The following is a 64,512-nucleotide window of genomic DNA, read 5'->3' as shown; positions in this document are numbered from 1 at the left end:
GTCTGTTCTGAAAGAAACTGGCTGCTGCTTTCGGTTTGAGCCCCGTTGTGCATGCGGACATAAGATTGGGGCCACAATGGGGATGTTTCTGAACACAGGACAAAGGGTGGGATCCATTTTGGGGTGTAAATCCTCATTTTCATGTAAACTATAGGAAAAAAATATGTCTTTAAAATGACATATTTGCAAAAATATGAAATTTTACTTTTTCTCCTCTAAATTAAATTAATTCCTGAAAAAAAGTTTGGGTCAAAATACTCCCGACCCCTTAGTGAGTACATTAAGGGTGTAGTTTTTAAAACGGGGTCATTTGTGGGGGATCTATCATTCTGACACCTATAAGCCTTTGCAAACTTGGCTTGGTGTAAGAAAACAAAGTGCTCCTCAAAATGCTGAAAAGTAATGTTACGTTTGTACATCATCTAAATGGTTAAAAAAAACACGAAAGTTTTTCAAATGTGCATCCAGAATAAAGTAAACTGATGGAAATATATATCTTAGCAAAAGTTTGTACAGTATGTTTATCGGTCTATTTTTACCACCTAAATGAAGTATAAAATGTGGGGAAAAACTGTCAGAATCACTGGGATGTGCAGAACCTTTACGGAGTTATTCTATGTTGAGTGTCACATGTCAGATTTCCAAAATTTGGCTCCATCACTAAGGGGTTAAACGTGCACAATGTCAAATTGATCAGCCTGGAGATGCTGCCATACAGGCTTGTGGAAATGGAGGCTTTCAAAAACACGATGGCGACAGTCCTGCGCTACTCGGTCCCCAGTCACCACTATTTTTCCCGGTGTGCCATCCCAGCCCTGCACGACCACGTCTCCCGCAACATAAATCGTGCCCTCACCAACGTGGTTACTGGGAAGGTCCACTTAACCACGGACACGTAGACAAGTACTGGCGGGCAGGGCCACTATATCTCCAGGACGGCACATTGGGTGAATTTGGTGGAGGCTGGGACCGAGTCAGAGCCTGGGACCGCTCACGTCCTACCCACCCCCAGAATAGCGGGTCCTACCCACTACCTTTGATATTGAAAGGTTTCAGGGCTTCGCCTACAGACTTGCTACAGAAATGTTACAGGGGTCTGCCTATACTCTTGCTACATCATTGTTACAGGGGTCCGCCTATAGACTTGCTATGCCTGACTTAGAGGTCTCACGTGCCAACTACTTCATCCTGTGCCTCCGTCTCACCCGCCAATACTGTTAAGGGAAAGTTATCCCCATTCTCTTGGGTCACCCCTATGGCCGGAACCGTACCCTCAGGGTCAAACGGTTCTGGACACACATCATACACATTTGCATCATCATGAACCTTATTTGCAGACGACCCTCGGTGTCGCCACAAGTCCCAAAATAGGGGAAAGTCTCTCCCGAGGATCACGGTGTGCATTAAGGTTTTTACGACGCCCACCTAATGGGTGGCAAGTCCACACGGAGTCTCAAGTCTTACAAGGGCAATAGGATACTCCTTGGTGTCCCCATGCACACACACAACCCCCATGCGACGGCTGGTGAAGGTTGTGGGATCGACCAGGCTGGAGTGCACCAGCGTAACCAAGCTCCCTGAGTCCAGTAGAGCTGTCAACGCAAAGTCATTCACCTTTAGGTGACATAATGGTCGATCAGTCTCTGCAGAACATACTGGCCGTGCGAACATCGACCTCCGCCGGGCAGAGTCGCAGTCCATGGGTTCCCCAGTGAGGGGACAGTTGGCAGCAAGATGCCCGGGCTCATGACAGCGCCAACATCGTATGGGGGCCCGGTCTCCTTGGGGTTCTACCCGGGACCCGAATGTCCATTTGGGGCTCCTCCTCTGCCCCAAACGATCCCCCTCTGAGCCGCCTCCCCTTGGGACACTTTTAACACCCCTTACATATGGGCCAGTCTTACCAGGGGCTCCAGCCGACTTGCTGTTCCCGGGGTTGGAACGTCCAGGAGGCATGGCTTGCAATAAGTCCTCCGTGGCTTTATACCTCTCGATGAGGCTCACGAGTTGGCCCTCATCCTGGGGACCCCCTTGTCCCATCCAGCGCTGAATTGCGGGGGGCAACGAGCGGATGAACTTGTCCAGAACCACTTTTTGTACGATCTCCGCCGGGGACGCCTCCTCCGGCTGCAGCCACCTTCTCACCAGGTGGAGCAGGTCCTACATCTGGGAGCGAGCTGGTAGGTCGTCTGCGAAAGTCCAGGCGTGTACTCGTCGGGCCCGCACATGGGTGTCCACGCCCAAGAGTGCCAGGATCTCCCCTTTGAGCTTGATATAGTCCTTGGCATCCTGCTCACCGAGGTCAAAGTAGGCCTTTTGGGGTTCTCCTGTCAGAAAAAGCGCTACTACCTCCGCCCACTGAGGCGCTGGTAATTTCTCCCTCTTAGCCACTCTCTCAAAGACCGCGAGACAGGCCTCGATGTCATCGGTGGCCGTCATCTTTTGTAGGGCCGCCTGTACCGCGGTACGGGTGGTGGGGAGAGAACCAGACGACCTCTGCACACTTTGCGCTAGGAGAGCATTAGTCTCGGCCTGAGCTCTCATGGCCTCCTCATGGACCTTTTGCTGGGTCGCCGCCACTTGTTGCTGCTGGGCCAACGCTTGCTGTTGCTGCACGTTCATTTGTACCAGCTGCTTTATCAGTTCCTCCATCTTGGCAGTATCTGATGGCTGTGCCGTTGCAGCTTTCACCCAGGACATGGGGGTTACAGCACTCTCCAGTCAATCTCTCTTGGGCGGTTGCCCTTAGCAACGGTTCACCAGCTGCTGCAGCAAAATGTCCATTAATTGGTGTATGTCTCTTTAAGACCGCTGCCCGCATCCAAACACCATATGTGAGGGATTAGCGTTTAGGATCGGTAGCAACCTGGGCATAAGCAGTCAGAGACAGTGACACATAGGATAAAGTCTTTAGTCCAGGCGTGGCCTGGGTTTATTTCCAAGCAAACAAAAGCAAAATACAGGCCTTAACATCAGGCAAACATAAAGTAAATCCTGCTCGTCTAAGCACTTACTATACATGGAGCGTCCCTGTCTACACACTGGTAACACAAATGGCTCCTGCACACAGCCAGCCAGGACTCTCAGACCTGCAAAGGTCTCAGCTCTGCTCCTGGCCCTGTAGGCCCAGGCTTTATAATGCCTGGTACCAGCCCCACCTGGTACGTGGGAGTGACCATCCCACCCTTCACTTTGGTCACTCCAGGAAAAGCCGGCCCGGATTATGCGGCTTGGAGCCACTTACTCACTACAACGTGTTAGTGGCTTAATGCCACTAACACTAAACTGCCGGCTTCCTCCACCGAGCCCAGGCTGCTCGGTGGCACGTATCTGCCCAAGCGCTCCCCATAAGAGAGCATCCTAGGCAAAATGTAACGGCCCTCCAGCACTTTGCCGGTCACTGTCTCACAAATGTTACTGGGGACTCCCTATACTTTTGCTACAGAAATGTTACTGGGGTCCCAGTGTATATTATACTTTTGGTACACCAAGGTTTCAGGGGTCCGCCTATACTCTTGCTACAGAAATGTTACAGGGGTCTACCTGAACTCTTGCTATAGAAATGTTACAGGGGTCCGCCTATACTCTTGCTACAAAAATGTTACTGGGGTCCGCCTATACTCTTGCTACTGAAAGGTTTGAGGAGTCCGCCTATACTCCTCCTACAGAAATGCTTGAGGGGTCCGCCTATACGCTTGGTACTGAAAGGTTTGATGGGTTCGCCTATACACTTACTACAGAAATGTTACTAGGGTCCGCCTATACTCTTGCTACACAAATGTTACTGGGATTTTACTATACTCTTGCTGCAGAAATGTTACCGGGGTCCGCCTATACTCTTGCTACAGGAAGGTTTGAGGGGTCCGCCTATACTCTTGCTACTGAAAGGTTTAAGGGGTCCGCCTATACTCTTGCTACAGGAAGGTTTGAGGGGTCCGCCTATACTCTTGCTACAGGAAGGTTTGAGGGGTCCGCCTATACTCTTGCTACTGAATGGTTTGAGGGGTCCGCCTATACTCCTCCTACAGAAATGCTGGAGGGGTCCGCCTATACGCTTGGTACTGAAAGGTTTGAGGGGTTCGCCTATACACTTGCTACATAAATGTTACTGGGGTCTGCCTATAGTTTTGGTACACCAAGGTTTCAGGGGTCCACCCATACTCTTGCTACAGAAATGTTACTGCGGTCTGCCTGAACTCTTGCTACAGAAATGTTACAGGGGTCTGCCTATACTGTGGGTGCACAAAGGTTTCCCATTGCGGTGTTGAGTAGAGATGAGCGAGCACCAAAATGCTCGGGTGCTCGTTGCTCGAGTCGAACGTTCTGTGATGCTCGATGGTTCGTTTTGAGGAACGAAACCCATTGAAGTCAATGGGCGACTCGAGCATTTTTGTATATCGCCGATGCTCGCTAAGGTTTTCATTGGTGCAAATCTTCAAAACCTACGAAAGTGCTGGAAATGACACAGAAACAGATAGGGCAGGCGAGGGGCTACATGTTGGGCTGCATCTCAAGTTCCCAGGTCCCACTATTAAGCCACAATAGCGGCAAGAGTGCCCCCCCCCCCAACAATTTTTACTTCGGACAAACCCTCATTAGCAATGCATACCTTAGCTAAGCACCACACTACCTCCAACAAAGCACAATCACTGCCTGCATGACACTCCGCTGCCACTTCTCCTGGGTTACATGCTGCCCAACCCCCCTCCGCCCCGCATGACCCAGTGTCCACAGCGCACACCAAAGTGTCCCTGCACAGCCTTCAGCTGCCCTCATGCCACACCACCCTCATGTCTATTTATAAGTGCATCTGCCATGAGGAGGTACCGGAGGCACACACTGCAGAGGGTTGGCAGGGCCCGGCAGCGACCCTCTTTAAAAGGGGCGGGGCGATAGCTCACAATGCTGTACAGAAGCAATGAGAAATCCAATCCTGTGCCACCGCCATCAGGAGCTGCAAACGTGGGCATAGCAATGGGGAATCCATGTGCCACACAGTATTCATTCTGTCTAGGTGTCGCATAGCTCAATCCACACTGCAAGGGGAAAGCCATCTGCACTCTGCCCCCTACCCAAGTCAGTCAGTGTCTTTGTGCCAGACAGGTCAAACACCGCAATGGGAACTAAGTTTGCACCAACAGCATAGGTGGGTCCTAGGAAACCCAAGACATGAACCAAAAATTGATCTGACCGGCCAAACATGGCAGACTTGCACCGCGCCCACGGCATAGGCCTTGGCCCACAGATTCAGCAATCCTAGGCAGGAAGCGGACTGTCACTGCACCCAGGACATAGGCCTCTGCACAAACCCTCAGCAATCGCGGGCCTACAGCGGACTCCAATGCTAGCGTAGCTGTGAATGTCTCATTAGCGCTGTATTGCTCCTGTAGTTTGTCCCAATGCAGTGCCCCGGATAGCTGAGCTAACGTCAGATTAAATACAGGTGGGCTTCGGCCCACACTGCATGCCCCAGTCAGACCGGGGTTTTCTATAAGTAGTCACAGGCAGGTACAACTCCGCAATGGGAAGTCCGTGTGCACCCACAGCATGGGTGGCTCCCAGGAAGCCACCAACGGAACATAAATAAATCCCATTGCAGTGTCCCGGATAGTACAGCTAACGTGACATAAAGTACAGGTGGGCTTCGGCCCACACTGCATGCCCGAGTTAGACTAGGGTTTTTTAATTAATAGTCACAGGCAGGTACAACTCCGCTATGGGAATTCCATGTGCACCCACAGCATGGGTGGTTCCCTGGAACCCACCGACGGTACATAAATAAATCCCATTGCAGTCCCCCGGATAGCTGAGGTAACGTCACATAAAGTACAGGTGGGCTTCGGCCCACACTGCATGCCCGAGTCAGACTGGGTCTTTTTTCTTGGGCCAGATACGTAGAACACCGCAATGTGAAAATGTTTTATTCCTGTAGCAAAGGTATAAGCTGACACCACTAACAGTTATGTTGCAGAAGTCTAGGTAGACCCCAGTAACATTTCAGTTGCAGCATTATAGACAAACCCCAGTAACATTTCAGTAGAAGCAGTGCAGGCGAACCCCAGTAACATTTCAGGAGAAACGGTATAGACAGACCCCAGTAACATTTCATTTGCAGCATTATAGACAGACCCGAGTAACATTTCATTTGCAGCAGTATTGGCAGAGCCCAGTAACATTTCATTTGCAGCATTATAGACAGACCCCAGTACCATTTCAGTAGCAGCAGTGTAGGCAGAGCCCAGTAACATTTCAGTAGTAACAGTATAGACAGACCCCAGTAACATTTTAGTTGCAGCAGTACAGACAGACCCCAGTTACATTTCAGTAGCAGCAGTGTAGGCAGAGCCCAGTAACATTTCAGTAGTAACAGTATAGACAGACCCCTGTAACATTTCATTTGCAGCAGTATTGGCAGAGCCCAGTAACATTTCATTTGCAGCATTATAGACAGACCCCAGTACCATTTCAGTAGCAGCAGTGTAGGCAGAGCCCAGTAACATTTCAGTAGTAACAGTATAGACAGACCCCTGTAACATTTCATTTGCAGCAGTATACACAGACCCCAGTAACATTTCAGTAGCAGAAGTATCGGTAGACCGAAGTTACATTTCTGCCGCAGAAATATAGGCAGACCCCTGTAGCATTACTGTGGCAGAAGTATAGGTAGGCAGAACAGAGTTACATTTCTGTAGCAAGAGTGTAGGCCAACCCCAGACACATTGGTGTACCATGAGTGCAGGCGAAGCCCATAAAAATTACTTGGATTACACTGTAGGCGAGGGCCCAAAAAATTTGTGTACCAACAGTACAAATGTACCCCAGAAAAATTGCTCAACCGAGAGGGCAGGTGAAACCCATTAATCTTTTAGCTTATTGTGGCTTAATTTGTAACAGAGCCTGGAGGCAGCCCTGTTAAAATAAAGATTGGTTCATGTTGAAATATTGTTTGAAAAAAGTTACAGGATCCTCCTTCTCCTCCTCCTCAGGCCATACACGCTGAATGGATGAGAGACAAGCAGCATGGGTACCCTCTGCAGTGGGCCCAGCTGTCTCTTCCTCCTCAGGCTCCTCCCCCTTCTCCTCCTCCTCCTTCTCCTCCACGCGCTGAGATATAGACATGAGGGTGCTCTGACTATCCAGCGACATACTGTCTTCCCCCGCCTCCGTTTCTGACCGCAAAGCGTCTGCCTTTATGCTTTGCAGGGAACTTCTAAGCAGGCATAGCAGGGGAATGGTGACGCTAATGATTGCAGCATCGCCGCTCACCATCTGGGTAGATTCCTCAAACTTTCCAAGGACCTGGCAGATGTCTTCCATCCAGGCCCACTCCTCTGTAAAGAATTGAGGAGGCTGACTCCCACTGCGCCGCCCATGTTGGAGTTGGTATTCCACTATAGCTCTACGCTGCTCATAGAGCCGGGACAACATGTGGAGCGTAGAGTTCCACCGTGTGGGCACGTCACACAGCAGTCAGTGCACTGGCAGATTAAACCGATGTTGCAGGGTCCTCAGGGTTGCAGCGTCCGTGGTGGACTTGCGGAAATGTGACCCGGCGCACCTTGCCGAGGAGGTCTGACAAGAGTGGGTAGCCTTTCAGAAACCGCTGAACCATCAAATTAAAGACGGGGGCCAGGCATGGCACGTGTGTGAGGCTGCCGAGCTGCAGAGCCGCCACCAGGTTACGGCCGTTGTCACACACGATTGGAGGCTCAGCGGTGAAAGCCAGCGGTCGGTCTGCTCTGTCAGTCCATGCAACATTTCGCGGGCCATGTGCCTCTTCTCTCCTAAGCTGAGTAGTTTCAGCACGGCTTGCTGACGCTTGCCCACCGCTGTGCTGCCGCGCGACACCGACTGCTGGCGACGTGCTGCTGCTGACACATCTTGATTGTGAGGTAGAGGTTGCATAGGAAGAGGAGGAGGGTGGTTTAGTGGAGGTGGCATACGCCGCCGCAGATACCAGCACCGATCTGGGGCTCGCTATTCTGGGGGTGGGTAGGACGTGAGCGGTCCCAGGCTCTGACTCTGTCCCAGCCTCCACTAAATTCACCCAATGTGCCGTCAGAGAGATATAGTGGCCCTGCCCGCCTGTGCTTGTCCACGTGTCCGTTGTTAAGTGGACCTTGGCAGTAACCGCGTTGGTGAGGGCGCGTACAATGTTGAGGGAGACGTGGTCATGCAGGGCTGGGACGGCACATCGGGAACAGTAGTGGCGACTCGGAACCAAGTAGCGCGGGGCCGCCGCCACCATCATGTTTATGAAAGCCTCCGTTTTCACAAGCCTATACGGCAGCATCTCCAGGCTGATCAATTTGGCAATGTGGACCTTTGAAGCTTGAGCGTGCGGGTGCGTGGCAGTGTATTTGCGCTTTCGCTCCAAGGCTTGCGCTAGTGACAGCTGGACGCTGCACTGAGAGACATTGCTGGATGGGGCCGAGGACAGCGGAGGTGAGGGTGTGGGTGCAGGCCGGGAGATGCTCGTGCCTGTGTCCTGAGAGGGGGGTTGGATCTGTGTGGCAGGTTGGGGCACAGGGGGAGAGGCAGCAGTGCAAACCGGAGGCGGTGAACGGCCTTTGTCCCACCTTGTGGGGTGCTTGGCCATCATATGCCTGCACATGCTGGTGGTGGTGAGGCTGGTAGTGGTGGCTCCCCAGCTGATCTTTGCGTGACAAAGGTTTCACACCACTGTTCGTCGGCCGTCCGCGCTCTCAGTGAAAAACTGCCAGACCTTAGAGCACCATGGCCTCTGAACTTTCTAAAGGTTGGGCATCGGTCACGACAAACTCCTCAGGTGAGAGAGGAACCATTTTTTTTCCCAATCTGGGCAGGGACCCGAGAACAGTTCCTGGGAGTCTGCCTGCTCAGAATATGTCATTTTCATGGAGTGAGGAGGCTGGGGGGAAGGAGGAGCAGCAGCCAGAGGATTCAGACTTGCAGCAGTGGACGGCGTAGAAGACTGGGTGGTCGATAGATTGCTGAATGCACTTTCTGCCATCCACGACAGCACCTGCTCACACTGCTCGTTTTTTAATAAAGGTCTACGACGTGGACCCAAAAATTGTGATATGAAGCTGGGGAGCCCAGAAACTTGCCTCTCTCCTAATCCCGCGGCAGCCAGGTGCGATTCATCTGCACCAGGAACTCGGCCTGTGCCCACACCCTCGCGCGCGCGTCCACGTCCTCTACCCCTACCCCTCAGCATGGTGGATTAAGAATCAAGCAGACACTGAGTGGTGTAAAAAAATGTTTGTGAATTATTGCCGCGCAGTTGGTGGCTGGCAGCGGTTATATAACGCTAAATAAAGCCAGAGATAAATTATAAGGAAGGATGCAAGCAGGACTAGCTGTGCACTATGCAGTTGTGATGCACCTCAAGTCCCACAGGCCACGCAGTGAAATGCACACGGTCACAGGTAGGCATAAGAAGGATTTATCTTTTAAAATATATTTTTTTCATTGCAATGCAGGCTATAGAGCGTGTATCGGACTTTCCCTCTATGGGTGTCTGTCACTGTACACTGAGCGGGCAGCTGACGGCAAACACAGAGCGGTGTAAAAAAATGGTGGTTTCTTGGCGTGCAGTTGGAGGCAGACAGCGCTTACGGTTTGCAAACTGCACCCAGAAATAAATTAAACGGAAGGCTGCATGCAGGCCTTGCTGTGCAATAGTGAGGTACTACAACTCCCAGCAGCCACAGAGTTAAATGCACACGGTCACAGGTAGCCCTAAGAAGGATCGTTGGGGTTCTTGTAGACAGGATTCCACACTACCACTGTTCCTGCCTGACCAATACTGTCCCTATACTATGTAGTACAGACTGCAGCCTGAGAACGCTATAGCCTGCACGGCCGATATAACAAAAAAAAAGTGCAAAACTGCTCCCAGCACCCACAACAGTAATGCACTAGATGAGCTGTGGCCCTAAGAAGGACCGTTCGGGTTCTTGTAGATGCTAACACTCTCCCTATAGCAGCAGCACTCTCCCTAATCTCTGCCAGCGTGCGTCTGTGGTGAGCCACCGGTGGGGCTGCCTTATATATTCGGCGGTCACTTGATCTCGCCAGCCACTCACTGCAGGGGGGTGGGATAGGGCTGGCACGTCACAGGAGGAAGTGGTAATGCCTTCCCTGCATGTCTATTGGGCAGAAAATGGCGCTAAACATGCGGGGAAGGAAATGGAATTGATTCGAGTACCGCGTGGTGTTCGTCTCAAGTAACGAGCGTCTCGAGCACTCTAATACTTGAGCGAGCATCAAGCCAGGACCAGTGTGCTCGCTCAGCTCTAGTGTTGAGCTATCTGACACCTACACAGAATGAATTGTGTGGGGACTAGAGATGAGCGAACCTACTCGGCCACGCCCCTTTTTCGGCCGAGCACCGCGATTTTCGAGTACTTCCGTACTCGGGCGAAAAGATTCGGGGGGGGCGCCGTGGGTGTGTGGGGGGGGGGGGGTAGCAGTGGGGAGTGGGGGGGAGAGGGAGAGAGAGAGGGCTCCCCCCTATTCCCCGCTGCTACCCCCCGCTCCACCACGCCTCCCCCTGCCCCCGGCGCCCCCCGAATCTTTTCACCCGAGTACGGAAGTACTCGAAAATCGCGGTGCTCGATCGAGTAATTACTTGAAACGAGTAGGTTCGCTCATCTCTAGTGGGGACACATGGATTACCCACAGCTATGTAAGTCGCGGCACCTTGGGTCACACAAGGTGGAGGTGGTCCTTAGTTGGAGGTAGTGTGGTGCTTAGCTAAGATGTGCCTTGCTAATGAGGGTTTGTCCGAAGTAAAAATTGTAGGGGGGTGACCGCCAGACTCTTGCCCCTATTTTGTCTTAATGGTGAGACCTAGGAGCCTGAGATGCAGCCCTGCATGCTGCCCCTGCCCTTCCCTATCCATCTCTGTGGTGTTTCTATGACTTTCTGATGTTTTCTGGGTTCGTTACTGGAAATGAACCCTCGAGCATTACGAAAAGTTCGACTCGAGCAGCGAGCACCCGAGCATTTTGGTGCTCGCTCATCTCTACTAGTTACATAAATTGTGACAGCACTGGTGCGGTGTGCATCATCAGTTGTACTTCATGTGATAGATATTAGGTAGGTTGCACGACCAGGAAACTGAGAACAAGAGTAGCCGAGCATGGACGGCACATGAAGAATACCAATCAAAACCTTTTATATAACAGCATTCCAAGAACATAAATAATTGTGTTTCTTATTTTTTTTTTTTTAAATCAAATTTTCTTAGTTTTATTTTTCAGATGAACAATTAGACAACAAATGCAGGGTACAATTGTCAGTGACAGATGGTCCTGATGGCAGATCAACTAGCGAAAGGGACAGCGCCGGCATACAAAATTGAGATAGAGTCTGATAACCAAGAAAAAGAATAAGCAACTCATTAACTCAGGAATACTCTGATGCTGTCGTCCTTGGGTCTAAGTTGGAGGAGGCTTCTTAGGAACCTGCATATAATACTCCAATATTTAGGCGGCCGAAGGCGTTGACTTTCATTGTTAGCATCAGCGTAAGAAAACCATCTTTGCCGGTAGACAAGACATCAAGGAGGTGGGGGCATGGGAGGTGGTGTGGGAGGTGGGGGGGAGGTGGGGGCATGGGAGGTGGGGGGGAGGGTGGGAAGGGGAGATGGGAGGGAGGGAGCGGGGGGAACGCGCAGAGTACCATAGAAACCGTCTCATTCGTACCATATTGGTGAGGATCTCACTGTCCACCAAATGGACCAAGTTTGACTGAATTTTTCATGTGTGTTTTTGGACCAGCTGTATAGTTCCTCTAAATTGTAAAGGTCGTCTACTCTCTCTCTCCACTGTCTCAACGAGGGGGCCACTTTCTGTTTCCACAGAAGAGGGATCAGGGACTTGGCAGTATCTAGTATCATGGCTAACATTTTATTTCTCTGAGGGTGGAAATGTTTGGAGGGCTTCCAAAGAAGAACCAACTCCGGTGTTACTTTTAAGTTCGGTGAGATTTGTTGTATTATTTTTTTCACTCCCTTCCAAAAGGGTGCGAGCATCGGGCATGACCACCAGAGATGAAGATACGAGCCTAGGTGGTTGCCGCATCTCCAGCAAGAGCCATCGTCAGTGAGGTTGTGGTCAAGTAGCCACTGTGGGGTTCGATACCAGCGAGATAGCAGTTTGTAGTGTGTTTCTTGTGTGAGCACACAGGGAGATAGGCCAAAAGAGGTTTTTAGGATCATTTCCACCTCGTTTGATGAAAGCGTAATACCCAGGTCCTTCACCCAGGAGTACAAAAAGGCTGGTTTGTAGGGGAGGAGAGGAGCAACAAAATTCTTACGTAGGTAGGAAATTTTTTGAAGGGGCAGTTTATTGTCTTGTAGTGCTTTCTCAAATGGGGTTGATGGCCTGGTGGATTTATATCTATTAACCCCTTGAGTGGCAGGTTTCCTACCACCCTGTCGTGCCCACAAGGGCAGGTTTTTTAAAATGGTCTAATCATTGAATTTCAACTAGTTTTGCAGTTGCGTCTCAAGAGCCATAACTTTTTCATTTTTCCATTGACATGGCCATATAAGGGCTTGTTTTTTGCGGGACAAGTTGTGATTTTTTAAACAGGGGGGAGGAAAAAAAGAAATTGGGAAAAAAGAAAAAAGGGGCCATGTCATTAAGGGGTTAAATAATGTATTAACTTCCTTCTCTGGGTCATTACAACACATGGATACCACATGTGTGATTGTATTTTTGATTTTTTACAAAGTAAATGGAGACAAGTGTTTTTTTTTATTTTTTTAATATTTTTTTTACTTTTTTTTTTTTTTTATTTTTTTTAAATTTTTTTTTTTTGTCCCTTTAGGGGACTTCCACAGGGACCCATCAGGACCCCTGATCACATTCCGGGGGTCCGATGGTGACAGCCCTTTACATGCTGCAGTGACAACCCTTTACATGCTGCAGTCACGTAGACTGCAGCATGTAAAGGGTTAACACAGCAGAGATCGGAGGTTTTCTCTGATCTCTGCTGTAAGAGCTGGTACCCAGCTGTCCTCTGACAGCTAACAACCAGCTCTCCCTGCCACAGAGACCATCGGCTTGCTTCTGACAAGCCGATGGTCTCTATGGCAACCTGTAAACAAAGCAGGACATTGCCGACATGTCGGCAATATCTTCTGCTGGTTTTTCAAAGCCCTTGCTTTGTTCTCTGTGGGTCTGTGCAGGCAGAGCACAATGTCACAGCTTGTGGCATTGTGCTCTGCAGCTCCCATAGTGATGCATAGCCCGGAAATCTTCCGGGCTATGTTGCTATGAGCAGTGGAGCTCGTCCCCGGAAATTTTCCGGGCGTGCCACTCAAGGGGTTAAGAAATATCTTTAACCCCCTCTCTAACTGTGCTTGCCGTAGGAAAGACAGGTTTCCCTCAGGGAGAAGTCTCTGAAGTATTGTAGCCGATGGTAGATGTGCTAGGGGGTATAGGTCAGACAACTTAAGAGGAGAAAGCTTTTTCCAGACCGAGGATGAGGACGGATCCGAAGGCAGATCAAGTATTTTCGTGATAGAGCGCAGTGGGAGTATGGGGGAGGGAGACGGGGACAGGTCCTTTCCAAGATCATCCCAGACTGCGCATGGGCCCTTAAGCAGCGGGTTAAAAGACTTAGCAGTGTATCTGGTTTTAGAGGGGAGCCACAAATCTTCGGTTAGTTGATCTCTGTTGTAGCCTTCCACTAATGTGGTCAGCAGTTTGTCACCGTGTGGTTGGGTTAGGTCCACCCAGTATCGTAGCTGGGCAGCCCAATAGAAGTCGAATAAATTTGGGAGGTCAATACCACCCTCGGATCTCCTCCGGGTCAGCAGGCAGTAAGCTAGTCTTGGCCTCCTCTTCCTCCAAACAAATCCCGTAAATGCAGTGCGTAGCGATTTCAAAGAAACTGGTCGGTAGGTGAATGGGGAGCATTCTGATTTTGTACAGAAAGGAAGGTAGGATGTATGATTTGATAATGTTTTTTTCTACCAAACCAGGATACAAATGGGATATCATATTTCTTTAGAAGACGTTTGACCTGGTTCAGCAGGGGGATAAAGTTTACGCTGTATAGGTCTTCAGCTTGCTGAGATAGTTTAATGCCTAGGTATTCAATTGAGGAAATCGACCATGTGAAAGGCGAGTTGGCTCTCAATGTGTCTGTCTGGGCCTTCGGGATAGAGATATTTAAGATAGTCGACTTTGTGTAGTATATCTTGAAATTGGAAGCAAGGCCGAATCCTTCCAGTACTTCCATCAGCCTGGGAAGACTCTTTTGGGGGTCTGTTATTAAGAAAACAATATCGTCAGCAAACGCAGCTACCGAGAGCACTTGTCCACTGAAATGGAGACCTCTAATTTCTGGGTCTTGCCTGACCTTTAGGAGTAGTGGCTCCAGAGCCAGGATAAAAAGGGAGGGTGATAGGGGGCACCCCTGCCGAGTACCATTTTTTATGTCGAAGAGAGGGGAGAGAGTGTCGTTGATTTTAAGTCTTGCGTAAGGGCATGTGTATAGGGAGAAGATCGCCCTGATAAACTCCAATGGGAAGCCAAAGGAGTGCAGGACCCCTTCCATATAGCGCCAGTCTACCCTATCAAATGCCTTTTCTGCGTCCGTGCTTACTAAGGCTAGAGGTATTCTGTGACGTTGTGCGTAGCGTGCTGCATGGAGCAATCTGACGCAGTTGTCTCTCCCCTCCCTTCCAACAACAAAGCCCGCCTGTTCTCTGTCTATTAGGGTTGACATAAATGGCTCTAATCTTTTTGCAAGGAGCTTAGCCCAAAGTTTCATATCTACATTTATGAGGGATATCGGGCGGTAACTTCCACACAACTCCGGATCCTTGTTGTCTTTATGGATCAGAGTAATGTGGGCCTCCAGGGACTGTCTCGGCAGGGAGCCCCCCCCCCCCCCAACAAGTTGTTGAATAACTCTACTAGTTTGGGTTTTAAAATGGGGAGGGAGGATTTGTAGTACAGAATAGGTAAGCCATCGGGGCCAGGGCTTTTGTTGGGCGGACATGACGCTATCAATTCCTCCACTTCTGACTGAGTAACCTGGGCCATAAGTGTCGTGGCTTCTGTGGGATTAATTTTAGGGATGGTAAGCTGACTTAAGAAGTTATTTATCAAAGTTGAAGGGTCAACCTGCGGGTTGGGCGTGGAGGTATCTTTTAAATTATATAAGCTAGAGTAGTAACGCTGGAACTCTCTTGCAATCCCGGTAGTTGAGGGGCAAGTTCCGCCCGTGGAGGTTTTTATAGCGCCGATGTGGTTTTTTGCACGTGCTTTTTTGATTAGCGAAGTCATAAGCTTGCTGCCCCTATTGCCCTGGGCGTAGACCAAGTGTTTTAGATGTAGTTGTTTTTTATTAAATTTGGATTCTAACAAAAGCTTCAGGTCTGTCCTCAGGGCAGTAAGGGCATCTAGATTTTGTTTTGATTGGGAAAGCTTCGCAGCTAGTTCCACTTTTGCTATCTGCGAGAGTTTCGTGTCAATCTCTTTTTGGGTGCGTTTTTTAACGCGAGAGCCCAGGGCTATCAGGAGTCCTCGGATGAAGGCCTTGTGAGCTTCCCACACAATCGGGATTTTAGATTCGTGAGAGGAGTTCACACAGAAGTATTCCTCTAGTGCTTTGGATAGTAGTTCCCTTTATTCAATTGAGTCTAGAAGTGACGCATTGAGAGACCACCTCCACTCCCGGGAGATTGGGTGTGGGTCCCTTATGGTCATGTGGATCGGGGCATGGTCAGAGATTGTCATGGAGTCAATCTCTGCTTGAATCATGGATGTAAGGAGGTTGGAGGAGACCAAGACATAGTCCAATCTTTGATACGAAGAATGGACCGTCGAGAAGTAAGAATAGTCTCTGGTGGCAGGGTTCAAGGTACGCCAGGAATCCACCAATCCTAGTTCCTGTAGGGCTTTGCTAAGTTTTCTCACCCCCTTTGGGAGGTCTGAGATCGACCAGAGGAGGAGTCCAAGAAAGGATTGAATGTGACATTAAAGTCCCCTGCCATAAGTATTTGGCCCACTGCAAAGTGTTTTAAAACTTCTAGTTGTTGGAGTAGCCAGGGTATCTGATCTACATTAGGAGCATAAATGTTTGCGAAGGTCATTTTAACATTATTTATTGTACCTTTCACAAAAAGGACTCTACCCTCGCCGTCCTTGTATTGGGCCTCTTCAACAAAATTAGTTGTTTTGTGAAAAAGGGTCGAGACCCCTTTTGAGGCCGACGAGGGGTGAGTGTTATGAAACGCTTTGGGAAAATGTTTGCCCGGAAGGGAAAAGCATTTGGTTCCTTTAAAATGCGTTTCCTGAAAGAAAAGTATTTTGGTGTCATACCTTTTCAGGAGGAGGGCGAGGTTGTGTCTCTTGAAGGGGGAGTTAAGTCCTCTGATGTTAAACGAGGTGATGCGAAGTCCCACCATGGTGACGATCCTGAGCTATGGTACGAGAGGGCAGTCCAGTGAGAGAGCTAGACAGGGAACTCGAGCAGGTCCAAAAAGAAAAATATATTAACAGTCGGCACAAGTTATTGAGAGGCGCCGTTAGTCTGGGTGCCTGGAGTTCCAGAGGGGGTAAGGAGTATTGGGGAGGATACAAGAGGGGTGAGGGGGTAAGGAGGCAGAAGGGGATAGGGAGGAAGACAACACAAAACGGAGAGTGCACTACACGTGTAGTACAGTAAACAGACAAACTTAGCTTGAACAACTAACTTAATGCTTTATGGGAAGGCGAGGAGGAGGGGGTCCGGGATACCCCAAATCTCCCTCTCATGGTTGGGCGGGCTACTGAGGTCTCGCAGGGTCACGGCCCCAGCGAGAGATCAGAGTTTTTATAACAGCCTGGGCAGACCAGCAACCCACGGCCCCTAGGGAAGAAAAAGGAAAACAAGGGTAGCTGGGCCAACAGCCCAGAATGTAATAAACTGTAGCAGTCAAAACTCGACGGAATTTTCAACTTGGATGTACATAACAATTCTGTAAGCGGATGTAATAGGAATCTAGTAATAACATAGGATATAAAAGGAACACTTGGTCTGGCCCGGGACGAGAACATGGCCTTCAAACCGTCCTCTGCACAACCCACGGCGCCGAAGCCAAGGCCCCCAGATTTAGGTCAGGAGACCTTTAACCACGTCGGCCGCAGACGGGGGGAAGTCGGTGGCAACGTCTGATCGTCCAATTGCCGGACGAAACTCGGGGTTCCCCAGATGATACTCAGCAATACTGAGGGGGGACTCAGGTCAAGTCGTCTCTGGGTTTCTTTTTCCCTCTGGGGGATTTAGATCTACTCGTTGGAAGCCATCTTTCCGGATTCTCCAGTTGGTGAAATTGGGGTGGGTCTGGGAGTGGTTGCCAATTAGGGAGTTCAATAGGGTCGATCTCAAGGATTGTCCAAAGATTCTGTAGATCTTCGTTGGTGCGAATATTGATTTTTTTGCCCTTATGAAAGCAGCTCAGTCCAAATGGGAAGAGCCATGAATATTTTATATCCATAGATTTGAGTGTCTCCAAGAGTGGTTGAAGAATGCGGTGCTTTGCCAAGGTGGAAGGGGCAAGGTCTTGGAAGATTTGTATCGGAGACTCAGCATAATTCAGATCTCTGTTAAATCTTGCAGCTCTCAGTATGGCGGCAGCATCAGGGAAAGCGAGCACCTTACAAATGATGTCCCGGGGAGGGTCAGAATCGTTCAGCAGGGGTCTGAGCGCTCTATGAATTCTTTCGATAATTATGGAGCTGGCCCTCTCTGTTCCCAGCAGTAATTCGAAAATTTATTTTCGATTTTCGGTAGACTTTCGCCGGGGTGGGATTAGGGCAACCCTTTAATGTGAACGTTATTGCGCTGATTTCTGTTTTCAAGATCCTCCTGCATCAGGAGGGTCTTGTTGAGGTGATTGTGCTGTTCCTTTAAGACCCGCTCTAACTGCAAGGAGTGGGTAGTGATGGCTGACGTTGCGGTCTCAAGCTCTTCCACCCTGTGCCCCATCTGTCTAAAGTCCTCCTTAATCTCGGCTAGGTCAGCGCTTATGGGGCGCAGGGCATGGGAGATCAGGTCTCTCATAAAGGATTTAGAGACCGTTTCCCCTTCGGAGCACGACTCCTCCTCCTCCCCCTTGCTAGGAGCAGATATGAGTTCCCTGCCGGTGCCATCTTGGCAGAGGGGCGTGGGGACCTTGCAGACCGATCTCTGAAGAATCGCTGCATATCTACTTGGCCTTTTGTAACTCTAGGTGTTCCTTGAAGGTCAGTGTTCCTTTCTTTTGATGGCTTGCCCATTATTCCGTCGTTTGACTGCTGCTAGGGGTCAGCGTGGGTGCTCGGTCATAGGAGCGCTTCTCTCAGGCCGCCATTGCGCTCGGCGCCTTGGCTCCGCCCCCCTGCTCCTAGACTTCTAGCAACAGTTATTAGTTTGGAACTCTTCTTCAGGGAGTTCCGGAAAAATTAGAGCTAGGCTCTCTGTTTAAAACTTTTGCATGCAGTTGCAGGCAGTTAGGTATGTGGATAGGAGAAGGAAAGAGAGGGGGGGGGGGGGGGGGGAGGGGGGGGGGATATGCCTCCCTGTGCTGTTTTGTTAGCCTTGGGGATTGCTAGCTTGTAGGGGGCCGGTATGGGGGGTATCCCCCTGTGCACAGGGATCTCTCAGGCTCTCAGTAGAGCTCTGCTGTTCTGTGGGCCCAGGTTCACTCCCCTCTGATGAATCTAACCTCTCTCCTCCGGCTCTTCTGCCTCCTCTCCTCCTCTTCAATCCACTGCAGGGAAGCTGTATTCGCCGCTGTCTCCTAGCCGGGGAGGGCTACAGGTTAGTGGGTAGTTCATCAGCCAGGTTCCGCCGCGATCGGGCCGCCGCCGCAACTTCCGGTCGGCCGAGGCCGGTACTTTAGCCTGGGGATCAGCCTGGTGATGTAGGCCGCGCCGGTGAAGGTGCCGCTAGGAGGCCCGGGGTGGTCTCTTTTTAAAGCTCTCCTATGCGCGGTGCCAGCGGTGCTGTTTTTAGGCCTGAATGTGGCCTCTATTCAGCAGGATCCCTCACGGAAGCGCTGCACACTCAGGAGCCTCCAAAATGGCGCCCGTTCCCGTTGCCGGCCAGGCCATGCCCCGAAATAATTGTGTTTCTTATGGCATGGAGGTTGTTAGTGATAGTAGGAAACTACAAGTAGACCAAAGAGAGGGGGTCTGGGTACTAACACTGGGAACTAGATCCCCTATGGGATGAACATAAAGACCTTCTACATATTTGATGAAGATAACACGTGGGCGGTCTGTTCTCTCTCCTACTTGAGCCATAGATAGGAATGGGAGGAGGAAGGCAACTTTATTGCTGTTCCAATAAGTAGCGAGCATAAATGCATTGCAGTAGCACATAAGAGTTATGGAAGTTGAAGCAGTAATAAATGAATTGTTCCTCAGGGGTATAATGAATTCTATCGAATGGATAGATATAAAGGAGATAAAAACAAAAAACGTGTTAAAGGAAGGTATAAATTATTTAGATAAAGGGTTAATAGGTGGTTCTGCAATCTCTATGGCTGCCTGTCCACAGGCGTTGCGGTTTCCTGCGGCGGATCGCCGCCACCCGGGAGCAGAAGCCGGTAGACGGGTCTATGGGAGCAGAGATGCAGTAGCCACATACTGATCATGGAAAGTAAGAAGGGGTTAAATCAGCTGTTTTGTAATGAAGGTTGTTTTTAAGGAAACAGTATGTAACGTAAGATGAGGTGAACAAGATTTTGAGGTAATCGAAACGCGTTCCCGCAGTCCTGATGGATGTGCGCCGATGTATAATCTAGTTTTCCCATAGCCCGGGCTCCCAGGTCTGTTTGTCTACAAGTTTGTATAGCACCGGCACTGAGCGGCGTGAAGATATCCCTGCGAGGCGAAAGCAAGGAAGGAGCCGCTGCCATACAACCGAGAGGGTTACTTATGTGAAACGTCCAGAAGGTCAACCATCCCTGCAGCCTCCACCAATGGTGGGACCAGAAAGAAGCTCCTCAGTAGGACAAGTGAAAGCCGCCTGGAGTTTATCAGAAAGACCCTAAAGGACCCCAGAGTGCGAGAAACAAGATCCTCTGCTCTGATGGAATCAAGTGGGAAAGCTCGTGGCATCGCCAAGAAGACCGCAGGCCGGAATCACTGCCAGAGGGGCTCCGACTAATGCTGAGTACAGGGTGGGACTACTTATGGCACTGCGGGATGGGGGGGGGGGGGGGTCTCATTTTTAATAAATTTACAAAGATTTCGCAGATTCTTGTGGTCTTGCCACTTTTTCCTTATGGGGTCCTGAGTGCAGAATGAGGGGGACACAACATGACATGTAGGACAGCGAGAGGGTGTGAGGATTTTCCGGTTTACTTTTATCTCATAACTTCTCTAGAGAAATGAAAGCTGCACCTTGATTGGCTGCTGGGGGGGACAAGGTGGGTCTCCGTGTATATTACGATATGGCAGCCCCCCGTACCTTATGATGTGCCCCCCACACTCTCTTCCTCATGCTCCTGTAGGGGCGGCCAGTATGTCCCATATAGGTATTAAGCGGATGAGCAGTATGCACCCACAGACTGGCATGTTACTGGACAGTGTGAGATTGTACGGGAGTGGCATCATGACAACTTGTGTGACTTACATTAACCACTTAATGACAAGGACCTTTTTGTTTTTTTTATTTTTCTTAATTGGGGCTTCATGCATCGGACACTGGAGGGATTTGGCCTTTGTGGGCCGATCCTTTCGGCTATAACTGCTCTCTATATGACACGGTCCGCCTCCGTTTTGTCGAATGACATACTATCTAAACCGCTCCAAATCACCAACGGCACGCGCCAGGGGTGCCCGTTATCCCCCCTAATATTTTCAATGATGATGGAAGCTCTGGCAGAGGCGATAAGGTCTAATCCACATATAGAAGGCATCCCTATGGGGACGAACATCCATAAAATTAATTTATTTGCCAACGATGTAATTCTAACAAACCCGAGGGCCTCGCTTCCCCAGGTGGTCTCTTCCCTGCTACAGTTTGGAGCTATCTCCTACTATGGTGAACTCCACCAAATCACAAACGATGGGGATCCATTTAACAAAAACAGATGGAAGATCCCTGAGATCCGCATTCCCATTTCAGTGGTGCCCTTCATTTTTGCCCTACCTGGGCATAATATTAACCCCTAAGTCGATGATCTCTCGTCTGCAAACTTCCCCCAACTAGAAATCTCCATACAAAAAGTAGATCGTTTGGCCAGGTTTGAAACCGTCTGGATGGGCAGGGTGATATTGTATCTTGTATCTTTTCAGAACTCTCCCTGTGCCTATCCCTGACTCCATCTTCTCGACATTCCACCAGCAAATGAATAGATTTGTGTGTGGGGGAGCTAGGCCCAGGGTGGCATCTCTATCCTAAATAGACCCTTAAAGTTTGGAGGTATGGGTCTTCCCAACCTCTGAAATACCATAAAGCATTCCTGATCGACCAAAGCAGACATTGGTGCAAAATAGATAGACAAAACGTGGGCTCCTATGGAAGCGTTTCTAACAAGCATAACGGATTGGAGAGCATATCTTCTAGCAAAATCTGCTCAGGTCCAAGAGGACATGCAATACCCTCCAACAGTGAAAGCTACAATGCATGGGTGGGCTGCAATAGGCGCCAGGCCAAACTTAAAGCTGACTATGTCAACAAGAATCCCTCTCCCATTCCTCAGTCTAAAATACCCACTTCCTGACCTCTTTCTAAACAACTGGCCACACAGAGCGTCTATGAAGATCTCAGATTTGTACCAGGGAGACACCATGCATTCTTTCCTCCAGAAACAAGATACGCAATTCCACCCTCAGAACATTATACGTACTTACGAATTTGCAATTTCTTCGGAGCCCATAAGACTCTCTATGTAACATTACCAAACCCATCAAAGCACCTACTGAACGGAAATTTAACACCACAGAAAAAACTTACAAATCTATCTACAGCAGTTTATCTGGTATTCAAACTTAAAAAATCGGTCAATTTCCTAAACTGGGAAAAGGACCTGAACAAAAACTTTCACCAAAGACGTAGTGTGAGGCCCTGAAATGGGCTGACAAGTCCACCTCCTGCGCCTCCCATTGGGAACAATACCAAAAACTCCTGACTAGATGGTGCTGCTCTCCTCTAAGGTTGTCGCAAATGAGAAACAACATCCCTCCCGTTTGCTGGACAGGATGCGGGGGAGTTGGATCCTTGCTCCACATATTTTGGTCGTGCCCCCAGATACACTGTTTCTGGAGCAGGATCTCACAATACATATCTAAGTTAGTACCTTCTTTGAGGAAAATAGAACCAGAATTAGCCCTGCTCCTTACAGGCACAGAAAACATACCTGAAAGCCATAGAATAATCGTATCTCATATATTCCACTCTGCGCGTATCTTAATAGCGACAGACTGGAGATCTAATCACATCCCCTCTACAGAAGAGATACGAGATGCTCTCAGTCTATATTGCGTTCATGAGAAACTGATTGCTAACACTCTGGCCCAATTCAGATCCCGCTCTGTCCTCAAACACTCTGCAGTACTGCAAGCTGGCAGTGGTTAGAATACCAGCTGATTTGTACCCAGGTTTCCCAGGCTTCTGCACGCATGTGAAGCGGAAGCTCAAATCACCCACCTGATCCGTTCTAACGCACTCCTGAGCTCTACAATATGCATACACAAACGCTGCCACCACCAATTTGGTTACGGTAAATTGGAACCCGATCTATGACGTATGAATACAATCTTCGGAGAATCTGGTTCCGTGTAACACGGACGAGGCGCACTAATTAATTTACAGTTTAATTCTCAAAGAAAAGAGCAGAGCTTATTTACAGAAAAATACAGAGGGGATGTTACCAGATAAATGGCAGGAGACTTACATGTGATGTCACAGACCGTAAGATAACAGGGATTAAAAGAAGAGGGTTACCATTCTGTGATGTGGAGTCGCGCCAGAACTGTGGACCAGACCTCACGTATAGTGACCTCCAAGGGGCTGACCCCCAGCACACGTCCGTGTGCGATTTTTAAACTCTCACGGTGGTAACTCCCCTTTAGTTCCTTCCAGCCCCCTTAGGGGATGGCTTATCTTGGGACACATAATCCCCTGAAATACATATTTCCTTCATAACTCCGTGTGGGTGTGACCCAGCATGAAAATATGACAACGATGTTTCCTGTTGTGATTGTACGTGTGTTTTGAGCCCACGCATGAGTAGTTTTGGACGCATCTGGTCCAAGATAACACAATTCTCGGCTCCTGAGCGTCATGGAAATATGGGAGTCCCTGCATCTTATGTGTGGGGATGCGACATTCCATAGAATATCCTGGTCAGCGGGCTGCGACGTACAGATCTTTCATAGTTCCTTAATTACATTTTTCTTTGTCTTAAGGGCGCGTTCTTCTGTTAACTTTGCCTCCAAAAGTTATCAGTTCAGTTATGACTAGAGATGAGCGAGCGCACTGGTCCAAGCTTGATGTATTAGGGTACTCAAGATGCTCGTTACTCAAGACAAACACCACGCGGTACTCGAGTCAATTACATTTCCTTCCCTGAAAGTTTTGCGCTCTTTTCTGGCCAATAGACTTGCAGGGAAGGCATTACCACTTCCTCCTGTGACGTGCCAGCCCTATCCCACCCCCCTGCAGTGAGTGGCTGGTGAGATCAGGTGACCGCCGAGTATATAAGGCAGCCCCGCCCGCTGCTCGCCTCAGACACACGCTGGGAGAGATTAGGGAAGGTGCTGTTCCTGCAATAGGGAGAGTGTTAGGCTGTTAGCGTCTTCAAGAACCCCACAGTCCTTCTTAGGGCCACATCTGACAGTGTGCATTACTGTTATGGCTGCTGGGAGCAGTTTTGCACATTTTTTTTTTTTTTTTTGTATATCGGGCGTGCAGCCCCATTACAGCTATAGCGTTCTCAGTCTGCAGTCTGTACTACATAGTATAGGGGCAGTATTGGTCAGGCAGGGACAGTGGGTAGTGTGGGATCCTGTCTACAAGAACCCCAACGGTCCTTCTTAGGGCTAGCTGTGACCGTGTGCATTTACCTCCGTGGCTGCTGGGAGTTGTAGTACCTCACTATTGCACAGCTAGGCCAGCTTGCAGGCTTCTGTATAATTTTTTTTCTGGCTGCAGTTTGCATAACATAAGCGCTGTCTGCCTCCAGCTGCACGCCAATAATTCAAAATTTTTTACACCGCTCTGTGTCTGCCGTCAACTGCACGCACAGTGGATGGCGACAGCCCCTGATAGAGGGAAAGTCAGATACACACTATATAACCTGCATTGCATTCCAAAAAAACCCTTCTTACGGCTACCTGTGACCGTCTGCATTTCACTGCGTGCCTGGTGGGAGTTGTAGTACCTCACTATTGCATATTGCACAGCTAGGCGTGCTTGCAGGCTTCCGTATAATTTTTTTCTGGCTGCAGTTTGCGTAACATAAGTGCTGTCTCACTCCAACTGTACGCCAATAATTCTAAAATTTTTTACACCGCTCTGTGTCTGCCCTATTCGTAATCCACCATGCTGAGGGGTAGGGGTAGGGCTAGAGGACGTGGACGTGGACGCGGGTGCGAACGCGGAGGTCCAAGTGAGGGTGTGGGCACAGGCCGAGTTCCTGGTCCAGGGGAATCGCAGCCGGCTGCTGCGGGATTACGAGAGGAAAGTTTCTGGGCCCTCCAGCTTCATATCACAATTTGTGGGTCCACGCGGTAGACCTTTATTACAAACAGAGCAGTGTGAGCAGGTCCTGTCGTGGATGGCAGAAAACGCATCCAGCAATGTATCGGCCACCCAGACTTCTATGCAGTCCACTACTCCCGACCTAGGGACTGCAACTCTGAATCCTCTGGCTGCTGCTCCTCCTTCCTCCCAGCCTCCTCACTCCATGAAAATGACACATTCTGATGAGCAGGCAGACTCCCAGGAACCTGAAGTGGAATGGGGTTCGGGAGTGATGCAATACCACAGGGCCCTGGTGGACAAACTGATGATAAACTTCCCATCTGACAGGGCTAGTGGCAGAAGGTACAGTTCCGAGGGCCAAGTAGCAGGGGAGGCACGGAGATCAGGCAGCATGTTCAGCGCAGCAGGGCAACACTCTCCAAGGCCTTTGCCAGCTTTATGGCTCCCCAGCAAGACTGTGTCACCACTCCCCAGTCAAGGCTGAGTCAGAGGGAGCACTGTAAAAGGATGGTGAGGGAGTACGTAGCCGATTGTACCAACATCCTCCGTGACGCCTCTGCTCCGTACAACTACTGGGTGTCAAAGCTGGACACGTGGCACGAACTCACGCTGTATGCCCTGGAGGTCCTTGCCTGCCCTGCCGCTAGCGTCTTGTCAGAGAGGGTGTTTAGTGCAGCTGGGGGAATCATCACGGATAAGCGTACCCGCCTGTCAACCGACAGTGCCGACAGGCTAACACTCATCAAGATGAACAAAGCCTGGATTTCCCCAGACTTCTCTTCTCCCCCAGCGGAGAGCAGTGTTACCTAAACATTCTTTTCGCTGCAACCGCAGATGCAAGCATTGTTCATCACCGTAAAAAAAGGGAAATTTACCTTTGTCAATCTGTGTATGATATTAGTCCTCCTCCTCCTGCTCCTCCTCCTGAAACATCATGTCATTACGCTGAACTGCCAATTTTTCTGCGTCCCAAAAGGCTCATACAACTTTTTTCAAACAATATTTCAACATGAACCAATTTTTTTAACAGGGCTGCCTCCAGGTTCTGTTACAAATTAAGCCACAGTAAGCTAAAAAAATTAATGGGTTTCACCTGCCCTCTCGGTTGAGCAATTTTTCTGGGGTACATTTGTACTGTTGGTACACAAATTTTTTAGGACCTCGCCTACACTGTAATCCAAGTAATTTTTCTGGCCTTCGCCTAAATTCATGGTACACCAATGTGTCCGGGGTTGGCCTACACTCTTGCTACAGAAATGTAACTCGGGTCTGCCTGCCTATACTTCTGCCACAGTAATACTACAGGGGTCTGCTTATACTTCTGCAACAGAAATGTTACTTCGGTCTGCCTATACTTCTGATCCTGAAATGTTACTGTGGTCTGTCTACGATTGGAGGAAAGTAGGTTTGATCACCAACATAGAAGGGGATCCTTTACTGTAAGAGCAGTTAGACTGTGGAACTCTCTGCCTGAGGAAGTGGTGATGGCAAAATCCATAGAGGAGTTTAAAAGGGGACTTGATGGCTTTCTGGAGAGGAGGGATATTACAGGATATAAATCTTATGTTAAGTGTCAATCCGGGTATACAGGCAGGTAGGAACTATTAGGGGTTGATCCAGGGAACAGTCTGATTGCCATTAGGGAGTCGGGAAGGAATTTTTCCCCCAAAAGGGCTAATTGGCTTCTGGCCTTGGGGTTTTTTGCCTTCCTCTGGATCAACACAGGAGGATAGACAGGCTGGACTAGATGGACATTGTCTTCATTCAGCCTTACATACTATGTTACTATGTTACTATATACTGTTACTACTGAAATGTTACCAATACTGGGCTCTGCCTATACTGCTGCTACAGAAATGTTACTGGGGTCTGTCTATACTGTTACTACTGAAATGTTACTAATACTGGGGTCTGCCTATACTGCTGCTTCTGAAATGTTACTGGGCTCTGCCTATACTGCTGCTACGCAAATGTTACTGGGATCTGTCTATACTGTAACTACAGAAATGTTACTGGGGTCTCCCTAGACTACAGACCATAGCGGGTCCGGGTCATGGTGTCTTGGCCTTGTAATGCCACCTACTCTAAACCCTCCCCCTCCTCCTCCTCCAACAATGAAAACATTCTTGGCAAATGCTTTTGCTGTGGTCCGTCTTGCGCCGGTCCAAGAATTTCACCTAAACCGGCACAATAGGAATGCCCCCTCCACCCCCCGTCCCTTTTAATCCTGGCCACAGTTCCGAAAACCAACTAAATACAACAGGGGTCGTATTCGATTATTCCTTGCTGCAGCATTCAGCCGACCGGTAGAGCAATAGTGGCTTCCATCTTGTTGGTACTGATAATAATTACATATTTTAGTGTACAGCTGAGGTAGGAATAGAGCCGACTATAGAACGCAGCATCCCTGCAGGGCTGGGGACAGAGGAGCAGCAGACACATATCCTTGGTGGAAGCAGGCCAGCTGAGATCCACTTACTCCCGGACTGATTTTGGACTGATGAGGCCTTTACTTGTGATCATCTTTGGTAATTCCTGAAAAAAGATGAGTGGTATAGCCAGAAACTTGCATTGCTAACACTTTGCAATGGTCAACAGAAAACATATGAATGAAGCCTTTCCATATTTCTATGCAGGAGGAGTTCAGACTTTTAGTACCTAGATTATCCTTTTCATTGCTATCAAATGCCCCTCTTGTCTTAGATAATACTAGATTTTCCACATAGCTGTTGTCGCTTCCACTTTTGTTCTGTGGCTTGACCTTTGTCCATTGGCTCTTATTCGTATCTGAAGGTTTGATTTTGCCCATGGAGGCAAAATTCAAGGTGGAGGCGTGGAACCGAGCCTGACCCTGGGCCCGCTAACGTGCTTCCCACACAGACTATAGTGGGTCCTGGTCATGGTGTCTTGGCCTTGTAATGCCACCTCCTCCTCCCGATTGGGGTCAGAGACATAAAGGGGGCGGAGGCAACTGAAGATGAACGTCCGGGTTCATCAAACACCTTCCGAAAAGACTCTAAGAACAGACTGAGGTTATTAACCAGTAGATAATTGCGTTCCCAGAGGGGATTGACCCACGCCAAAGACTTACCAGTAAGGTTAGACACTATGAAAGCGATTTGGGTGCGATCTAAGGGAAAAAAATGTGGCAAAAGATCAAAGTGCAAGGTGCATTGATTAACAAAACTATGAAATTGTTTGAGATCCCCATCACAGGAAGGCGGTGCCACCAGGTGAGGACTGTAGCCAGAAACAGAGGCTGCCGGTAGGGACGGTGCAGCAGTTGCCACAGCAGCGGAGGGCTGCAGGACCGCTATGGTGGGGGAAATATTACAAGACAGGTACTCACATTGTGAAGATACAACAGGACTTGCTCTTGCCTCTCATGTTGATTCATCATCTCCTGGAATAATTCAGGAAGATCTCCATGGTTGGAGTCATGGAGTGTAATCCATGACTGCAGTGTACTGTAGAGACTGTGGATGTGGAAGCACTGTGTCAACCTACCGGGTAGGTGATGATCCAATTCAGAGCGACTGACAGCCGACCCCAGCGTGGGTGGTAAGATACCAGATGTACGAACCCCATATGCAGATGGACACTAGGGAAAGTCACTTGCCCTGAGCTGATAACAAGGATAGGAAAACCCCTGCCTATAAGCAGGGCTGGCGTCCTGATAAGGACGATCCTGCAATCTTTCTCTAGGTGCTGACTGACCCTGACAGGACAGAACACTAATATGATAAAAGACTGAACAATACCGGGGAGTACGGAAACAAAGGAGGTATAGGCTGACAAGGATAAACAGAGAAGCAGACTCACAAGGATGACAGACAGAATACATGTACAGAAGAACAATAAAACACAGGACACAAGCAGATAGCAAGGTAACTGCCGGAGCAGCGGCTAAATATGAAGCTATGGAGCACATTTCACAACAACACTGAAGCTCTGAATGGAAGGCCCAGGACAGCTATACAGGGCGGTGATTAGAAAAGGTGCATCAGCTGAGCAGGAGGCCTGAAGCTATTAACCCTAAGAGTGCTGTAAGAGAATAAGTATAAGTTCAGTTAACAGGGAGAGCAGGATGACGCCCTCGCCTGCCAGACACAGAAGCAGAGGATTGTGTCTGAACAGCGCACCTAACAAATTGTTAGGATTTAACCCCATAGATGAAGTTTATGATAGTAATTGAATTTGGCAAATATAAATGAGAGCAGAACTTGAATTTATTTTGTTGTCATGGTCTTCGTCATATGGCGGATATGGAAAGGAAGGTTTTTCCCACCGTGCATTTCCTGTAAGGACAGGACTGTGCCATTAGGGAGGGTCATGGAACACTCAACAATAGTACAATAGTGAGTTATGGGAAACTCAATGGGAAATGCAGGGGAAGGGGGGGGGGGGGGGTTGCAGGGTATTCTTCAGAAAGCTGCCAGACAGATTGTTGAGAAGCGTTAAAGGATCTCAGAAAATGTTAAAAAGAGCTGGAATGGGGTCTGAAGGTTGTTTGGATCTACAGAGACAGGAAAGATTTGAGATTGAACAAAGAGGATGGCTCAGTGACAATGCTATCACTACAATGGCGGCTAAATGGAAGAAAGTGTCTGAGGAGGTGATGAGAGGTGGAGTATGCATGTGAAAAAGTTAAGATGAATGCTATGATGGACTGTCCATAAAACTTACAACTGAAGACACTAACTCCCCAACTACTCCTGTGGTGAATACCCTCCCCACAATATGTTTTAGTAACAAGTGAGCAAGGGGCATGGACATGTAGTAGAGATGAGCGAGCACCAAAATGCTCGGGTGCTCGTTACTCGGGACGAAATTATCGCGATGCTCGAGGGTTCGTTTCGAGTAACGAACCCCATTGAAGTCAATGGGCGACCCGAGCATTTTTGTATATCGCCGATGCTCACTAAGGTTTTCATGTGTGAAAATCTGGGCAATTCAAGAAAGTGATGGGAACGACACAGAAACGGATAGGGCAGGCGAGGGGCTACATGTTGGGCTGCATCTCAAGTTCACAGGTCCCACTATTAAGCCACAATAGCGGCAAGAGTGCCCCCCCCTCCCAACAACTTTTACTTCTGAAAAGCCCTCATTAGCAATGCATACCTTAGCTAAGCACCACACTACCTCCAACAAAGCACAATCACTGCCTGCATGACACTCCGCTGCCACTTCTCCTGGGTTATATGCTTATAGCCGGTTCCACTGAAAGCAATGGGCTGCCGGCGAGCGCGGGATGAATTGTCGGGAAGGGGTTAAATATAGAAGCCCTTCCCTGCAATTCATCCAGAAATGTGTTACAATAAAAAAAAAAAAAAAAAAATATATATATATATACTTACCCTGTCCCGGCAGACGGAGTTCAGCGCGGCCTACAGTGGGTGTCAAGGGGGTGTGAGTCAGACCTGCCCCCTGATTGGCTCATCACAATCCAGGCCAATTGGTCAAAGTACCTCCTCGCTGTTACTAGAAGGCCAGACTGTCTGTTAGGTGATTGCATAGGTAGGTGTTTCAGGGTTTGTTAGTTTGCATAGACTTTTCTCAGCTAGAGGCGTGCCTTGTAAAATAAAATAAATACAAATGCCAATGGCAAAAACTTTGGCTAAGCAATGGTCGAATGAAATAATTTGTATATATGATGTAGCAGAAGTCATAGAAAATAATAGAGGTAGACATTTTCTTAGGCCTCTGCTCAGTCAGACCTCTGCCTGACCATAAGACTAAGTTCAGTCCCTATGAAGGTTTGTTTGGCAGGGCCCCTGTAACAGTCCTATACTTTCTCCAGTCCCGGCATGTCAGGAGTTAAATGTCACTCATAAAAGTGTATTTTCCTCGATTCCAGATCCAGACTCAAAAGAGGAGTCACGTAGTTTTGCTTTCAGGTGACTAAGTTGTCCTCAACAGGACATATCAGAAAAAAGTTTGGAACAGAGATTTGCCGGTCCGTACCGGATCCAGTTGACGACCGCCACTTCAGTCAAATTAGAAGGAAAAGACAACTGGATACACGCTAACCGCTGCGAGAGAGTCCTTGTTCCCGAAGCGGAAAGACTCATCACTGCTGTTATGTGCCGCCGTACACACGGACTCGTGGTCAAAGATGATTGGGACAGCAAGCTTGTTAAACATCATGAAGTACTTGTTGTAGCGCTGATGATGCAGGAAAACTGGATCATTGTTGGATGTGTACTCATGCCCCTACAGCGTCCTCCTCTACACGCTTTGTGGCTATATACCTCATTGTGGAGATCAAGTCTTGGTTTAATAAAATTCTTGGAGCCCCGGTGTTGTCACAAACACCAGAGCACAACTGACCCAGCAATGGTCGGAGCATGGCTTGGTGACCCCTGGTGGGTTCATTGCTCATAGACTGGGGAGCATAATGCCATCGCACTTGCCCAGGAAAATGCCACTACAGACTGTAATCCCTCCTGGACAAAGTGTGCGTGTGTGGAAGTCACAAATAAGGTGGCGACTCGGTTTTCGAATCACATCCCCCATGGGGATTACAATGGGTTACCTAATAAAGGTGTATAATGTGGTGACAACATCACTGGTAAGACAGCAGAAAATTGGGCCAGAATAGGATGTCACGCTCTTGGATGGCACGTTGTCGGGAGTCCGAGATCCCAGGGTAGTAGCCAGGCCACCCTTGTGTTACTACATGACGGTCTTTCATAAACAGTAAGTCTTGAACACTCTACAAGGGAGCTGCAGAGAATTGGCCAAATAGTAAGCCTCATGTAATGTCTATGGGCATGGATAACAGGACAGTTCTTTAGCCCAGTGGGGCAAATTAGTTTGATTAGCCAGCCCCTAATACTGTGAGGGGGCTGGTTAATCAAACTAATGCAGCTCAAGCTTAATTGATTGTTGTTACTAACCAACACACAATAGTGCTGGATTACCTTACAGCCGCCCAGAGGGGTGTATGCCGGGATGTTGTGTACTTTGTCACCCTTAGGTATCCTCATACATCAAACATCGGACTACAATTTAGGGCAAAAAGGGAATCCTGCCAGCTAGATGAAACCCGTGAGAGATCCCCACATTGCTGAGTAATAGTGAAGCATTAATAGTGGCGGTCTGGGGGCTAGCAGTAACTAGTGGCCAGGTAATAAATGGTAGAGCATGTGATATGGCAAGAGCCCTTATTGCTAGCTCATAGGCTCTTGACTTATTACTGTTGGATGTACAAGGGACTCAGGAAGCTGCTGTACAGAACAGAGCTACAATGGGTGGTATTCAATCATTGATGTAAGAAGTGTTAAGGTCGCTGTAGTTTCAACCTAACTGGTAATTCAGAATCTATTCATAAAATTATTCAAAAAGTTAGAGCAGACACGCAGGCAAAATAAGGACCAGGGATGTCGGATTGGCTTTGCAGTTGGTGGTTCAATGCATCTTGGCTTTGTCTAATTTCTGTACACTTCGTGGTGTAGTGGTGGGTTGTATACTCCTTTGCCGCTGCATTCAGTGCATACCAAATCCAGTGAGTTTTATAATAATCGATCCACAGGTCTATTAATGCACAGATTTGTAATTTATGTAATTAAAGGAAATCCAACCCAGATATGACTAAACAGTTGCATCATGTTCCCTGAAGCTATATCTATCCCAGTACACAAAACATATGAGTCTCCTACCCTCAGACACAGGGTTAGAATAGTTCACATTGGCCTGAGACAAGTCCTGCCTCTAAAGAGACATCACTGTTCTGTTGAGTTTTAATAGCCAATGATAATAAATGGATTATAATAAATGATAGTCACTACAAGTGAGGCGTGTTCTAGCCTCGTGTCAAATATCTCCACAGTTTTTCAGAAATGATGACTTTCAATCACATCCAATATTTTTTGTGTGACTTGTATGCTTCCTCGATACTCGAGCATTAACTACTAATTTGGATACCTGGAAACATACCAATTAGCAAATATTTTGCTAACACTGACAATGAGTGTAATATATATATATATATATATATATATATATATATATATATATATATATATATATATATATATATATATATATATATATATATATATATATATTATACATACACGCACACTCCTTCTAGGGTAGGGATGTTACTGAAAGTGTGTGTGTGTGTGTGTGTATATATATTATATATATATATATATATATATATATATATATACACTACCGTTCAAAAGTTTGGGGTCACCCAAACAATTTTGTGTTTTCCATGAAAAGTCACACTTATTCACCACCATGCGTTGTGAAATGAATAGAAAATAGAGTCAAGACATTGACAAGGTTAGAGATAATGATTTGTATTTGAAATAACATTGTTTTTACATCAAACTTTGCTTTCGTCAAAGAATCCTCCTTTTGCAGCAATTCCAGCATTGCACACCTTTGACATTCTAGCTGTTAATTTGTTGAGGTAAGCTTGTGAAATTGCACCCCACGCTTCTAGAAGCATCTCCCACAAGTTGGATTGGTTGGATGGGCACTTCTGGCGTACCATACGGTCCAGCTGCTCCCACAACAGCTCAATGGGGTTCAGATCTGGTGACTGCGCTGGCCACTCCATTACCGATAGAATACCAGCTGCCTGCTTCTGCTGTAAATAGTTCTTGCACAATTTGGAGGTGTGTTTAGGGTCATTGTCCTGTTGTAGGATGAAATTGGTCCAATCAAGCGCTGCCCACTGGGTATGGCATGGCGTTGCAAAATGGAGTGATAGCCTTCCTTATTCAGAATCCCTTTTACCCTGTACAAATCTCCCACCTTACCAGCACCAAAGCAACCCCAGACCATCACATTACCTCCACCATGCTTAACAGATGGCGTCAGGCATTCTTCCAGCATCTTTTCATTTGTTCTGCGTCTCACAAACGTTCTTCTTTGTGATCCAAACACCTCAAACTTGGATTCATCCGTCCACAACACTTTTTTCCAGTCTTCCTCTGTCCAATGTCTGTGTTCTTTTGCTTATCTTAATCTTTTTCTTTTATTGGCCAGTCTCAGATATGGCTTTTTCTTTGCCACTCTGCCCTGAAGCCCAAAATCCCGCAGCCGCTTCTTCACTGTAGATGTTGACACTGGTGTTTTGCGGGTACTATTTAATGAAGATGCCAGTTGGGTACATGTGAGGCGTCTGTTTCTCAAACTAGAGACTCTAATGTGCTTATCTTCTTGCTTAGTTGTGCAACGCGGCCTCCCACTTCTTTTTCTACTCTGGTTAGAGCCTGTTTGTGCTGTCCTCTGAAGGGAGTAGTACACACCGTTGTAGGAAATCTTCAATTTCTTAGCAATTTCTCGCATGGAATAGCCTTCATTTCTAAGAACAAGAATAGACTGTCGAGTTTCAGATGAAAGTTCTCTTTTTCTGGCCATTTTGAGCGTTTAATTGACCCCACAAATGTGATGCTCCAGAAACTCAATCTGCTCACAGGAAGGTCAGTTTTGTAGCTTCTGTAACGAGCTAGACTGTTTTCAGATGTGTGAACATGATTGCACAAGGGTTTTCTAATCATCAATTAGCCTTCTGAGCCAATGAGCAAACACATTGTAGCATTAGAACACTGGAGTGATAGTTGCTGGAAATGGGCCTCTATTCACCTTTGTAGATTTTGCACAAAAAACCAGGCATTTGCAGCTAGAATAGTCATTTACCACATTAGCAATGTATAGAGTGCATTTGTTTAAAGTTAGGACTAGTTTAAAGTTCTCTTCATTGAAAAGTACAGTGCTTTTCCTTCAAAAATAAGGACATTTCAATGTGACCCCAAACTTTTGAACGGTAGTGTATATATAATTAGTCATGGGACATAAATTGTTACGTTTCAGAATGCAATAAGTGTATGTATTTCTTATGTTGTTGGACTATTGGCCCTTATATAGAAGACTAAAACCTAGGCCATGTAATGCCGATAGCAAGGATTAACAGATAAGAGGAGACAATAGGAAGAACAGCAATACTAAATTATGTTAACATAAAGATATAGCAGGGTATAATAATACCCTGATTGCAGCTATTGTCTTGTCTAGATAAGGGTGCATTCACACGAACGTATATCGGCTCGGTTTTCACGCCGAGCCGATATACGTTGTCCTCGGGTGCAGAGGGGGGAGGATGGAAGAGCCAGGGCCAGGAACTGAGGCTCCCGCCCCCTCTCTGCCTCCTCTCCGCCCCTCTGCACTATTTGCAATGAGAGGAGGCGGGACGGGGCGGGGCTAAAGTCCATGAATTGGCCCTGCCCCCGTCCCGCCTCTCCCCATTGCAAATAGTGCAGAGAGGCGGAGAGGAGGCAGAGAGGGGGCGGGAGCCTCAGTTCGTGGCCCTGGCTCTTCCATCCTCCCCCCTCTGCACCCGAGGACAACGTATATCGGCTCGGCGTGTAAACCGAGCCGATATACGTTCGTGTGAATGCACCCTGAACCTGAAGAGCTTTGGGAGTTTTGTAGACATCAGTAAGCCTCATGATCGATAATGTTTGTAACCTTTGTGTGATAACGCCCTCTTTCTTTCTGTATAACAACTGGCAATGTCTTGAGTTAAACAGAATCCCCTGGGGGTTCTCACAAGACGCGTCTTGATATAACATGGAGTGTTTTCATGGTATTGATAGATATTACTGGCCATCGTCTCATCATGGGCCTCCATATCTACCTATTGGGCACCTGACTACGAGGTCATCAGACCGGTACCGGTGTGGTCCGATAACAAAATATATATACACACTCCTTCTAGGGGAGGCATGTTACTGTCAATGAGTGTATATATATACTCCCTCTAGGGGGGGGGGGGGTGTTGTTGACAATATATATATTCATATACATACACACATATACAGACACACTCCTTCTGGGGGGGGAATGTTACTGACAAGGAATGTATTTACTAAGTGTTTGTAAAGAAGTCAATTGCCAAAAACGACCATTATAAACCAAACGCTCTATGGCCCCATAATTACTAATTTGCACGCTTTGACACAGTATGCAAATTAGTTGAATTGCCCCACCCCTTCCTGCTCTTCAGCACAAGCCATATCCCTTGGCTCTTGTTTCGGGTCTCCGGCTCCCATAGAGCTGCCTTGCGTTTCACATACAGCGCTTCACGACTGGAAGCAAAGCATGCCCAGTTGTGGCCCCTGCTGTGGCGCTCGGGCTCGCTGGAATCACTGCACATGCGCCAATTGCAGAAGGTCCAGCTGAAAGCAGCTGTTGACGTCAATCAGGCGGTCTTGGCAGTGGTTTGTGCCAGCGGAGGCGCTGTGACTCCACACCACCACGGAAACTGAAACACTTACTGGAGGAGTTGCAGCTAATTCCAATTCTGCTGCAAAAAACTAAGATGTCCGGTGTGATAGCGGTCATGCAGAGAACATTGTGCTGCAAGAAGATGGAGCAAGTCTGAAATTACTATATGTCTGCCAACAGGGCCGCCAGAAGCATGTATTCTGCCCGAGGTGGTGTGTGAGATGCCACTCAATTACAGGCATTGAAAGCGCCAATACACAAGATACCCAACTCATAACTGTAGCATTGAGGCTCAGTGAGTATGAGTGGACCCAGTAGTGGCCCTAATAGTATGTGAATGTGTTAGTAGTACTAGTGACCCCATAGTAGCCCAAGTAGAAATAGTGACCCCCATAGCGGTTCCAATATTATTAGTGTCCCCCATAGTAGTCCCAGTAGTAACAGTGACCCCATAGTTGCCTCAATATAAATAGTGTCCCCTATAGTGGTCCCAGAAATAATAGTGACTCCATAGTGGCCTCAATAGTAATAGTAACTCTGTGGTGGCCCAATAATTAATAGTGATCCAGTGGAGTCCAGTGGGCGGTCCAGTCCCATCATGGACTACAGCTGTCCTTATATAAGTGTAGATACACAGATAGCTCCGCCCACTGGACTGTTCAGCTCAAAAAGTGCCTGAGATCTCACGGCATAAAATACAAGTTCTACTGACTCTTCTGTATATCAGTACGCTCAGCCGCTCCGGCTCTGTAACCCGCTGCCGTAAGATCAGGCACGACCTAGGCGGAGACGGCTTCCACACAATGAGGAGCGGACTCCTGCGTTGGACAGTCGGTGACCGACACACACAATACATAAACACCTTGCAGACAATCTATTGTTAGAATTATTGGTGCTGTACTTGTACAAATCGGCACACTTCACATCACTGAGTTACAGTCCTACTAATAGTCCACTGAAGACCTTCCACCCTGCCAGTTGTCTCTCTGGTTGTTGTTAGTTTCTGACCTTGGGTTTCACCTGATGATGATTTCTGGGGATGGGATCATTGTGTCCTCACGGAGGTCATCACACAGCCGCTGGATGGACCATGACTGTGTATCGTGCTGCTTTGGAGAAGGACTGTTTCTCCTTGTGGTGAGTACTAAGTAGGTGTAAGGAGCCTTATATACCATGCAATGGCTCCTGAGAAATTTGGTATGCAAATGAGAGATGGTACAATGCCTCTGCAACGCCACCTATTGGAAGACAACTTCCCTATAAGTCAATGTCCGACCTTTGAACAGGCTTTATAACACGATGAGGATGAAAGCCAACCCAGAGTCTTCTCCAGCAGGAGCAGAGACCCATCAGCGATGGCCGTTTCACGGCTCTCCCCATCACTGCACAGTTCGTTGGCCCATATTGTGGGTCAGAAGGGGTAGCGTTTCTCCTTGTGGTGAGATAGGAGACTTATAGGTCAAGCAATGATCCCTGGGAAAGAAGGTATGCAAATGCAGAGGGTACAACGCCTCTGCAGCCCCGGGCATGTAGGGGAGTGACTAATGTTGGTGTGGGGGGGGGGGGGGGGGGTCGATGAATAATTCAACAGGGCAGTTGGGTGGCTATGCTGCATGAGCAAATCTGGGGATATTCCTTGCTTCAGCTGTGTGAAGGGTAATTTGATGACCCAGTACCGCTTGGAAAAGCTGATATACAGCAAGTACAGTTTTGGTTGCTTCACTCAAAAAATATCCTTCCCGCGTTCTTTTCCCGCTCTCCAAAAGGCACGGACATTTAACAGAGGTTTCCACCATTTTGAACTACAGGCCCAGAAGTGGTCTTCTTCGTGGACAGTGAGGCCTGGACTCGGCTAATCGGGCTTCTTGAAAACGTCACTAGCGCCTTATGAGGGACTTTTACGTCCTTATTTCCTGGAAGCAGGACTATTCGCTGAGTTGAACCCGTTTTATATTATTAAACGTCCTGAGTACCCAGTTTGCTATATGAATGCCGCCTGTCGGTTCCTGCTTTACTGCGGGCACAGCTAGCCATCAGAGTGCAGCCAGAGCCTATTTGGTTTGTTCCCAGGCACAAAGGACTGCTGGCCCTCTCATCCACTTATGTCTAGCCCTTCTGGAGCCTACCACGGCTTCTGCTAATTACCCAACACCCGGGACAACCCCAATTCCTGCCACCGGCCTGAGGTTTACATTGGGATGAGCCGCGAGTGTCCAGGGTGGGCATGCGGTTAAGGCAGTCAGAGCGGGTAAGGCTCTTCTGTGAGATGTTGGCTGGTGTCGGTATAAGGCTATTGGAGGTTGTACATTGGGTAACGTGGTATTTTCTGTAGTGCTGATGGTGGTTGGGAACACTGTTTAATCCTCATTACTAAATGGTTCCCCTTATTGATGGACCTGTGAACAGAGTGGTGCTCGTGTGGTTCTGTAGGTCGCACGTGTCCGTTCACCTCACTGCTTATGAGTGTGCCAATATGTAGCAGCATTTATCAAGCACTCCAACAGATGGGTGCACCCAGGTTAGACCTGATGCTGTCCATGAGATGTGCCGAGACCTTACCGTAGACCCACAGCACAGTCCCAATGGTCTGCTCTGACCACACACAATAAATCAGAGTTGCTCTTGAGATAGAGGCTGTTCTTCTGAGGTCCGGTGGAGACGTGGAGTTGGCGCACCCTGCTCAGCGCTTTCCTCAGTGAGGTAGCAGTACGATACCATTCAGCACAGAGATTTCTTTTTGTGGGCTAGTTTCCCACGGCCATCTAGATCTTTACAAAGCTGTAGGTCACCGGATCTTCCGGTCCGCAGGCCACAGATAACATCGGTCTTACAGAACTCTTGGCAGACTTCGCTCACGTGGCCCTTATGGTGAAGAAACCAGAAAGTCTGGAAGAGTTGATCGTCGTGGATGAACCTCTGGACCAGGTCTTCCCAGTCAGATGGATACGCAGATTTCATCCGGTAGGTGCTGAGCGCGCTGTACAGGAGGCTCCACTGAGGGACCTCATTTGGCTTCTTGTTGGCTTCAGTCAGATTCAGTATATATGTCTCATGGTCTAAGACCACATGAGAGCTATGCGGGTACTCGCCATCCACCTGATACACACGGAAACCTGGGGAAGAAGACAGCATACATGAAGGCCATCACAAAAAGACATACGAGGCAGAGAAGACAATATGGACATAGAAGATCAGAAGCTACTACAAGTGGGGCTACCATGACTGTCACCATAGGGTCTACATTGTTCTGTGCAAGGACTGTAACCCAACAAGACACAGCAGAGCCAACTGACCAAGGCTTTGACACTGGCACAGACCCCTTCCTCATCTATAGTCCTGTAGGTACATGCCCATTCTATAGATTGCAGGTTATTGTGGCCTGTAGTATGATATCTATTATCCCGCTCTTGCCTGTATTTCGCTTTTGTCTGTGGCTTCTCCTGCTGGCATTGCGCTCCTGTCCCAATCTACCTGTTGTTCTGCTTACGGCTGTTGTCTTTCTGCTGGGACTTCTAGTGCTATCCCCAGCTCCTTAAAGGACCAGGGTATGCCCAAGTCCTCCCTTCCTTCCTTGGTATTTTAAGGGCACTTCTAGCAGTCACCAGTATCTGAGTCATAAGGTCCATACTGTGCCACTCTTTGCTGAGATGTTCCTCAGTTTAGATATCTTTGGTATTTGGCTTGTTTTCTGATCACGTCTACTTCTCCCTTGCCCGTCTTAACTCTATATGGGTACCAGAAGTCCACCAGCCCGGACCTCGCTACAATTCTTAACACCCTGCCAGTCCTGATCTTTTCCCATGTGAATACGTCTACTGCCTCCTGTCTTTGTGCCATCTAGCAGAATCTCCACTCTATCAATGCGGTTGGTGGTTACCTGGGTTTAGGATGATGAAGGTGGTGGTCAGTATGAGCTGAGGATTGATGGTTACCTGGGTTTAGATTGATGAAGGTGGTGGTCAGTATGAGCTGAGGGGTGGTGGTTACCTGGGTTTAGGTTGATATGGGGGGTGGTCAGTATAAGCTGAGGTGTGGTAGTTACCTGGGTTTAGGATGATGAAGGTGGTGGTCAGTATGAGGTGAGGGGTGGTGGTTACCTGGGTTTCGGTTGATGAAGGTGCTGGTCAGTATGAGATGAGGTGTGGTAGTTACCTCGTTTAGGATGATGAAGGTGGTGGTCAGTATAAGATGAAGGGTGGTGGTTACCTGGGTTTAGGTTGATGAAGATGGTGGTCAGTATGAGCTGCGGGGTGGTGGTTACCTGGGTTTAGGATGATGAAGGTGGTGGTCAGTATGAGCTGAGGGGTGGTAGTTACCTGGGTTTAGGAGGATGAAGGTGGTGGTCAGTATGAGATGAAGGGTGGTGGTTACCTGAGTTTAGGTTGATGAAAATGGTGGTCAGTATGAGCTGAGGTGTGGTAGTTACCTGGGATTAGGATGATGAAGGTGGTGGTCAGTATGAGATGAGATGTGGTAGTTACCTGGGTTTAGGATGATGATGGTGGTGGTCAGTATGAGCTGTGGGGTGGTGGTTACCTGGGTTGAGGTTGATGAAGGTGGTGGTCAGTATGAGCTGAGGTGTGGTAGTTACCTGGGTTTAGGAGGATAAAGGTGGTGGTCAGTATGAGATAAAGGGTGGTGTTTACCTGGGTTTAGTTTGATGAAAATGGTGGTCAGTATGAGCTGAGGTGTGGTAGTTACCTGGGATTAGGATGATGAAGGTGGTGGTCAGTATGAGCTGAGGGGTGGTGGTTACCTGAGTTTAGGTTGATGAAAATGGTGGTCAGTATGAGCTGAGGTGTGGTAGTTACCTGGGATTAGGATGATGAAGGTGGTGGTCAGTATGAGATGAGATGTGGTAGTTACCTGGGTTTAGGATGATGATGGTGGTGGTCAGTATGAGCTGTGGGGTGGTGGTTACCTGGGTTGAGGTTGATGAAGGTGGTGGTCAGTATGAGCTGAGGTGTGGTAGTTACCTGGGTTTAGGAGGATGAAGGTGGTGGTCAGTATGAGATAAAGGGTGGTGTTTACCTGGGTTTAGTTTGATGAAGGTGGTGTACAGTATGAACTGAGGGGTGGTGGTTACCTGGGTTTAGGTTGATGAAAATGGGGGTCAGTATGAGCTGAGGGGTGGTAGTTACCTGGGTTTAGGATGATGAAGGTGGTGGTCAGTATGAGATGAAGGGTGGTGGTTACCTGGGATTAGGTTGATGAAGGTGCTGGTCAGTATGAGCTGAGGTGTGGTAGTTACCTGGGTTTAGGATGATGAAGGTGGTGGTCAGTATGAGCTGAGGGGTGGTAGTTACCTGGGTTTATGTTTATGAAGATGGTGGACAGTATGAGATGGGGGGTGTTAGTTACCTGGTTTTAGGATTATGAAGGTGGTGGTCAGTATGAGATGAAGGGTGGTGGTTACCTGGGATTAGGTTGATGAAGGTGGTGGTCAGTATGAGCTGAGGGGTGGTGGTTACCTGGGTTTAGGATGATGAAGGTAGTGGTCAGTATGAGATGAGGGGTGGTGGTTTCCTGGGTTTAGGTTGATGAAGGTGGTGGTCAGATGAGCTGAGGGGTGGTAGTTACCTTGTTTAGGATGATGAAGGTGGTGGTCAGTATGAGCTGAGGGGTGGTGGTTACCTGGGTTTAGGATGATGAAGGTAGTGGTCAGTATGAGATGAGGGGTGGTGGTTTCCTGGGTTTAGGTTGATGAAGGTGGTGGTCAGATGAGCTGAGGGGTGGTAGTTACCTTGTTTAGGATGATGAAGGTGGTGGTCAGTATGAGCTGAGGATTGATGGTTACCTGGATTTAGGTTGATGAAGATGGTGGTCAGTATGAGCTATGGGGTGGTGGTTACCTGGGTTTAGGTTGATAAGGGTGGTAGTCAGTATGAAATAAGGGGCGGTGGTTACCTGGGTTTAGGATGAGGACGGTGCTGGCCAATATGAACTGAGAGGTGGTGGTTACCTGGGTTTAGGATGATGAAGGTGGTGGTCAGTATGAGATGAAGTGTGGTGGTTACCTGGGATTAGGTTGATGAAGGTGGTGGTCAGTATGAGCTGCGGGGTGATGAAGGTGGTGGTCAGTATGAGCTGAGGGGTGGTAGTTACCTGGGATTAGGATGATGAAGGTGGTGGTCACTATGAGATGAGATGTGGTAGTTACCTGGGTTTAGGTTGATGAAGTGCTGGTCAGTATGAGGTGAGGTGTGGTAGTTACCTCGTTTAGGATGATGAAAGTGGTGGTCATTATGAGGTGAGGTGTGCTGGTTACCTGGGTTTAGGTTGATGAAGATGGTGGTCAGTATGAGCTGAGGGGTGGTGGTTACCTGGGTTTAGGTTGATGAAGATGGTGGTCAGTATGAGCTGAGGTATGGTAGTTACCTGGGTTTAGGTTGATAAGGGTGGTAGTCAGTATGAAATAAGGGGCGGTGGTTAACTGGGTTTAGGATGAGGACGGTGCTGGCCAGTATGAACTGAGAGGTGGTGGTTACCTGGGTTTAGGATGATGAAGGTGGTGGTCAGTATGAACTGAGAGGTGGTGGTTACATGGGTTTAGGATGATGAAGGTGGTGGTCAGTATGAACTGAGAGGTGGTGGTTACCTGGGTTTAGGATGATGAAGGTGGTGGCCAGTATGAACTGAGAGGTGGTGGTTACCTAGGTTTAGGTTGATAAGGGTGGTGGTCAGAATGAAATAAGGGGTGGTGGTTACCTGGGTTTAGGATGATGATGGTGCTGGCCAGTATGAGCTGAGAGGTGGTGGTTACCTGGGCTTAGGATGATGAGGATGGTGTTCAGTAGGAGATGGGGTGTGGGGTGGGGGTGGGGTACCTGGGTTTAGGTTGATGAATATGGTGGTCAGTATGAGGTGAGGGGTAGTGGTACCTGGGTTTAGGTTGATGAAGGTGCTGGTCAGTATTAGCTGAGGGGTGGTGGTTACTTGGGTTTAGGTTGATGAAGGTGGTGGTCAGTATGAGGTGAGAGGTGGTGGTTGCCTGGGTTTAGGATTATGAAGGTGGTGGTCACTATAAGGTGAGGGTTAGTGGTTACCTGGTTTTAGAATGATGGAGGTGGTGGTCAGTATGAGCTGAGGTGTGGTAGTTACCTGGGTTTAGGTTGATGAAGGTGGTGGTCAGTATGAGCTGAGGTGTGGTAGTTACCTGGGTTTAGGATTATGAAGGTGGTGCTCACTATGAGGTGAGGGTTAGTGGTTATCTGGGTTTAGAATGACGGAGGTGGTGGTCAGTATGAGCTGAGGGGTGGTAGTTACCTGGGTTTAGGTTGATGAAGGTGGTGGTCAGTATGAGCTGAGGGGTGGTAGTTACCTGGGTTTAGGTTGATGAAGGTGGTGGTCAGTATGAGCTGACATGTGGTGGTTACCTGGGTTTAGGTTGATGAAGGTGGTGGTTAGTATGAGCTGAGGTGTGGTGGTTACCTGGGTTTCGGATGATGAAGATGGTGTTCAGTATGAGCTGAGTGGTGGTGGTTACCTGGGTTTAGGTTGATGAAGGTGGTGGTCAGTATGAGCTGAGTGGTGGTGGTTACCTGGGTTTAGGTTGATGAAGGTGGTGACGCTGGGTGAGATAAAGGCCACAGACAGCGGACGGGACAACGTCTCCTCATCATAGAAAATCTCAAACTCATCCAGGTGAGTATGTCCAAAGAACTGTGCAGCGATGGTGCTCTCGTACCTATGGGTAGAGTAAGAAGAGGGGGGCATTGACCGGAGGAGTCAGCCACCATCACCAGAAGAAGTAGTGAGTCCTGAGATGGGACACGAGGAAAGCACTACAGAGGGACAACGCAAAGGTTAAGAGAATGAGCGATTTAAGCAGGGGTGGGGCAAACAACATTACTATTCCTCCCCCTCCACCCAGGAGATACTGCATTCTAGCTGCCCAGCTTGTACCTCGAAGTATTCCCTCACTATACCGGATATGAAGCAGCACCAGATGGTCGGTCACCTGATGAGACAGTGGCCAATTATTATTATCACATGCATACTCCCTTATTGTTTGAATCAACTGTTAATACAAATTGCCCCCCTGCCATGACTGCAAGAGATATATGCCCCAGCTGTAAGATACATGGATGCAGCGCTCCCTGCAGATGCTTCCCACCCCTCCCCGCTCCTCCCAGAGCGTACGGCGCTGACCTGTTAACGATCCGGTAATAATTCCAGCTCCAACTCTTCAGGCAGAGCCCCGGGGGGATGTGACCAATGATGTGCACCTGGCGAGGAGGATGAGAAAAGTCACATTTACCCACAGAGCTGACACTCTAGTCATACTACTTCAAGAAAACACCTAAGTGCAAGGTGACCTAATAGTGAGGGTCAATCAGCAAATAGTCCCCTCATCCTGATAGCAATTTCATGTCTGATCAGCTGCTATTATATCAGTGATGTAACCTAGTATGTGAGGCTGAAGGCAGACGATGTCCGTCCAGTTCAGCTGGTTTCCACCACCCCTTGTTGATCCAGAGCAAGGCAAAAAACCCCACTGAGGCAGAAGCCAATTTACTCCATTTGGGGGAAAAAATTCCTCCCCGACTCCATACTGGCAGTCAGAATAATTCCACGATCAACCTGACTGCAAGACCCGGATCACCAACCCCGCTGGTCCCCTAATGTCTATATCCTGTAATATCATAGAAAGACGTCTAGAGCCTCTTACACTCCTCTATGGATCCTGCCATCACCACGTCCTCAGCCAGGGAGTTCCACAGTCTCACTGCTCTTACAGTAAAGAACCCCCTTCTATGTTGGTGATGAAACCTGCTTTCTCCTAGACGTAGCAGATGCCCTCTTGTTACCGTCGCAGTCCTGGGTATAAACAGATCATGGCAGAGATCCTTGTATCGTCCCCTCATGTACTTATACAGAGTTATTGGGTCGCCCCTTAGCCGTCTATTTTCCGGGGTGAATAATCCCAGTTTTGGTGCCTCTCTGGGTATTCCAGTCCCATCATTCTATGTATTAGTTTAGTCACCCTTCTTTGTACCCCTCAAGCACTGCAACATCCTTCCTGAGCCCCGATGACCAGAACTGTGCGCAGTATTCCTTGACGATTGGCGTGTGAGCTCAAGTATTTTGGCCAAAATCTAAGTAATACCTCGTATTTATTATATGTTATTTACATGCAGTGCGACTTTAGACGCCAGGGGGCCCTGGGTGGCAGTGCCAATATGGTTCACTTTGAGGTGCTGAGCAGCCCGCCAAATTATTATGGTGTCAATAATAGGTTACTGGTCTGCATGGTGCACTACATGTATCAGAAGGTCTGCCACTCTGTATCCACTCTGTGCAGGAGTATACACCATATAGGAGGTTGTGTGAGCGGCCGTCTCATCGGTTCTTCCACAGGTGTAAATGGCTCCCTCATTTGGCAGTTTAGCCTTCTGCATGTTGAGGGGGTGCAGCTATCTGCCCTCCTGTATCAGTAAGTATCTGACCTTTCTCTGTGATTGCAGTATTCCATGTGAGGCCTGACAAGTGCCTTATATAGTGGGAGGATAATGTTCTCCTCCTTCGCCCCTATACCTCTTTTACTGCACCCCAAGACTTCATTGGCTTTTGCAGCAGCTGACTGGCATTGGTTACTCCAGTTTAGTCTACAGTCCATTAGTACCCCCAGGTCCTTTCCCCAGCGGTACCCCATTTAGTGTATATTGGTGACACCCGTTTCTCCTGCCCATGTGCAGAACCTTACATTTATCAGCATTGACCTTCATTCACCATTCCCCCCCCCCCTCCCGTTCCCCCGGCTTATCTCGGTCCGTTTGTAGTCGTACATTGTCCTCCGTTGTATTGATTATATTGTATAATTTTGTGTCATCTACAAATATTGATATTTTGCTGTGCAGCCCCTCTATCAGGTTATTGGTAAATATATTGAACAGAATAGGGCCTAGTACTGAACCCTGTGGCCCCCCGCTAGCGACAGGGGCCCAATAAGAGTACAAACCATTTATTACCCCCCTCTGCTTTCTATCTCTGAGCCAGTTCTTTACCCACTTACACACGTTTTCACCCAATCCGAGCTTCTCATTTTGTATATTAGCCTATTATGTGGCACGGTGTCACATGCTTTAGAGAAGTCCAGATATACGAGATCAATAGACTCTCCCAGGTCCAGATTGGTCTGACACGATCGAACCTTCATGAACCCATGCTGGTGAGGAGTTATTCCGTTGTTCTCCTTGAGGTACTCATCGATGGCGTCTCTCAGAAACCCCTTGAATATTTCTCCAGTTACTGCAGTGAGACTTACCGGCCTGTAGTTACCAGGCTCACTTTTGGTCCCCTTTTTGTAAATTGGAACCACGTTGGCAATGCGTCAATCCAATGGTACAACCCTGGTCTTGATAGTATCCACAAATATTAGATATAGTGGCCTAGCTATCACATCACTTAGTTCCCTTAGTACCCTTGGGTGTATTCCATCTGGGCCCGGCGATTTATCGATTTTAATCCTCTGTAACCGGCTCTGCACTTCCTCCTGTGTTAGGTATGCTATATGTAGCGGGGGGTTCGTTTTATTCCCCTGCATTTCGCATGACATTTCCTTTTCGTTCGGGAATACACTTGAGAAGAAACTATTTAATAGATTTGCCTTGCCTCCATCATCTTCAATGATTTCTCCTGCATTATTTGTTAAAGGGCCAGCGCTCTCCCTGCAAATCCTTTTGCTGTTGATATAATTGTAGAATAGTTTTGGGTTGTTTTTGCTCTCTTTAGCGATCTGTCTTTCCGCCTCCTCCTTAGCAGTTTTTATCTTTTCCTTACATATTTAGTTTTTTTCCCTGTATGATTTTAGCGCTTCTTCGCTGTCTTCTTGCTTCAGTAGTTTGAACGCTTTCTTTTTTTAGTTTATTGCCCCTCTTACCGGCTTGTCGAGCCACATTGGTTTCCTTCTACTTGAAGTTCTTATGTTTTTAAAGGGAATGAACTGCTCACATGAGGTGATTAGGATCCTTTTAACCCCTTAATGACATGGCCTATTTTGGCGTTGAGGACCAAGCGATTTTTTGGTATTTTTCCATCTCCATTTTTCAAAAGCCATAACTTTTTTATTTTTCCGTGGACGCGGCCGTGTAAGGGCTTGTTTTTTGCGTGGCGATCTGTAGTTTTTATCGGTGCCACTTTTGGGTATATAGACAATATCGTAAATTTTTTTTTTTTTTTTTTTAATGATAACAGGGAGAGAAAACACATCAATTCTGCCATAGATTTTTTTTTTTTTTTTACAGCGTTAATCATGCAGCATAAATGACACACTAAAATTTTTCTGCGGGTCGGTACGGTAACAACGATACCAAAATTGTTATATTTTTTTTAGGTTTTTACACTTTTTTGCAATAAAACCCCCTTTTTTTGGAAATCTTTTTTTTTTCTCTATAGCTGCATTCAAAGTCCTGTAACTTTTTTATTTTTCTATGTACGGAGCTCTATGAGGGCTTATTTTTTGCGAGACGAGCTGTAGTTTTTATTGGTACCATTTTGGGAAATGTACGGCTTTTTTGATCACTTTTATTGCATTTTTTGTGAGGCAAAATGCTAAAAATTAGCATTTTGCCTCTGTTTTTTAGCGTTTTTTTTTACGCTTTTTGTCGTACAAAATAAAAAGCGTGTTCAACTTTTTGTACACGTCGTTACGGACGCGTCAATACCCAATATGTGGGGTTTTAGTTTTTTTTCCCTTTTTTTATGCTAATATTAGAAAAAGCATAAAAAAGGGGTTTTTTACATTTTTTTTTTTACATTTTTATTTTTTTTACACTTTTCTTTTCTTTTTTTTAATACTATTTGAGTCCCTCTGAGGGACTTACATCACTGTGCCTATGATCGCTGTCATAAGGCATGGCAGAGCTACTGCTCTGCCATGCCTTATCGCTTATACAGCGATAATAGGCACAGGCAATACAGGACGCCAGTGTCTGGCGTCCTGTTGCCATGGTGACAGGCCGGGCTCTCGCGATAACATCGCGAGTTCCGGCCGGAGACACACAGGGATCGCGATCCCTCTGTGAACTCTTTCCCTGCCGCGATCTACTTAGATCGCGGCAGGGAAGGGGTTAACAGCGGCGGGCGCATCTCCGATGCCCCCCTGCTGTTGGAGCGGGACGCCGGCTGTGACTGACAGCCGGCTCCCGCTGCGGGATAGCGCGGGATCACATGTGATCCCGTGCTATCTCCAGGACGTACCAGGTACGTCATGTTGCGGGAAGTACCAGGCTGCCATGACGTACCAGGTACGTCCAGGAGCGGGAAGGGGTTAAACTCCTCCCATTTGTCGTCTGTACTAATATTTTTGAGGATGTTGTCCCAATTAATGTTACCGATAGTTCTAAGCTGATCAAATTTAGCTTTACTAAAGTTTAGCTTATTTGTCGCTCCCTGATAAGGCTTCTTATTGAATGGCAACTGGAAAACTATCTATCTATATATATATATATATAAAGACGAAAGCCCTCACTGACTGACTGACTGGCCACTAATTCTCTCACTTCCCGATGTCATAGAAACATGAGATTTGGCATGAGCATTGATTATGTCATAAATAGGAAAAGTTAATGGGTCCCAACTCGATTATTCAATTCTAAGCGCAAAAGAATTAGCATCTAAATTTTATGTACAGAATCTAATTCTCTCACTTCCTGATGTTTATATAAAGGAAACGTTGCATGGTTACCTCCCGTGGTGTTTCCTGGGTAATGCAAAGAACTATGCAAAATGGTGAACACATTTTTTTCCTCCGTATCTCTAAAGTAACCACGACTTAATACGATTTTCCGTGTGAACACCAGATAAACACCAGTACCAAATTAACTCGGGCGAAGCCGGGTATATCAGCTAGTAATTATATAAATAGAGGTGAATGCCCTCACTGACAGACAGACTCGTCACTAATTCTCTAACTTTCCGGTGTCGTACAAACATGAAATTTGCAACAACCATCTACCTCCCCTCTATTTGTATATACTGAGGAGAATCTACCTCACCTCTATGTGTATATACTGAGGAGAATCGACCTCCCCTTTTTGTGTATATACTGAGGAGAATCTACCTCCCCTTTTTGTGTATATACTGAGGAGAATCTACCCCACCTCTATGTGTATATACTGAGGAGAATCTACCCCACCTCTATGTGTATATACTGAGGAGAATCTACCCCACCTCTATATGTATATACTGAGGAGAATCTACCTCACCTCTATGTGTATATACTGAAGAGAATCTACCTCACCTCTGTGTGTGTGAATATATTGAAGGGCTATAATTTACATAATGAAGCGGCCATGGACTGAAGGGATGGAGCCTTTAAGGCTAAGAAGAGTCTGCAACCTGCAGTCTGGGTGTAAATTTGAATAGAGGCGTTACCTTTAAGGATAAAAAGGGAGTAGTGTGGAGGGGTCACATTCGCAGAGGGACATCGGTACATGCAGTCTGAGGAGAATCTAACACTCCACTGTGTGTAGACAGATTTTATTCCTCGGTTCCTATGAAATAACTACGACTTCATGAAAAATTTCAGTTTGAAGAACAAGTAAACATCAGTACCAAATTAACTTGGGCAAAGCTGGATATATCAGCTAGTTAATTACATTGTGGTCATCAGCAGTGGACGGGGCTGTGACTACCTGTCAGTCATGATATACAGGCTGGTTGTCAGCAGTAATAGAAGGTGTGAGGATCTTATGTCTGATCATGTCATTATAACAGTGATGTCATCACCCGGGGGCAGGACCTGACTAACTCTCATATCAGTGATGTCATCAGCAGGGGGCATGGCTTGACTACCTCTCATATCAGTGATGTCATTGTCAGGGGGCGTGGCTGTGTATCATGTCTGGGTCATCACTTGGGGACAGTGTTACATGTTTTTTGGGTTCGGCGTGGCATGATTATGTGCATGCTCTACTATCTGAGTACTGAATTTTGTGACCTCCTGTGATGTAAATGGCTGAACTGAAGAAGACGTCGTCTATATACCCTCCTCACCTTCTCATAGTTGTCCTCCGCTTCCTGCAGGACCCCCACCAACCACTGGAGTTGTCCTGCGGGATCCGTATAATTGATCATGAGCCAGAAATTCTCAACAGCACAAAAGTTCATGTTGAGGGAAACCAAACGCAGGTCTGGAGCAATCTTGGTGGTGTAAAAACCAGCGATCCTGTAGGGGCAAGAGGCCGAGGGTGAGAGAGTGCTTATAAGCATACGTAGGGCGTTAAGAGTAGGTGTGGCAAGGGCTCACCTGAGCGTGTCTAATGCCGATGCGGGCAGCCAACCTTCCCATTCCTGTGCCATTGCGTTGTACAGCCAGCTGGAGGACAGGTTGCCATAGATGGAGGGGGGTGGGAAGCTATTGACGGGGGCACTCTCGTGGTTTCCTACAGCTGGGTATACGGGTAATGGGCTCAGATACTTCCTGATGAGGCCAGTAATACTTCTGAGGGCATCCAGCTGTTGTGCCCGAGTCTGTTCCCACACGTTGTGAGCTGGTATATCCCCTGTCCAGTACACCCGGTCAAACGATGCATTGGTGGCAACATGCTGGAGAAGGGACTCAATGGTGTGCAGCGGGAGGTCACAGTTGCTGTAAGCCCCCCAGTATCCGGAGGGATTGTGGCCCCCTGATGAGGAGTGGTTCCGGCAGCACAGCGGCTCCTTACAGGTCGTAGGAGCCCCAGGGGCATAGCCGTGGTCCCAATGTATGTCTGTGATGAATAGCACTCGAGAGACAGGAGACCCCGGCCGAGGGGGGACGGGGGGCTGTATGGGAGGTTTGGGCTTGGGTGGTAGGGTAATATTCCACTCTGAGCCAATGTCCCAGTGTCCACAGTCTGTGCCCAGTAGGAGCCCACAAAACTCTGAGGGGCGCAGCACCGACATCACCCATGCGGTGATTACATCCCGCTTGAAGAGCTGCACCACCTGATCACAAATCCCGGGCTCCTCCAGATGCAAAGTCCTGCACACCGTCACGGCCACCTCCGCCACCCGCTCCATGTTACTCTCCACCTGCCAAGAAGGAAGGGCATTAATGTCAGCAATGGACCTTGACGGGGGCTTCTTAGTGGAGCACAGGGGTCTAATAACATGACAGGGAGTCCTGGTACAGTATGGGGTCTAGCAGATGCAGCCCATCGGTGGGCTCCTGTGTAGTCTGGGGTCTAATATATGTAGCTTATACTGGAGTCCTGGCGCAGTATGGGGTGTAGTAAATGCAGCCCATGATAGGGGCTCCTGGTATATTACGGGGTCTAATAGATGCAGCTCCTAACAGGAGGGGGTTAGTGAGGTGGGCCTACCATTATGAGAATTACACTACGGCGTCCTCTCGTGGCCCCCTGCAGGAACAGTGGATTGCAAGCCACTAGAAGGCGCCATTGACCATCTTGAGTACAGTGCATGGAGTGGTCCGTTTGCGGTTCCATACACGGACACAGGGCGCAGTGAGAGGATAGCTGGCCAGGATCCCGGGAGGTGGATCAGCCACTGATGACAGGTCTTGAGGAAGGATCGTCAATCATTTAGCTTTTTCACCTGTCCGGCTGGTTGCACACAAGTGAATTATAGGTGGATCTGTGCGCCTGCGATATGGCAATATGTCCCGGCCGACTGCGGGTCTCCTGACCTGAACTCTCTTCCTATGGTGGAGACCCGCGGTCAGCTGCGACCCTCGGCCATATTATGGGCGCATAAATATGTCTGGGATCCGCTTCTGTGAATTCGGACTTCTACAAAAAAAAATACCACACACCTGCTAAACCGCCCAGGTGGCGCGGCCGCGGCTGGGCAGACAAGAGGAAGGACTAGTAGATTGATAAAGGCTATTTGTAAAGCCGAAACGCGTTGCAGCACAAAAATAAAACCGTTATCTTGGAACCATCCTCTGCTTCACTACATACGAACCAGGATTTAGGGGTGCCAGCTCAAACCGGCACCCCTACGAAGCGTCTCTCTACTTATCCTCTGTAGCATGCCAAACCACTGGAGCAGCAGGGCTTTTTTCTTGCTTGGTGTTCCTCTTGCTTCCTCTGGTACACCCACACCTAGAGCTGCCCCCCCTGACGCTCTCCCCCCCCCTGGCGCTCTCCCCCCGACGCTCTCCCCCCCCTGACGCTCTCCCCCCCCCCTGACGCGCTCCCCCCCTGACGCTCTCCCCCCTGACGCTCTCCCCCCTGACGCTCTCCCCCAGGGACGTCATACAGACCAGTGAATTGGACCCTACCAGTATTTGATACCACCAGCTTTTCAGGATTATCAGACGTACCGACACCCTATCCCGTAGGCTCCGGTTAGGCCTGGGGTGAGTCCACCTCTGTCTTCTTCTCACCCCACCGGGGAGCTACTGATCCCTCATATTCTAACTAGACGTAAACAAAGCATGCAAGTGACAAAAGCCACCGCTGTGCCGCAGCATAGCATAAGGCGCCCGACCTCAGAGGGTTAAACCCAGAGGAAGTCCAGAAGATAATGGAGAACTGCCCAACAAGAAACGACTGCGCCGTTAACTACTTACATGCCATGGCCAATGCTGACTGTGACCAGGAGAGTTTGGGGGACCACTGTGGTGCCCAATAGGGGGTGGAAGTGGGTCGCTCCCAGGATCTGCGGCAGGGCTTAATAGGCTTGCATCAAAAATTCGACTGCAGTATATGGCACAGCACAAGCGATCGGCGGTTCAAACCCCGAATGAGATGACGGTTTTTTTTTGCAAAGTTTAATAGTTTAAAAAAATAAAAAAACCTTTTACCATTTTTCTATAAATAAATAGACATAATCAGCGTTTCCGCGTCCGTGAAGGTCACAACAATTAATATCACTGTATCACTCCCGCGCTGCCACCGCTGCAGGGGGAACGGTTCACAGTTGTTTAGCACTTTTTATGTACATTAAAAATACAAGAACCCAAAACAGCGTTGTGTGGGGTGGGGGGTGGGGCAAACGTGCTAAGAGCGGGCCCTTAAAGGGGGGGGGGGGTCTCGGCGGCGCCCTGTGCAGTGATACATTGTAGTCGGAGCGCTGGGTTGGGGGTCTCGGCGGTGCTCTGCACAGTGATACATTGTAGTCGGAGCGCTGGGTTGGGGGTCTCGGCGGTGCTCTGCGCAGTGATACATTGTAGTCGGAGCTCTGGGTGAGGGGGTCGTGGCAGCGCTCTGTGCAGTGATACATTGTAGTCGGAGCGCTGGGGGGGTCGTGGCAGCGCTCTGTGCAGTGATACATTGTAGTCGGAGCGCTGGGTGGGGGGGTCCTGGCGGTGCTCTGCGCAGTGATACATTGTAGTCAGAGCGCTGGGTGAGGGGTCGTGGCGGCGCTCTGCGGTGATACATTGTAGTCGGAGCGCTGGGTGAGGAGTCGTGGCGGCGCTCTGCGCAGTGATACATTGTAGTCGGAGCTCTGGGTGAGGGGTCGTGGCGGTGCCCTGCGCAGTGATGTATTGTAGTCGGAGCTCTGGGTTGGGGGGTCTCGGCGGCGCTCTGTGCAGTGATACATTGTAGTCGGAGCTCTGGGTGAGGGGGTCGTGGCGGTGCCCTGCGCAGTGATGTATTGTATTCGGAGAGGTGGGGGGGGGGGGGGTCGCGGCGGCGCTCTGTGCAGTGATACATTGTAGTCGGAGCGCTGGGTGAGGAGTCGTGGCAGCGCTCTGCACAGTGATACATTGTAGTCGGAGCGCTGGGTTGGGGGTCTCGGCGGTGCCCTGCGCAGTGATACATTGTAGTCGGAGCTCTGGGTGAGGGGTCGTGGCGGTGCCCTGCGCAGTGATGTATTGTAGTCGGAGCTCTGGGTGAGGGGTCGTGGCAGCGCTCTGTGCAGTGATACATTGTAGTCGGAGCGCTGGGTGGGGGGGGTCCTGGCGGTGCTCTGCGCAGTGATACATTGTAGTCAGAGCGCTGGGTGAGGGGTCGTGGCGGCGCTCTGCGGTGATACATTGTAGTCGGAGCGCTGGGTGAGGAGTCGTGGCGGCGCTCTGCGCAGTGATACATTGTAGTCGGAGCTCTGGGTGAGGGGTCGTGGCGGTGCCCTGCGCAGTGATGTATTGTAGTCGGAGCTCTGGGTTGGGGGGTCTCGGCGGTGCTCTGTGCAGTGATACATTGTAGTCGGAGCTCTGGGTGAGGGGGGTCGTGGCGGTGCCCTGCGCAGTGATGTATTGTATTCGGAGAGGTGGGGGGGGGGGGGGTCGCGGCGGCGCTCTGTGCAGTGATACATTGTAGTCGGAGCGCTGGGTGGGGGGGTCCTGGCGGTGCTCTGCGCAGTGATACATTGTAGTCGGAGCGCTGGGTGAGGAGTCGTGGCAGCGCTCTGCACAGTGATACATTGTAGTCGGAGCGCTGGGTGAGGGGTCTCGGCGGTGCCCTGCGCAGTGATACATTGTAGTCGGAGCTCTGGGTGAGGGGTCGTGGCGGTGCCCTGCGCAGTGATGTATTGTAGTCGGAGCTCTGGGTTGGGGGGTCTCGGCGGCGCTCTGTGCAGTGATACATTGTAGTCGGAGCTCTGGGTGAGGGGGTCGTGGCGGTGCCCTGCACAGTGATGTATTGTAGTCGGAGCTCTGGGTTGGGGGGTCTCGGCGGCGCTCTGTGCAGTGATACATTGTAGTCGGAGCTCTGGGTGAGGGGGTCGTGGCGGTGCCCTGCACAGTGATGTATTGTATTCGGAGAGGTGGGGGGGGGGGGGGGTCGCGGCAGCACTCTGTGCAGTGATACATTGTAGTCGGAGCGCTGGGTTGGGGGTCTCGGCGGTGCCCTGCGCAGTGATGTATTGTAGTCCAAGCGCTGGGTTGGGGGTCTCGGCGGTGCTCTGCGCAGTGATGTATTGTAGTCCGAGCGCTGGGTTGGGGGTCTCGGCGGTGCCCTGCGCAGTGATACATTGTAGTCCGAGCGCTGGGTTGGGGGTCTCGGTGGTGCCCTGCGCAGTGATGTATTGTAGTCCGAGCGCTGGGTTGGGGGTCTCGGCGGTGCCCTGCGCAGTGATACATTGTAGTCCGAGCGCTGGGTTGGGGGTCTCGGCGGTGCCCTGCGCAGTGATGTATTGTAGTCCGAGCGCTGGGTTGGGGGTCTCGGCGGTGCCCTGCGCAGTGATACATTGTAGTCCGAGCGCTGGGTTGGGGGTCTCGGTGGTGCCCTGCGCAGTGATGTATTGTAGTCCGAGCGCTGGGTTGGGGGTCTCGGTGGTGCCCTGCGCAGTGATACATTGTAGTCCGAGCGCTGGGTTGGGGGTCTCGGTGGTGCCCTGCGCAGTGATGTATTGTAGTCCGAGCGCTGGGTTGGGGGTCTCGGTGGTGCCCTGCGCAGTGATGTATTGTAGTCCGAGCGCTGGGTTGGGGGTCTCGGCGGTGCCCTGCGCAGTGATACATTGTAGTCCGAGCGCTGGGTTGGGGGTCTCGGTGGTGCCCTGCGCAGTGATGTATTGTAGTCCGAGCGCTGGGTTGGGGGTCTCGGTGGTGCCCTGCGCAGTGATGTATTGTAGTCGGAGCGCTGGGTTGGGGGTCTCGGCGGTGCCCTGCGCAGTGATACATTGTAGTCGGAGCGCTGGGTTGGGGGTCTCGGTGGTGCCCTGCGCAGTGATACATTGTAGTAGGGAGACGGCTCAGTGGTCAGTGAGGAGGTCGGCTCAGTGGTTAGAGGTATGGGGAGTGGGTCAGCGGTTAGTAGGGGTACGGCGAGTGGCTCAGCACAGGGACCATGCTGCTCTGGTATAGAGGGGGACATCAGTGCGGCGCTGCGGAATATGCGTGCGCTATATAAACATGTCTGCCGGCGCTCTGCATCACGGATGGCGCCCACATTATCCCAGCAGCACCGATTAACCCCCTCACTGCCCCCATGCACCTCTTCCTGCAGAAGCAGCAATGCTTTCACAAGTGAGGAGCGTTAACCCCTTCTCTGCTGCATGCAGCGGCAGTGATTGACCCGCTAATCATTAACTCTTTGTGCCCCTCTGTCAGGGGCATTAACCCCGTCTTGTCCGTTACCTGCAGACTGGCGTCCAGGACGATGAGCAGAACTTTGCAGGTGGTGCAGGTGACGTTACTCCATCCATAGCCCCCACGGGGCCCCTCACCCAATGCACTGAGGGGCCACACAATGAGGAGCAGGAAAAGACCCCCAGAGGGTGACATTGTCCGCTGGGCCACACTGCGGGGTCTCATCACCGCTGGTCACTCTCTTCTCCGGACTTGTTTCATGTAGTCACTTCCCAGCTGGATGTCACTAATGTTGTCTCATGAGACATGTCTCGCCCCGCAGTCTGTGAGCGCTGCTGACCTCAGCTGACAACACCCCGAACCAGGAAGAGACTGCAGAGGGGAGGAGAGAGGAGGAGAGACAGAGAGAGCGGGGAGGAGAGAGAGGAGGGGGGAGGAGAGACAGAGAGAGAGGAGGGGGGAGGAGAGACAGAGAGAGAGGGGAGGGAAGAGACTGCAGAGGAGAGAGGGGAGGACAGAGGAGGAGAGACAGAGAGCGGGGAGGAGAGAGAGGAGGGGGGAGAGAGAGGGGGAGAGACTACAGAGGAAGAGAGAGAGAGAGGAGGAGAGACTGCAGAGGAGAGAGGGGAGGAGAGAGAGAGAGAGAGAGAGAGAGAGAGGGGGGGGGGAGGAGAGAGAGCCGGGAGGAGAGAGAGAGAGGGTGGAGGAGAGAGACTACAGAGGAAGAGAGAGAGGAGGAGGAGAGAGAGGGGGAGGACAGAGAGAGATGGGAGGAGAGAGAGGCAGAGGTGGACAGAGAGGGGTGGAGAGAGTGTAGGGTGGGGGGCGAGGATTGCCAGTAGTCATGGGACGGTCACGCTGCCACTCTCTGATCCAGAACATTCCGGTCACATCATACATGGAATATTCTAGAAAGGATCATAAGAAAGATTAACCCTTCACCTGCCACATGCTCCCTGTACAAGGATCATAGGATGCTGGAGGGGGCAGCTGGGTGCCCGGGACCCCTGTGATGTGCCTGGGTGGTCTGAGGAGTTCTGGGTCTTCATGATCCTTCCAGATGTATGTAGTTAATAGGTGTGACTGCGCACGTTTGCTGCGATGCGTCTCGTGGCGTAGAATGAGGCTCTGCCCACATCTCGTTGGCAGGATCCAGTGATGGGCACCATGGAGGGCCGAGCGTGCCCCGCTCCCATGGTGAAAAACCGCATACCACCTGCTAGTAGACCGCACTATACAGTAGGGAAAGGTACGGCCACACGAAGCGACAACGAAGGCCAGGCGGACTCGCCAGGTGGTGGGCTCCGGACAAACTGCCGAAGGAGGCCTGACGTCCAGGAGCGTGCCGTCTCCCCGCACCTCAAAAACATCTCCTGTCACCCTGATCCATTCCCATCCAGGTTACTGCAACCCTACTGATCCTCTCCAGCCCTAAACATAGCAGGCGGACTCCTCTATCTGCTCTACGCCAATGCCTCCACTCTGTGCCAGTCACTACTCTGATGCCTCCAGCCTGTGCCAGTCACTACTCTGATGCCTCCAGCCTGTGCCACTCACTACTCTCATGCCTACCCCCTGTGCCAGTCACTAATCTGATGCCTCCACCCTGTGCCAGTCACTACTCTGATGCCTCCAGCCTGTGCCAGTCACTACTCTGATGCCTCCAGCCTGTGCCACTCACTACTCTCATGCCTACACCCTGTGCCAGTCACTACTCTGCTGCCTCCACCCTGTGCCAGTCACTACTCTGCTGCCTCCACCCTGTGCCAGTCACTACTCTGCTGCCTCCACCCTGTGCCAGTCACTACACTGCTGCCTCCACCCTGTGCCAGTTACTACACTGATTCCTCCACTCTGTGCCAGTCACTATTCTGATGCCTCCACCCTGTGCCAGTCACTATACTGATGCCTCCACCCCGTGCCAGTCACTGCTTTGATGCCTCCACCCTGTGCCACTCACTACACTGATGCGTTCACCATGTGCCAGTCACTATTCTGAGGCCGTCACGCTGTGCCAGTCACTACTCTGATGCCTCCACCCTGTGCTAGTCACTATACTGATGCCTCAACTCTGTGCCAGTCACTACTCTGATGCCTCCAGCCTGTGCCAGTCACTACACTGATGCCTCAACCCTGTGCCAGTCACTACTCTGATGCCTCAACCCTGTGCCACTCACTATTCTGATGCCTTCACCCTGTGCCAGTAACTACACTGATACCTCCATCCTGTGTCAGTCACTATAATAATGCCTTCCTCCTGTGCCAGTCATTACACTGATGCCTCCACTCTGTGCCAGTCACTACACTGATACCTCCACCCGGTGCCAGTCACTACATTGATGCCTCCACTCTGTGCCAGTCACTATACTGATGCCCCCACCCTGTGCCACTCACTACACTGATGGGTTCACCCTGTGCCAGTCACTATTCTGATGCCGTCACCTTGTGCCAGTCACTATACTGATGCCTCCACTCTGTGCCAGTCACTACACTGATGCCTCCACCCTGTGCCAGTCACTGCTTTGATGCCTTCACCCTGTGCCAGTCACTACACTGATGCCTTCACCCTGTGCCAATAACTACTCTGATGACTCCACCCTGTGCCAATAACTACTCTGATGCCTCCACCCTATGCCAGTCACTACACTGATGCCTCCACCCCGTGGCAGTCACTATACTGATGCCTTTACTCTGTGCCTGTCACTAATCTGATGCCTTCACCCTGTGCCAGTCACTACTCTGAACCTCCATCCTGTTTCAGTCACTATAATAATGCCTCCATCCTGTGCCAGTCATTACACTGATGCCTCCACCCTATGCCAGTCACTACACTGATGCCTCCACCCCGTGGCAGTCACTATACTGATGCCTTTACTCTGTGCCTGTCACTAATCTGATGCCTTCACCCTGTGCCAGTCACTACTCTGAACCTCCATCCTGTTTCAGTCACTATAATAATGCCTCCATCCTGTGCCAGTCATTACACTGATGCCTCCACTCTGTGCCAGTCACTATACTGATGCCTTTACTCTGTGCCAGTCACTATTCTGACACCTTCAACCTGTGCCAGTCACTACTCTGTTGCCTCCACCCTGTGGCAATTGATATACTGATACCTCCACAATGTACTAGTCAGTACACAGATACCCCAACATTGGATCAGTAATTACACTGATGCCTCCACCCTGTGCCAGTCACTACACTGATGCCTCCACTCAGTGCCAGTCACTATACTGATGCTTCACCCTGTGTCAGTCACTATTCTGATGCCTCACCCTGTGCCAGTCACTATTCTGATGCCTCCACCCTGTGCCAGTCACTATACTGATGCCTCCACCCTGAGCCACTCACTACACTGATGGGTTCACCATGTGCCAGTCACTATTCTGATGCCGGCACCCTGTGCCAGTCACTATTCTGATGCCTCCACTCAGTGCCAGTCACTATACTGATGCCTCCACCCTGAGCCACTCACTACACTGATGGATTCACCATGTGCCAGTCACTATTCTGATGCCGGCACCCTGTGCCAGTCACAGTGTAGTGGGCATTACATAATATTTCATACAAGTCTGTTTTTTTACGCATTTACAATATAGGATTTTGTTGGAGAAGAAAGGGTTAATGACAATCTGCCTGACAACCACTATGTTCCCCATTAGCTGTCCGTCGACCAGCTCTTCATTGGTCATTCTGCTGCATGGTAACAGCTTAGTGATGGGCTGTCAGACAGTGGGGCCATTGTGAGAGGAAGCCTCTGATTGGTAGAATACGAGGAGAGCCCCATGAGAGTGAGCAGCTAGTGAGAGCAGGAGGGAGAGGAGGAACCAGCCAGTGAGAAGGAGAGAGCAGGAGGAACCAGCCAATGAGAAGGAGAGAGCAAAAGGAACCAGCCAGTGAGAAGGAGAGAGCAAGGGGAACCAGCCAGTGAGAAGGAGAGAGCAGGAGGAACCAGCCAATGAGAAGGAGAGAGCAGGAGGAAACAGCCAGTGAGAAGGAGAGAGCAAAAGGAACCAGCCAGTGAGAAGGAGAGAGCAAGGGGAACCAGCCAGTGAGAAGGACAGAGCAGGAGGAACCAGCCAGTGAGAAGGAGAGAGCAGGAGGAAACAGCCAGTGAGAAGGAGAGAGCAGGAGGAAACAGCCAGTGAGAAGGAGAGAGCAAGAGGAACGAGCCAGTGAGAAGGAGAGAGCAAGGGGAACCAGCTAGTGAGAAGGAGAGAGCAAGGGGAACCAGCCAATGAGAAGGAGAAAGCAAGGGGAACCAGCCAATGAGCAGGAGAGAGCAGGAGGAAACAGCCCATGAGAAGGAGAAAGCAAGGGGAACCAGCCAGTGAGAAGGAGAGAGCAGGAGGAAACAGCCAGTGAGAAGGAGAAAGCAAGGGGAAACAGCCAGTGAGAAGGAGAGAGCAATGGGAAACAGCCAGTGGGAAGGAGAGAGCAAGGGGAAACAGCCAGTGAGAAGGAGAGAGCAAGGGGAATCAGCCAGTGATAGGGAGAGAGAAGGGGGAACAGGCCAGTGAGAAGGAGAGAGCAGGAAGAACCAGCCAGTGAGAAGGACAGAGCAGGAGGAACCAGCCAGTGAGAAGGACAGAGCAGGAGGAACCAGCCAGTGAGAAGGACAGAGCAGGAGGAACCAGCCAGTGAGAAGGAGAGAGCAGGAGGAACGAGCCAGTGAGAAGGAGAGAGGAGGAGGAACGAGCCAGTGAGAAGGACAGAGCAGGAGGAACCAGCAGGTGAGAAGGAGAGAGCAAGAGGAAACAGCCAGTGAGAAGGAGAGAGCAAGAGGAACAAGCCAGTGAGAAGGAGAGAGCAAGAGGAACCAGCCAGTGAGAAGGAGGGAGCAGGAGGAACCAGCCAGTGAGAAGGAGACAGCAAGGGGAACCAGCCAATGAGCAGGAGAGAGCAAGGGGAACCAGCCAATGAGCAGGAGAGAGCAAGGGGAACCAGCCAATGAGAAGGAGAGAGCAAGGGGAACAAGCCAGTGAGAAGGAGAGAGCAGGAGGAAACAGCCAGTGAGAAGGAGAGAGCAAGGGGAAACAGCCATTGAGAAGGAGAGAGCAAGGGGAAACAGCCACTGAGAAGGAGAGAGCAAGGGGAAACAGCCAGTGAGAAGGAGAGAGCAAGGGGAAACAGCCATAGAGAAGGAGAGAGCAATGGGAAACAGCCAGTGAGAAGGAGAGAGCAAGGGGAAACTGCCAGTGAGAAGGAGAGAGCAAGGCGAACCAGCCAATGAGAAGGAAAGAGCAAGGGGAACCAGCCAATGAGAAGGAGAGAGCAAGGGGAAACAGCCAGTGAGAAGGAGAGAGCAAGGGGAACCAGCCAATGAGAAGGAGAGAGCAAGTGGAACCAGCCAGTGAGAAGGAGAGAGCAAGGGGAACCAGCCAATGAGAAGGAGAGAGCAAGGGGAACCAGCCAATGAGAAGGAGAGAGCAAGGGGAACCAGCCAATAAGAAGGAGAGAGCAAGGGGAACCAGCCAGTGAGAAGGGGAGGGCAAGAGGAACCAGCCAGTGAGAAGGAGAGAGCAAGGGGAAACAGCCAGTGAGAAGGAGAGAGCCAGGGGAAACAGCCAGTGAGAAGTATAGAGCTAGGGGAACCAGCCAATGAGAAGGAGAGAGCACGAGGAACCAGCCAGTGAGAAAAACAGAGCAAGGGGAAAAAGCCAGTGAGAAGGAGAGAGCAGGAGGAACCAGCCATTGAGAAGGAGAGAGCAAGGGGAACCAGCCAGTGAGAAGGAGAGAGCAGGAGGAACCAGCCATTGAGAAGGAGAGAGCAAGAGGAACCATCCAGTGAGAAGGAGAGAGCAAGGGGAAACAGCCAGTGAGAAGGAGAAAGCAAGGGGAAACAGCCAGTGAGAAGGAGAGAGCAAGGCGAAACAGCCAGTGAGAAGGAGAGAACAGGAGGAAACAGCCAGTGAGAAGGTGAGAGCAGGAGAAACCAGCCAGTGAGAAGGAGAGAGCAGGAGGAAACAGCAAGTGAGAAGGAGAGAGCAGGAGGAACCAGCCAGTGAGAAGGAGAGAGCAAGAGGAACCAGCCAATGAGAAGGAGAGAGCAAGGGGAACCAGCCAATGAGAAGGAGAGAGCAGGAGGAAACAGCCAGTGAGAATGAGAGAGCAGGAGGAAACAGCCAGTGAGAAGGAGAGAGCAAGAGGAACGAGCCAGTGAGAAGGAGAGAGCAAGGGGAACCAGCTAGTGAGAAGGAGAGAGCAAGGGGAACCAGCCAATGAGAAGGAGAAAGCAAGGGGAACCAGCCAATGAGCAGGAGAGAGCAGGAGGAAACAGCCCATGAGAAGGAGAAAGCAAGGGGAACCAGCCAGTGAGAAGGAGAGAGCAGGAGGAAACAGCCAGTGAGAAGGAGAAAGCAAGGGGAAACAGCCAGTGAGAAGGAGAGAGCAATGGGAAACAGCCAGTGGGAAGGAGAGAGCAAGGGGAAACAGCCAGTGAGAAGGAGAGAGCAAGGGGAATCAGCCAGTGAGAAGGAGAGAGCAAGGGGAATCAGCCAGTGATAGGGAGAGAGAAGGGGGAACAGGCCAGTGAGAAGGAGAGAGCAGGAAGAACCAGCCAGTGAGAAGGACAGAGCAGGAGGAACCAGCCAGTGAGAAGGACAGAGCAGGAGGAACCAGCCAGTGAGAAGGACAGAGCAGGAGGAACCAGCCAGTGAGAAGGAGAGAGCAGGAGGAACCAGCCAGTGAGAAGGAGAGAGGAGGAGGAACGAGCCAGTGAGAAGGACAGAGCAGGAGAAACTAGCCAGTGAGAAGGAGAGAGCAGGAGGAAACAGCAAGTGAGAAGGAGAGAGCAGGAGGAACCAGCCAGTGAGAAGGAGAGAGCAAGAGGAACCAGCCAATGAGAAGGAGAGAGCAAGGGGAACCAGCCAATGAGAAGGAGAGAGCAGGAGGAAACAGCCAGTGAGAAGGAGAGAGCAGGAGGAAACAGCCAGTGAGAAGGAGAGAGCAAGAGGAACGAGCCAGTGAGAAGGAGAGAGCAAGGGGAACCACCTAGTGAGAAGGAGAGAGCAAGGGGAACCAGCCAATGAGAAGGAGAAAGCAAGGGGAACCAGCCAATGAGCAGGAGAGAGCAGGAGGAAACAGCCAGTGAGAAGGAGAAAGCAAGGGGAAACAGCCAGTGAGAAGGAGAGAGCAATGGGAAACAGCCAGTGGGAAGGAGAGAGCAAGGGGAAACAGCCAGTGAGAAGGAGAGAGCAAGGGGAATCAGCCAGTGATAGGGAGAGAGAAGGGGGAACAGGCCAGTGAGAAGGAGAGAGCAGGAAGAACCAGCCAGTGAGAAGGACAGAGCAGGAGGAACCAGCCAGTGAGAAGGACAGAGCAGGAGGAACCAGCCAGTGAGAAGGACAGAGCAGGAGGAACCAGCCAGTGAGAAGGAGAGAGCAGGAGGAACCAGCCAGTGAGAAGGAGAGAGGAGGAGGAACGAGCCAGTGAGAAGGACAGAGCAGGAGGAACCAGCAGGTGAGAAGGAGAGAGCAAGAGGAAACAGCCAGTGAGAAGGAGAGAGCAAGAGGAACAAGCCAGTGAGAAGGAGAGAGCAAGAGGAACCAGCCAGTGAGAAGGAGGGAGCAGGAGGAACCAGCCAGTGAGAAGGAGACAGCAAGGGGAACCAGCCAATGAGCAGGAGAGAGCAAGGGGAACCAGCCAATGAGCAGGAGAGAGCAAGGGGAACCAGCCAATGAGCAGGAGAGAGCAAGGGGAACCAGCCAATGAGCAGGAGAGAGCAAGGGGAACCAGCCAATGAGAAGGAGAGAGCAAGGGGAACCAGCCAATGAGAAGGAGAGAGCAAGGGGAACAAGCCAGTGAGAAGGAGAGAGCAGGAGGAACCAGCCAATAAGAAGGAGAGAGCAAGGGGAACCAGCCAGTGAGAAGGGGAGGGCAAGAGGAACCAGCCAGTGGGAAGGAGAGAGCAAGGGGAAACAGCCAGTGAGAAGGAGAGAGCCAGGGGAAACAGCCAGTGAGAAGTATAGAGCTAGGGGAACCAGCCAATGAGAAGGAGAGAGCAAGAGGAACCATCCAGTGAGAAGGAGAGAGCAAGGGGAAACAGCCAGTGAGAAGGAGAAAGCAAGGGGAAACAGCCAGTGAGAAGGAGAGAGCAAGGCGAAACAGCCAGTGAGAAGGAGAGAACAGGAGGAAACAGCCAGTGAGAAGGTGAGAGCAGGAGAAACCAGCCAGTGAGAAGGAGAGAGCAGGAGGAAACAGCAAGTGAGAAGGAGAGAGCAGGAGGAACCAGCCAGTGAGAAGGAGAGAGCAAGAGGAACCAGCCAATGAGAAGGAGAGAGCAAGGGGAACCAGCCAATGAGAAGGAGAGAGCAGGAGGAAACAGCCAGTGAGAAGGAGAGAGCAGGAGGAAACAGCCAGTGAGAAGGAGAGAGCAAGAGGAACGGGCCAGTGAGAAGGAGAGAGCAAGGGGAACCAGCTAGTGAGAAGGAGAGAGCAAGGGGAACCAGCCAATGAGAAGGAGAAAGCAAGGGGAACCAGCCAATGAGCAGGAGAGAGCAGGAGGAAACAGCCCATGAGAAGGAGAAAGCAAGGGGAACCAGCCAGTGAGAAGGAGAGAGCAGGAGGAAACAGCCAGTGAGAAGGAGAAAGCAAGGGGAAACAGCCAGTGAGAAGGAGAGAGCAATGGGAAACAGCCAGTGGGAAGGAGA

At 49.7% G+C, this 64,512-nt stretch overlaps 1 protein-coding gene across 1 annotated transcript; it reads right to left on the bottom strand.

Annotated features, from left to right (window-relative positions):
- Positions 1-36,812: 36,812 nt before the first annotated feature.
- Positions 36,813-56,256, bottom strand: SMPD1 (sphingomyelin phosphodiesterase 1). The gene is made up of 6 exons (XM_066588556.1): positions 55,910-56,256; positions 50,189-50,955; positions 49,936-50,107; positions 44,089-44,165; positions 43,479-43,624; positions 36,813-39,050 (listed from the first exon to the last, which is right to left on the bottom strand). The coding sequence occupies exons 1-6, from the start codon at positions 56,084-56,086 to the stop codon at positions 38,656-38,658; spliced, it is 1,734 nt and encodes a 577-aa protein (XP_066444653.1). The 5' UTR covers positions 56,087-56,256; the 3' UTR covers positions 36,813-38,655.
- Positions 56,257-64,512: the final 8,256 nt, after the last annotated feature.

Source organism: Eleutherodactylus coqui, chromosome 1 (genome assembly GCF_035609145.1).
Source record: "Eleutherodactylus coqui strain aEleCoq1 chromosome 1, aEleCoq1.hap1, whole genome shotgun sequence".
Classification (NCBI taxonomy): Eukaryota; Metazoa; Chordata; class Amphibia; order Anura; family Eleutherodactylidae; genus Eleutherodactylus; species Eleutherodactylus coqui.
Note: the sequence above shows the minus strand (reverse complement) of the source record. Positions and strands in the feature narration are given on the sequence as shown.

Excerpts from the sequence above, each read along its gene's own strand:
- SMPD1 (XM_066588556.1), bottom strand. The coding sequence starts at position 56,086 with ATGAGACCCCGCAGTGTGGCCCAGCGGACAATGTCACCCTCTGGGGGT. Across the intron at positions 50,108-50,188 it reads TCGGCATTAGACACGCTCAG|GATCGCTGGTTTTTACACCA; the intron begins GTGAGCCCTTGC and ends TTGCCCCTACAG. Across the intron at positions 43,625-44,088 it reads TATTACCGGATCGTTAACAG|GTACGAGAGCACCATCGCTG; the intron begins GTCAGCGCCGTA and ends CTCTACCCATAG.